This window comes from Balaenoptera musculus, chromosome 17 (genome assembly GCF_009873245.2).
Source record: "Balaenoptera musculus isolate JJ_BM4_2016_0621 chromosome 17, mBalMus1.pri.v3, whole genome shotgun sequence".
In the NCBI taxonomy this organism is placed as follows: domain Eukaryota; kingdom Metazoa; phylum Chordata; class Mammalia; order Artiodactyla; family Balaenopteridae; genus Balaenoptera; species Balaenoptera musculus.
This window is the reverse complement of record NC_045801.1, coordinates 7,717,288-7,789,376: the sequence shown is the minus strand read 5'-3', so window position 1 is coordinate 7,789,376 and position 72,089 is coordinate 7,717,288.

The window sequence follows — 72,089 nt, the reverse complement described above, 5'->3', positions numbered from 1 at the left end:
CAGAAGGTTTCCACTCAGATCTCCTTCAAGAGTACTTGCTGCAGGAAGTGTAGTTGACTGGCAGCTCTAACCACCAACCTGTTAGGAAAATGAGTGAGCATGGTAGGGTTACTAGTGCTAATCTATTTCTCCTTCTTTCAATGGGCAGCCTTGCTCAGATGTTCCTACTTACCCTAGCAAAGACTTTATTATAACAGTGGGATGTACTGAGACTCTTCCTACCATCCTCCTTTCCAACTTTCCTTTCATGGGCATCAGATGTGAATCATGGCCTGAAGGTTCACCCCACCTCTCCTGCTCTCTCCTACTATCTCTCACAAGCATTCCTTCCTGTCCCATCAATCTTTAACAAATCCAAGTCCATCTTGCACCTGTTTCTTGGGAAACCTGAACTGGAACAATCAGCTTGGCATGTTCCACTGAATCCTCTGGAAATTTTATTTTGGTTTTTATTGAGTTTATGGACTGATTTTGGGAGAAATGCCATAGTTACACTATTGACTCTTTCTATCCAGGAAAATGATATCTCTCCATTGGCCTAAGTCTTCTCTTATGACCATCAACAAAGTTTTACCATTTTTTCATGTAGAACTTTTGTATTTATTCTTAGGTTTATTCTTTTTTAATATATAATTTATGTTAACCCTCTTATTTATTTATTTTTTTGGATGCGTTGTGTCTTCGTTGCTGCGTTTCTCTAGTTGTGGTGAGCGGGGGCTACTCTTCGTAGTGGTGCGTGGGCTTCTCATTGTGGTGGCTTCTCTTGTTGTGGAGCACGGGCTCTAGGTGCATGGGCTTCAGTAGCTGTGGCACGCGGACTCAGTAGTTGTGGCTCACGGGCTTAGCTGCTCCATGGCATGTGGGATGTTCCCAGACCAGGGCTCGCAGGCGGATTCTTAACCACTGAACCACCAGGGAAGCCCCTTAGATTAATTCTTAAGCTTTTACTAGTTTCATCATTATTGTAAGAAGGATTCGTTTTCCTGATAAGTAATTGGCCATTTATTACACTGCAACGTGATGGTCTGTTTACTTGTCTCCATCAGATTGAACTCCTTGAGGGCAGACACTGGGTCTGTCTTATTCATCAGTGTATCATAACTTCTGAGTACACTACTTGACACATAATTGGAGTTTTATATGCCTTAGCTTGATTAATCACACAATAAAATAATAGCTGAAGTACGTGCTACCAAAAACTGTTGTTCCACCAATAAAAGAGAAATGTAGTGCCCATATTTTCACCAGCCTTTGGAACTAATCCTTTTGCTACAGGGAGAATTGAGTACTCGCTGAGTGAAGTCCAAACCATATGCTCTACAAGGCATGTGTCTTTGTAAGTAGTAGAAACAGTTAAAAGCCTTCTTCTTGGCTACTGTGACAACGTGGCTGCCCTGAGCAATGATGTTTGAATGCTTGCCCACCACCTTGACTTTGCTGATGCTTGACTGTAGCCTGAAAGTTCCTTTGTGAAGCCACTGCCCCTTATTTTCATGACCAAATTCTATTCATCCTTGAAGATTCAAATTGTTACTGTCATGTTAACCTAGAGAAGATCCTTTGCTCCTCTAAGCTTCAAGGAAATGCTTACTCTTCTGAAAATAGAGACAATTATGAAATGTATGCTTATAATGTATATATGTACACTAGTTTCCATATGAGCTAAAAATGTTAATACATTCATAAATAAGGATAGTAGTAAGAATCATGATACAACATATTTCACCATAAGAAGGGCTACTGTTCATTGACTCACTTTCACGTGTGAGGCATTTTACATGTCATCTCCTGATTCTCACCAACTTTATGTGATAGATGACATTCTATAGATGGCAAAGCTGAATCTCCAAGAAGTTTATCTACTTGCCTGAGATAATTCAGCTAATAAATTCCAGGGTTGAGAATTTAATCCAGGTCAGTCTACTCCTAAATCCCTAAATTCTCAAGGGAGTCCTTTACACTGTCTCCAGTTGTTTAAAAGGCTAAATACAAATGATTCCAGTGAATGCAAAATAAATATTATGCCCTGTCCCACACATTTTGGGTAACAAGTATTAGGGAAGTCTTAATTATGTGTATCTGCCAGAGTTACATCTTACGTAATGCACTTATCATACAAGGTTATAATGTGAAACATAGTCAACAGGACTCACCCGTGTGCTGATTCCCAAATATGACCAGACCCTCAAGGATTTCATGACATTTGAGAAGCATTCAATACAAAAGACAGAGATGAAAACAAACAAAACAACTAGGAGAAGGAAGATTAAAAAGAAAAACTGTCATTAATAACCCTGGATAGATTTAGAGAAGACCTTGTACCTCTGATAGATGAAGAGAAAGATACATTTTTTACAAAAAAGATAATATCATGAGCTCTTGGAAATTAAAGATGTAACTGCAAAAATGAATATAAAGTGCAGTAGAACTGGAATCCACAGTTGAGCGATTCTCCTAGAACGTAAAGCAAAAAGACTAAGGGGAGGAAAATAAGGAAGAAATAATAAGTAAATTAGAGGACCAACCCAGAAGTTGCAAAAGACCAGAGAAAATAGAGTAGAAGACATAATCAATGGGGTTTGGAAGAAATGAGTCAGAAGGACTTCCCGGAACTGAAGTCTTCCATCCCCAGACTGGAGCAGTCTACCTAAAGCTCTGAACAGTGGGTGAAAGCACAGGCACACAAAGGACATCATCATAATATCTCAGCACTCTGGCAGGCAGAACTCTAAGGTGGTCCCCAAGATCCCCCCACTCCCTGTGTAATTGCCCTGAAATACGGATATGATGGATTTAAGTCCTGTGATTAGGCTGTGTTATCTGCACAATTAACATGAAAATAGGGAGATTATCCCAGTGGACCTGATCTAAGGTGATGTGACCGGAGCCCTTTCAAAGCAGAGAGTTTTCTCTGGCTGCTTGCGGAAGAGGGAGACAGATTGGAAGCACAAGCTACTCTGATGATTGTTGCTGTCTTCAGGACAAAAGAGGCCATAGGTCGAAGAATGTGGGTGGCCCCCAGCTGACAGCAGTAAGGAAATCATCCTATCATAACAAGGAGCCAAAGTCCAAAAATGAGTTTGAAAGAGACTGTTTTCACAGAGTCTCCAAGACAAGGACTCAAGCAGACTGACACTTCAATTTCAGCCTTGTGATACTCTATGAGCAGAGAGCTGGTTCATACCATGACAGACTTATGACCTACAGAACTCTGAACTAAAAAATGAGTGTTGTTTCAAGCCACAAGATTTATGGTAAATTGTGATGCAGTGATTGAAAATGGATACAACAACTCTGAGTCTAGGCAGAAGATCTTACTCGCTTCCAAAGAGATGGGAAAAAGTTGTATGCAGGATCAAGAATAGAATGGAACTGGACTTTTTACCAGTAATAGTGAAATCTAGATGATATGGAACAGTGACTTTCCAATTCTGATGTCAGAATATTTCATCTAATAGTGTGTGTATGCTAATACCAAGCTCCTAATTTATCCCTCCCCTCTCCATGTTTCCCCTTTGGTTTTACACACACACTACTCTACATAAAATAGTTAACCAACAAGGACTACTGTACAGCACAGGGAACTCTACTCAATATTCTGTAATAAGATATATGGGTAAAGAATCTGAAAAAGAATGACTATATGTACATGTATAACTGAATCACTTTGCTGTACACCTGAAACTAACACAACATTGTAAATCAACTGTACTCCAATAAAATTTTTAGAAAAGAATATTTCATCTAAGGATTCAAAGTATAATAAAACTATCAATCAAGTATGGGAGTGAAAAAAATTGTCATGGAATATCTCAAATACTTTTCATCCCATGCATCTATTGTCAGGAAGCTAACAGAAAATGTGTTCCACACAAACGAGGACATAAACCCACAAAAGGGAAGAATGGGATTCAGAAAACTGAGAATTCAGCACAAGAGGCAAAGGTAATCCCCAGTACTATGGTGACAGGAAAGCTGAAGCTGACAGCTGTACGGTAATTCTAGAGAGCAACTAGGTGAATTGGAAACAGGTTAGAAGGCTGTGGGAAGGATTCTTTCAAAAAAGATAAAATTGATAGACTATCTAACGGATGGAACATTTTGAGAGACTTTTACAACAGTGGCAGAATCAGGCAATATTACTAAGAACAATATGTAAAAAGTAAGCAAATAGGCAAATCAAACAGAACAATAAATTTGAGGAAAATGAAATAATCATAATATAGGTGGCATAGTATATATTACACAGCATACGTGGTGTCCACTCTTAACGTCCGTGTAGCCTTAATAATATAAACACTGTGTGTTGGGGATTGGGAAATGGGGAGTATGTATGTGTGGGGAGGGATAAAGTTGGTGTAAAAGTGAACAAATTCTTCATGTTCTATTGTGGAAAATAAATGGACTAATACTAAATAATGTAAAATCAATATACACAGGTGCTATAGAACTAATGTGTGTGTCCTCCTCAAATTCATATGTTGAAGCCTAATCCCCAGTGGGATGGGATTTGGAGGTGGAGACTTTGGGAGGTAATTAGGTCATAAAGTGGGAGCTGTCCTGAATGGGGTTAGTGGCCTTTCAGAGAGACTCCAGAGAGCTCCCGTGCCCCTTCCCACGTGAGGTTACAGCAAGAAGATGGCCACCTATGAATCAGGATGGAAGCCCTCACCAGACCTGACCACGCTGGCATCCTGATCTTGGACTTCCGGCCTCCAGAGCTATGAGAAATCAATGTTTGTCATTTTAAGATACACTCACTGTGGTATGTGGTTATAGCAGCCCCAATGGACTAAGGTAATGGATCATTTAGATATATGAATCAGCTACATGGTGTGAAAGTGCTTGCCTCTGCAGAATGGTTGACAGGGATAAGAGTGATTTGAAACACCTTTTTTTTTCTTCACTGTATTAAGCCTTAGAGAACTATAGGACTTAGAGAACTATAGGACTAAATTAAGCACACTTTAACTAAAATGGATAGAAAAACTAAATGGAAAGAAGGAAGTATGGGAGGAAAGGAGACAGGAAAGGAAGGAAAGAAGTCAGCTTGGGATTGACATGTGTACATGTCAGATTGGGATTGACATGTATACACTGATGTGTATAAAATTGATGCCTAATAAGAACCTGCAGTATAAACAAACAAACAAACAAAACAACTAATACTAAACTTTCATTGGGTTATTTGTATGGAAATATGTTAATATAAATATTTCAGACATTAAAAAAAAAAAGAATGGAAAGCAAAAAAAAAAAAAAAAGAAGTCAGCTTGCATAGAGGAATTCCTTATTGATTAGATGTGCTTTCCTCCCGGGGATTTTGTTCCTATGAACCAGGAGTTGTTTTCATAATCATAGGCTGGCCAGTCCTTAATTGAGGTGAACCAAGACAGCACGGTTTTTGTTCCTCTTCCAATGCAGATTCTACTTTTTTAAGGAACAATTGGGAATATAGAGTTTGGGGGGCATATTCTTTGAAGTCTTCATTTGCTTTAAAAATATTTGAGCAGCAACAGAGGTGAGAAAAGGTTTCATATTATAGGGGTGACACCTTATTGACATTCTGTGGGTTTTCTTTTGATCTGTTAACGTGCAAAGCTCTCAGTGGATTTGATCTGAAAGTCAGAAACTGGGGATTTTCTTGCCAGAATGTGTAATTTTCTAACATGATGTCTTTGGCACTTGTAACAAAGCTGCACAAGTAATGAAGCTGCCAGGACCAAGGCAATGATAGTCTCAGGATAACTCTAGATTTGACTAAATAAGATTATGGAGGAAAGAAAAAAGTGACGAGAGTAGTCCATTTATAAGGAAACCAAGGCAGAAAAAAGAGACCAGGTTGCACTCAGGCTAAATAAAGAAGGTTGTTTACTGGGTTACCTTGGGAAAATGGCTTCTCTCTTCTGGACTACTTTTATTTCCTCCACAAATGGGGAAAGATAAGTCATGCCTTATAAGATTGTGAAGACTAGGAATCCTGATCTAAAAGGTCTAACACTGTGCCTGGTGGGCCCTCAATAAATGTCACTTGCACACATACATGTGAACACACCTGCATATACACACACATCAGGGAGGCAAGCAGAAGGGAAGAAGACCAGAAGTGGTCAGACCCTACCCCAGTGACATCTTCCTGTCTCTTTCTCTCTGCTTCTGTATCTCTTAAAAGGTTGCCTCTGCCACTTGTCACTGTCTCTGTCAGTCTTCTTAAAATTTCACTGAAATATCAGCGATATCACTGAAAAGAAATGTACACAAGGTATCCCTGTCCTTTGCAGAGCTCATGGTCCAGTAAGCAATACAGATTGGGGGGTGGGGGGGGAAGTAATAATGAAATATGATTGCTCCATTACACCTAAGTAAAAGGTGCAGCCAGCTGGATAGAGGTTCCTCAACTCAAGGTGAACCATACCGCGTTCTTACAATGGGATGGTATCGGGGTGAAGCTCAGGGTATGGGGTTATGACTATGTTTCCAAGACATTCTGCTGATATAAGCTATAGTATGTGTGGGTGGACACTGCCTCAATGCAAAACTACCTCATGACCTCATGTAAAGAACTATGCTCTTCATTGCAGGATTGTTCAGGGTGGCCAAGAAAAAGACATTAACTCAGATATTTATTTATTTATTTATTTATTCATGTTTTGAGTGTAGCAACCATGCCACGTGCTGGAAATATAGAGGTGAACAAAAACAGTCTTTTCCCTTGAAGTATTAAATATAGAGCAAGAAAGATTTCCAAGAATTTAGATTGGAGGCAAAATGGAAACAAGTCATGGATAGTATAAAAAAAATTACCAAGAAACTTGTCTTTGATACAGGAAGACCTGGAGGTTTCTGTATGAGTGGGTTGAGGCAGGGAGGATCTATAGAGTTTTCTGAAAAGCATGGGCATAATAGGACTTTGGGAAGTACTTGTGGAATGGAAGAGAGTATCCCAGGCTCAGAATACTGGTTAAGTCAACTCTTGGACTGTGGAGGGCAGAAAATTGCCTGGGGAATAGAAAAACAAAACATTCTCCAAAGCATAATGATCCCATGCAGAAGCCACCCTGGAAGAGCACGGTGCCCAGCTTCTTCTATTCTAGTTCTGAGGTCCGTTACAGATGAGCACGGCTGGCAAGGGCCCATCCACAGCACAGGCAGTGCCACACCAGCTCAGAAACCTCCTGGCTTTAGGTGAAATAAACCAGCTCTTTGTCATTGCATTTGATAATGGCTTTCTATTAATAGTGGTGCCCTTTAAAACTGAGTTCCACTCAACAATTTACAAAGAATTTTCACATTCAACTCCTCCCCATCCCAAGGGGATCTGTATTATTATCTCCATTTACAGATGAGGAATGAGCTGTCCAGCAGCCATGCATCTATAAGTGCCATGTGGAAACAGAATCCAGAGGTCGACTGAAGGGTCCAGGACAGCTAGTAAATGGTAGTACACCCTCATAGTTTGGACATTGTTAAATTGAGCAATTTTAAAGATGGTTCATGATATGCTGAAAAAGAGCTGCTGTCAAAATTCAAATGAGGACAATCTACCTTTAAATAACAGTGACTTCTGGGCTTTATATTTTTAAAAAGCTCAGGTTTTAGGTCTACTTATGTGATAAGGAGGAAATTCTAGGGGAAAACTGACAAAAGTAACAGCAGGGAAATATTGATGTTAAACATCAGCTGTGACACAGTGAAATGCAATGAGAAAGAAAAATGGAAGAACGCCCTCTTAGGATGATTTTTAAGGCAGAAAGTTATTTGCCAGAATTGTTCAAAAACAGAAGCAGAGAGACCATTGAGAATATACCTCTAGGGCTTCACATTCTCATGTTTATTCATGGTAGAACAAGAAAGACAATAAACAGCACATTCAATAATCAATGCAAAAATATGGAGTTGACTCAATTTTCCTTTCTTACATTCTCCATTGGTTCCATTTTAATCCTCTTTTTCTTATCAAGACAAAAGATCTCACTCCAAGCTTTCTTGTCAACCTGCTCCATCTCCCACATCACATCTTAAAACAACCTGCCTATTTTCTTTTTTCCAGGTTATCTATAATCTAAAAGGCTGTCTCTTACTAACCAATGTAACATCCACTGTCCTGGTGTTCTTCATGTTTAACTTACAAATCATAGAAAGTCATTAGATCTCAGGCATTAAGGGTGTTAAAAGGTTACCCAGTACAATCACTCACTCAATTATTGACTCTTTTCTACAACATTCTTGACAGATAGTCTGATAAAACTATGCTTGAACAGTTACAATCTAGGAAACATAGTACTAACCAAGGCATCGGTTCCTACACTGGACAGCTATTTATCAGTAGAAATCTCTGTCTCAAGAACAAATCTGTTTTTACATCTGCCTTAAGGTGCTTCAAATAAGTGATGTAATACTATCTCCCTCCAACCATGCTGCAAAGTACTAAAAGCTCCCTGAGGTTGAACATCCTCAGTTCTTCTGTTTTTATGTGATATGTTTTAGTCTATTCCCTGCCCCCTCTCATATGGTCAACTTATCCAAAATGGGCCAAATTATTGTAGTTAAACACAAGAAGTCGGGTGTGTCTACCAGCACATAACAAAATACAACTGCTAGTTCCTTCATCATTTTACATATCTAAGAAAATATTTTAAATATTTAATCCAGGGAAATTAAATCAATGTATGTGTAGTGAATATGTATGGTTTGCTTCCCTAGAGTATTTTCCCACTTCATGAGGCGATGGACTCAGTTGTTATTTGGAGATGCCCACTACCCCACTCCCATGTTGTGTGGTTTAAGTTAAGCTCACCCCTAGACCTAGAGAAAGAGGATATGAAACATACCCACCCCATGATAACTGGCCCAGTGGAGGGCCCATGACCTAAACCAATCCAATCAGAGTGAACTTCATGACTTCAATTGGTCATACTTCACATGGTCGTTTTTATGCTGGATTTAAACCGAGTAGGATGCAGCCTAGGAACTGCATTGAGTTAGGTGGTGCCTCTGAGATCCTATTGGAGAATGAGATCAGTGCAGAGAAAGCAGAGCCAAGATCCAGAGAAAAAGAGAATCCAAATCCTGCTGGCATTGTTTAAGTACCTGTGCAACCACACTTGAAGTCAAATTGATTCCTGAAGTCAAGTTGATGAGTCACATAAAGCAATACATTCCCTTCTGTAGTCAAGTCAGTTTAAATCAGGTGTTTTATTACTTTAGACTGAAATAATCCCAATTAATAATAGACTGGAGTCCATTCAAGATCTTGGGAAAGAAAATTAAAGATTGTCTTGGTTCTGGTGCAAGTTTATAGGCAATTTTCTAAGTCTATTTAGACTTGGATAAAATGGGTACTTCATGTCCATTCTCAGAGGAAATCCAAAGATTTGCCCACAGAGACCTTCAAGAAAACTTGTAAGAATGGCATTCATATAGGCATATTAGTAACAGAAATTAATCCTGTCTTTCCTTTGTTGATGGATCAAATATATAAGATTAGAAGATGTTACATGGAGGCAACAGTGGACTGCCTCTCAAGAACTGTAGAATAAAACCATTGCACTCTTGGAACATAAGCTGGTACCTAATACATAATGTGCCTTTAGGAAATGTGAATTGAATGAACAAATGAGTGACTGAATATATTACCCTACAACTGCTCATTTTTCCAAAACTAGGTCTTCGGAATCAATACATATTCAAAGACAGAGAAACGAATATGATATTTTCCCAGCTCACAGCCACCGTGAGGAAGCTTTATAATCTACTTACATGGTAATCCCCAAGGTACCCATGTGGATGATCTGGTGTGCGAGTCAGGAGAGGGCAGTGCCCTGGCAAAGAGGGTGTCAAGAAGACCAAAACATAGTTATTCATGAGACACCAAAGCCACACCTACAATGCCCCTGTTTTCTCAAAGCCCTCTCTCACCTCCCAACACTGTCTTACATCCAATGTCTTAGAAATCTGAGACAAGCAAAGGAGTGGGAAACTCAAGTTCTCTCTAGTAAAGCATCATCTATCTACTCTTGAAAAGCTCTGGGCCTCGTGTGTCAGTGCAACAGCCCTTGGCTAATTACATCGGCTTTCTCTGACATAGAGGACTGAGTGAATTTTTACAAATGGAAATAATAAACCCAGAGGAAATATTATGAAAATGAATCTGTAAACATTCAAATGGAATGTAATCATGAACAAGTCACAGCTTAGACTAATGAAGAATACATTATGCTGGAATGCAGACCTGGCTTTGTTCCTCAGCATGATTGCGGGGCGGGGGTGGTGGGAAGGGATCCCCACGGAAGAGCCCACATGACTCTGGAATTTAGATATAATTTGATGAACCACCGCAAAATTGACCTCTGAACTTGACCATGAATGCAGGTCAACCACTTGAGCTGGAAAATAATGAAAAGTATATAACTTCTTTGCAGGAGCCATACATTTCTTGTTCAAAAATCTCAGTTTTTTCCCCCCTCCACTCTTTTCTGCTAATTCCTTGAGATGCATTTGACCCAGATTTGCTGATCTAAATACCACCATTTTTTCCTCCCCAAGATATTGCCGAAAAGGAACTTTTGTTTTTCAAACCAGGTCTTTATTACTTCTTTGTCACGATTTATTCTTTTCCTTTTATTTCTACTTAAATTGCAGGTTCAACTCAGTGACATCATCTTTTGGGCCAGTTACTGGCATTATCTGAAGCACATTCTCTTTTATCTAAAACACAAGAGTCTGTTAAAAGATCACTAACTTTCAAACTTTATTCTGAAGGATGTGTCTTGTTTATACATTTTCCCCTGTTTGTGTATCTGAAATGAATGCTATCCATGCTCTCTACATTTTCCCCTCCCAATCCTTCAAAAAGGGCATTCAAGTTTTCAAAGAAAGTCTGTCTCTACACAGATAGATCACTTAAGTCACGTTCCCCATCCTGAAACACACACACATAGCCACATAAAATCTGGCTTCTCTCACTTCTGCATTGTTCATATCTTTAGCTTTCAACTACTCATCCCAACCCGTCTTGAGCCATACTAACTTTTGTGTAGACTTGACCCTGTGATCTTTCTGTTTTTCTCATCCTCTTAACCCACATGGCAGTAGGCACTCTGCAAGATGGCCTCCAATGTGTCTTGCTTCCTGATTTTCATGCTCTTGAATAGGGGTATAACTAAAGGAGTATTTCAAAATGACAGAGTATGGCTTTTAAGGCTAGGTCATAAAAGTCAGTGTGGCTTTAGCCTTGTCTTTTCTGGAATCAGCCTATCTGTGAGATGCCAGCTGCCATGTTATGAGGACACTCAAGCATCCCTATGGAGACATCGTATGGCAAGGAACTGCAGCCTCTTGTCAGCAGCCAGCAATCACTCGTCGAGCATGTGAGTGCGCCATCTTCAAAGTGGATCTGCCAGCCCAAGGAAGCCTTCAAATGACTGCATCCCACCCAAAATCTTGACTACAATTTCACAAGAGAGCCTGAGCCAGAAATACCCAGTCAAGCTGCTCCTGGACGTCTGACCTACAAAAGCTGTGTGAGATAATAAATGTTTACTGCTGTTTTAAGCCACTGCGTTTTGGAGTAATTACACAGTAGCAGATAACTAATGCATGGGGACAGTTTACGTTCTGCTTATCTAGCTTCGACATTAGTTTTCTTGCTCAGACTGAGATGGAAAACAAACAAGCAACAATTTAAGTACTTTATTTATTTATCAGTATCTATAACTTCAGTGAGTAATAATATGTATGCATTACTATTTATCAATTGAATAATTGGAATAAAATCATACCTATGATACAAAGTTTATATGAGAATTTAATAAGATAATGCATGTAAAAAATTTATCAATGCCTGGCACATAGTTGACTCTAAAGAAATGTTATAATAATAATAACTAAAAATAATAATTATTATTAGTTATTATTATTTTATTACTAATATTCTGGTGCTCAGGCAATTAAGTTGTACAAGGTCCTGGTAGGTAGTAACAGGTCATGACTCAGTCCCAAGTCTATTTCATTCTATTACCCTTGCTCATAATAATCAATTGGGCTACAATCATATAATACTATATAGCACTGTGGAGCCAAGCACTGTATTGGTCATTTGGGATAGAAAGGAATGCAACAAACATTGTCCCTCCTCAGGGTTTTATAGTGAAGTAAAGGCAACTTATATGTTATAAGTATAACCAATTCTGAAAAGTACCAGGATAGAAATCCATGCAGTGTGGAGTAAGGACACAAAGAAGAAAGTGACCAATCAGCTAGCTGGGTTTAGTTTTACTTCCAGCCATTTTTGACCCAGTCCCATCTGGTCCTCATCTTCCTCATCCCATTTCCTACAGGTGTGCATCCAACCACACCAAACTGTTTAATGTCTCACATGCTCTCCTGCATCTTGACATTTCACACAATAAAATGCTCACTCCCTTTATTCAGAAACCAGCACGCTTCACAGGGGACTGTGGCTTCTGAAGGGCAGCGCTTCTAGGTCTGTGATGACCAGCTTTGGGACAAACCTTGGTGGATGGCCCGTTGGTGGCCTGAAGCCCCTGTGGCTCCTTGTCTTGGCCTCGGCACTAGATGGAGGAGGGAGAAGATGAACATTCCAATAGCAGGAAGATGGTAGATAGGCAGCTTTCTACCATTAACAACTAGCACAGTGATGTAGATGAAGTCTCACCCTTGGAAGGACTCTCCTTGAAAGACCCATCTTCTCTAAGAACCGTCCAGAAGCTCACTGTGGCTTAATCAAATTTACTTCTCCTGCCATAAAGAGAAAATGGGGGAAACCTTCTTATTCTTCAAAGGGGGCCCAGAAATTGAACATTTTGGTTTAGCTGTGAGTCTTTATTTTTAATACATGTAGCTTCCATATAGACATAGTATGATGAGCCAAAGAGTTTTCACATCCATCAGTGGCAGAGCTGGCCTACTCAGCCTTTGGTGGCCACTGGATAATTGCAAATGGGAACATCCCCAAAACGTCATCTTCCATTGCACACTGCTCTCCCCCGCAGCTCAAGCCCAGCTGGTCAGTGGACTCAAAACTATAAAATGGATGTGACAGCCGGACCGGCTGAGGTTTGGGTTTCAGCGAGCCCTCCACCACTAACCAAACTTCAGTTACAGACTTGTCATTGTACCCTGGGCTATAAAATTGTCAGAGGAGCAAAGCAGCATTTAGAGTCCAGAGGACACAGAAAAGGATAGCAGTTTAAATGGGGGGAAAATCATCTCTTGCCTTGTAAACTCGACCAATTTGATCCATGGGATATTGAAAGACTATAAATATGGAACTGCATGATGTCATTCTTATAGGCACTTTATGAGTGCAGCAACCAGGAGAAGGATTGCCCATGACTGAAATGCAGTTGTGGTTTATGGAAATGATCGCTTTGGTGGGTTCTCTCTCTATATCCTCCTTTTGCATTCTTTACAGATATATGACTTAGGTGTTCCTAGTTATATGTAAATATATAAATACAATGCTTTCTATCTTTTTGAGGAGAGCCGAATGAACTTGAAATCTTGTGGGGTTTTATTTTTCAGTTCTTATACTAATTAATGTGTTTTTATTGCAACCCATTTCTACTTAATGATGCATCCAATAGCACTACAATTTGGAAAATGTAAATGATGTGGGTTTTTTTTAATAGGCTTAGCTTTATTTTTGACCATTTATATGTCATGAGGCAAAAAATGGAAATTATCAGCCTTGGTTCATTTTCTAGGTTAGAAAAGAACTCTTTGCAACTTTCTTTCTTAATTGACAGTTGGGTTCCTCCACTGTCTTATTAATTCCTTAAAACCTATTCAGACAGCCAGAGAGATGTTTGACCAAGTCATTACCACATGTGAATGCATTAACTTGGAAATTGATTAATCCATCATGTGAATGTTTTCAACCATTCCAAGACAGACAACAAAATTCTAATGAAAACCCACTGTATGTGGGAGGGACAACACCATTGACAAGCATGTTCAATCAATCCAAAGGCCTCAGTTAACCTTCCTAGGAGTTGGTTTTGTTGTGCTATGTAGTTTAACAAGATGGAAGACGGGGTTGAGTTAAATCAAGTACGGTATTACCTGAACGTCAGAGCAAACTTGGTCTGCGATGTTAGATGGCTGGGGGTAAAGGGAGCAACGCTTCAATGTGGCATCCAAAAACATTGCTTTCCTTAATGGATATAAAACCATATACCTCCCTCTCTCTTCTCCCACCCTCTTTTCCTCCCTTCTTCTCTCCGTCCTCAGTAACCAAGTCTATTAACACAATCATAAACCAGTTGTGTCCAGTATATTAGAAAGAGCAGCTACAGATATTAATTCTTTACAGCCAAATTATAATAGAGGGTTTATTATTCCAAAGTGTTATCTCCGATTTTATTGATGAAGAAACATATTAAGGGAGTTTAAGGGACTTACTCAAGGTCAAAAACAACTAAAGGCTGTGTCTGAGACTTGAACCTAATTTTATAACACATAAGAATCCTTCTTAATTATATATCATCTCCATTTTATTAAAAAAAAAAAAAGACACAGAGGAAATAAAATAACTTTGCCAAAGATTACTCAACTATTAAAGCACAAAACTGGTATTTGAATCCCAGCTCTAAGAGGATGGAGAATTAGATTCTATTCTAGGATTAGGGATCTGAAAATCTGGATTTCTGTGAAAAAATCATTCTCCGATCCTTAAGTGAATGCGTATATCAACAATTGTTACAGAAGTATTGATTATTCCAAAATCTCATTTCTTTTCTTAATTATACTAGGTGGTAAATAATAAAATCAAGAATATGAAAAATATCTGAAAATATCTGAAAAAACAAAAAAGATTCCTCCAAAATACTGAAAATCATGTTTGTGAATGGAAAAGAATCTGAATGTTTCCCTTACCTCCTCTTCTTTCTTTGTGATTTTTTTTAAGAACTGAAGAATATCTTATATCAGCTTTCATAATTAATTTGAAGTAGAGCACACAAGTTCATGCAATAATAGTAGGAAAATGCATAAATAAGTTATGGGTCAGGTAAGACATTTCCTGTCTCACCATAAAGTGTATAATTAAAGCAGAGTGGTACTTGTGCATGAACAGACAGGCAGCACAAGGGGTGGAGTATAAGGTCCAGAATTAAACTGAAATATATTTCAGAATTTGGCATTTGATAAAAATGAAATTAAAAGTCAGGAGATAAAAAGTGATTATTCAATAAATGGTGTTAGGAAAAATGGTAGTGATTTGGCATAGAATATCTCAACCCTTATACCTAAAGAAATTTCAGATGATTCAAAGACTTATTTTTTTAATCATGTAGTTACTAGAAAAAAACATACATATAAAATCTCAATGTACAGAAGGCATAAGTATGGCATAAAGTCCATACTCCCTGAAAATGTGATTAATTTGACAACACAAAAACATGTCTGCACAGGAAAGAAACATAAGCAATGCAAAAAGAAAAAGATAAGCTGAAAAAAGCACATAAATTAAGCACAGACATAAAAGGTCTGTTCCCTTAATATATAAAGAGCACTGTAAATCGATAAGAAAAAAACAGTCCCGGGCTTCCCTGGCGGCGCAGTGGTTGAGAGTCTGCCTGCCAATGCAGGGGATGCGGGTTCAAGCCCTGGTCTGGGAAGATCCCACATGCCACGGAGCAACTAGGCCCGTGAGCCACAATTGCTGAGCCTGCGCGTCTAGAGCCTGTGCTCCGCAACAAGAGAGGCCGCGACGGTGAGAGGCCCGCGCACCGTGATGAAGAGTGGCCCCCGCTTGCCGCAACTAGAGAAAGCCCTCGCACAGAAACGAAGACCCAACACAGCCAAAAATGAATAATAAATAAATAATAAACAAAAAGAAAAAAAAGAAAAAGAAAAAAACAGTCCCTCTAATAGAATATATGGGCAAAGGATGTGAAATTACTGATGTTCAATGAAGAAAACTATAAATAATCCTTGAAACATTGAAAAATATATCATTAACACACATATTAAAAGAGAAAAGCTATTAAAAGTATAATGTTACATTTTCCAGCTATCAGACGGGAAAAGATCCAATACTTTGAAAATGCACTATGTTGGAGAAGAAATAGTTTAATAAACATATTTATATATTGCTGTAGGAATGTAAATTAATACAACCTCTAAGAAAGGCAGGTTGGTGCTTTTTCACTTTTCTATCCACACTCCCCTTATATTTTCTCTGCAATGTTTGCAGGTTTGGGGTGAGAGCTGAATTGCTCAAGGCAGGAGGAGCTGGGAACTGCCTTCAAATCAACCCTCCTCAAGATTGTTCCTCCAAATGAAAATGAAACACTGCCAATGTGTATCAATGTCCAATTATTGCCTATCAGGTGCACCCTTAAGGAGGGTAGTGAGGTACTCCAACATTTCTGGTACCTCCCATTGGCCAATGCCAACTGGCAAAGAGATCTAGGCAATGCAGTCTGCAGAGATAAAGCTCTGAGGGCACAGAGCAACACAATAAAAGGGCAGAGAAAGTATAAGGGGAATGTGGATAGAAAAGTGGAGAAATACTCAGAAAGTATTCTTACTGACAGAAAGTTTTCAGTTTTGTTCTGTTTTTAAAACACTATTTTACCAAAGTTTCAATACCCCAGTAATATTCTACTATTGCAGTAATAGTCAATGCCCATCTAGACTGTCACACACGTGCCTGTGTCGGTCTGTCTCTGAAGCTGCTATCGACACCCCAGGAAGTCACCATAACTCTACCTGGGGCAGCTTCACTGAAGAGTGACCGCAAAACAGGGTTCTAAAAGATGTCAGAATTTGCCAGGAGCAGGAGGAGGAGAAATGGCTTTTGAAGAAGAAAAACCTGTTTGTGCTGTGTAAGAACACGGGGGGAAAAAGCAGCATGTGTTCCAGGATGATGATGAACTCTGTGCAGCCTTAACTCAGAATGGGATGCGGGGCAGAGAGAGGAGATGAGTTCAGATGAGCAAATAGGGTTCTCTTGAGAAAGGCCTGGTAAACCCTTGTAAAAGAGATGGCCATCTCCCCAGATATCTCTAACAATGGGATAACTTCCAGATGCTCCGTAGAAAGTGTCCCTTGTTAAAAGTTTGCAAAGTGGTGCATTGTATCACTCTCAGAGATTTACAACACACGGTAGCATACTTAAAGCTCTGAGAAGCCTCAACAATAAAATACCTTCAGTTTTATTTAATCCAGAACTTCAAATTTTTGTTTTCAGGAATTAAGCCAGAAAGTCAAAATTTGCAGAGCCATACTGGTGAGGGCAGAACCTCTTTGCCAACACGGTGCTAGAGGCAGAGCCTTAAAGAAATGTTTAGTGTCGACGTGAGCAAAGATGAATAACTTTCTTGAAAGAGTAACAGGGGTAGTGAGGGCTCTGACATCAGAAAATGAACCTTTACTGCCTATTATTCTCTTTTACTGAAACTAGAAGCATCTGAAAGAGGATCCATAGCACCTGGAAAAAGAAATGAAAATTGGATTATGGTAGACTATATTCTTTCTCTCTCTCTCAGTGAAGAGGGTTTGATATTTACTATATGTAGTTATAGTTTGTTATATTAACACAAAAATTGAGCCTAAGATAATGACATGGTAAACTGCATATTGATTTCCATTTGAGATGTTTCTTCCGTTTGCTGTTTATTTTCTTCCACAGGGGACCAGGCTAGATCGGGAAGTGGGGGGCAGGCTGAATAGTATCATTTGAGGGTCCAGAGATTAGAGGAGACATCTTCTTTCTTTCCTTTTTCCTTTCCTGTCCTCCTCCTGCAGGTCCCTCCAACATAGGCCATCTGTCCCTTCTTCCCTCGAGTTAAAAGCAACCTAAGTCAGATAGACATGGGTGAGAAGATAAATCACCACCCCCCTGCTGAACACAGAAAGCTAAAAGGGAGAAAGAAATTGCATTTGCCTTTGCACTCAATATATCAAAGTAATTTATGTCATAACCACTCTGCCTGCTTTCGTACATATTCGGTTTTAAATAAAATCAATCTTTCCAAACCTGTAATAGCTTTCTTTGTAAGGCTCTTAGAAAAAAAAAAGGTGCTGGAATCTGGTTCCATTAGAAGCGAGTTTGATTTATTGCCTTACAAAATCACTCATTCTAATGAGGCACAAGGTTAAGAGACATTCCTCACACACATTAAACAGTTAATGACCAGCAAGGAGCTGAGAATTAGGTGGTTGAGCTCACATTCAGTCCGGGCAGGGAAGGGTCAATTGTGCAGCCTTTTAGACCACTGGAGGGGAGCAGCTCCAGAACGAGATGGGGTTGGAGCTGACTCTGAGAGGTGGGACTAACTGCTGAGACCAGGAGGGATTCCAGTATGCCCAGAGAATATCCTGGGGACCAACAAGTGGGTCAGACAGCGCCTTCTGGACATTTCCTACCTGGGGAGGGAAGGTGACCACCATTTGTGAACACTTGCTGTAACAATGACAAACATACCTAAAGAGGTTACTCTGGGCCTGGAACTGCTCTGTACTCATAACCCCCCTGTGAAGTCTGTGCTATAATTTCCCCCCAATTTACGGAAGAGGAAATGTATACAGAGGTTAAGTAGCTGCCCAAGGTCATCACACAGCTAGTAAATAGCAGAACTGGAATCAAGCCTGTCTAATTCTGGGTAACCAGTGCTTAATCATGCTACCCTCTGGCCTCCTGTCTTATCTACCAGATGCTGTATATAAGACTCCATTTTTGATCCCACATATTATTATCCCTTTTTTATGATGGGGAAGCCGAGGCTCCGAGGTTGAAGTGCCTTGCCCCAGCTCTGTCTCCCTGATTCCAAAGCCCATGTTCTTCCTTTAGCAGAGACTTTCAAGTACTATTAAAGAGGGCAACCAAGAAATAGCATCTCACCCCCAAATATATCTACCACTGACGCTGAAACACATACAGCATTTTCTTTTGTTTTGTTTTTCTTTCCAGCTTGAGGTATGTACAAGTTCTATTGCAAAGAGTTGGCTATTAGGCAGCATTACACTGAGAAAGAAAGAGAAATGGGTTTGGAAGTCAAATAGATGTGAACCTGAAAGAGTCCCCGCTTTCCTACACAGTAGCTGTAGTTTGTTAGCTCTGGGCTAGTTATACTTTCTTAGCCTCAGTGTTATCACTGTAAAATGGGAACAATAATCCTCACTCCAGGGAGTTGTGGGATTCAATGAGATGAAGAGGGTGAAACTTTAGCACAGCATGGGAAACACAGAAAGCACTTAGTAGATGGAAGAAGTCATTATTGTTATTGGTCATCTTTCTCACACCCTCCCAACCCTCCCTCAGGCCATCCTCTGGTGGGACCTCATCGGAGAGAGGAAGGGGAAGGGCATGATGCACTTGCCTAGGGAGGAGAGATGTCACTGAAGGGAAGGAGACAGTTCTCGGGGTCTAAGGGCACTGGCCGTTTTACAGTTTGAGGTGGAAATTTGATGATGATGAAAGGGATGAAAAGATGTTGAAGGGGAACTCTAAATTCATATTTTTAGACATTTATTGCTCTTCTCCTACTACCTGGGGCTTTTGATAAATACATCACCTCTCTGTTTTCCACAGACCACGTAGTCTAGGTGCTAAAGAGAAGGTGATAATAAGAAAACTCATCCACAGGCAAGTTAGCCAGCCAGATGCCAGGCAGACATGTTAGAGTTCTGTAAAACAAACTGAGGGGTAAGAAAAGGCATATTACCTGCTGGTTTTGTGACCGTGGACTTATAGTCTCCAGGTGTGAGTCCCAATATTTACTTCTGAACTGAACATATCTGGTGCTGGATTCAATAGTTGAAGATTACCCATAAGTGACATAAACATCAAGAACAGACAGAAAGTATTATTGTCAATTAAATTCAACAAGCTGCACTAAGACTCTTCTATGCCTGAGTATGTGCTAAACCCTTGAGAACTGAAGGAGAATAAAAACTATGGTGAAGGTTGAAGCACAGAGTGATATTGTTTAGAAGAAGAATATAGTGAAGCAGTTAAGAGCAAATCTTGGAGCTAGATCTCTGGCTTCAAATCCATCTCTGTCACTCAGTAGCTGTTGAGCATTAGCTCGTGTGTTCAACCTCACTGTGCCTGTAAAAGAGTGAAAAATGGACTTCAATAAGGTAATAAATGTAAAGTTCTCAGAACAATTCCTAGCATATAGAAAGTATGTGTAAAAGCTAGATATTTTTATCACTGAATTTAAAGCTGGAAAGGATCTTATAGATTAACTAATCCAACCCACTAATTCCACAAAGGAGGATTCTGAGGCTCAGAAAAGCAAATGAAAAATAAATTCCAACTGGATCAATGACAAATATATGACTTCAAAAATAGTAGAAAAGTGTGCAGAAAAATATCTTTGTGATACTGGAATAGGGAATTATTTTTTAGACAAGAGACAAAAAAGGTAATTCACAAAGAAGAAATTGATTAATTTTACTACAACAAAATTTGTGAGGTTTGGGGCTTTGAGCTACATGATATAAGCCTAATATCTGAAAAGGGGAAAGGGCTAGAGATTGAGTTCAACCTCATGGTCAATGATTTAATCAGTCGTGCCTACATAATGAAATTCCAAAAAAAAAAACTGTATGCTGAAACGTGGGTGGGCTTCCCAGGTTAACACAACTCTGGATATATTGTTATGTATCAATATGCCTGGAGGGTGATATCCAGGGGAAGAGGATACAGAAGCTATCATTTGAGACCCTGCCAGACCTCACACCTCATGTGTCTCATCTTATGGCTGGTTTTGATTTGTTTCTTTTTTCCTATCATGAAATTGTAACCATATGTATAGCTCTTTCCTGAGTTCTGTAAGTCATTCTAGTGAATTATTGAGACTGAAGGGTAAAGGGAACCCCCATAGTCTGAAATGAGGGCAGTCTTCACCTCTGAAACTTGGTCTAACTCCAAGTAGTTAGTGTCAGAATTTGCATTCCAGTAGCAATCACAAAAATGGAGATAAAAACAGAATGAGACAAAATGCTGATTAGTCAAGGTCATCCCAATGCCATCACTTCTACTCTTTCTGCCTTCAAATGCCTCCTCCCTTTTCCCTTATTGTTGAATTTCTCCTTATTCTACATCAGGCTCGCAGAAACCTTTTCAACACTTAAAGCAGAGTCCTCTTCCTTGACCATCCCCTTTCCCTTTTTTTCCCTGTTTTTCAGCATTATTATCTCAAGTGGTATTTTACAGCCCACTTCCCCTAGTAGACCAGGAGCTACTGTGGACTTGACAGCTTCTGAGTGGCCAGTCTTTGTATCCAGCACCTGGGTTCTCAGTGCCTTGTTGCAGGAGTTCAAAATGGTGGAATAAATACATACATAAGAACACAGGTGCTGAGATGAGTCTTGAAGTTGGCATTTAGTAAGGGTCATGGCAACTACTGAGTGAGGCAGCAGCATACTTATTCCTATTCCACAGGTAAAAAAATCTGAGGCTCACAGCAAGTCCATGACTTTAATCTCACCATCCTGTAAAATGTGTTCTGGAGAAGGTCCACCTTCCTACAGTTTTGGTTCATGTTTGGATCCCTGAAAACCATTTCAATCTTCAGTTTCATTCTCAATGTCATGAGCCTTTTCACATTATCGTATTTAACCTTCCGAGTTTTATGATAATCAAATGAGATTATAGAAATATTTTTCAACATTAAAAGAATCATAATTTAAGGTTTGTTTTATTCACATCTGTGTCTCCAACATCTAATATTATCTTGGCATATAACACTCAAAAAATAAATTTTAATTAAATGAAAGAATGAATTCATGAGTTAGGAAACATTGCTGGGTCAGTAGAAATGGGCATTTAATAGATATTGCCAAGTTGCTCCTTCAGAAAGGTTTATATTCTCACCAGTGTTGCCTATTTTGCTTATTCATGCCAGAATTGGGTTATATCAGTATGTTTAGTTTTGCTTAGATTTGATTATTAATCAATAAGTGAGGCTGGACTTTTTTTTTCTAATTTCTTGGGAATGTGTCTCTATTATTCAGTGCATGGCTTTTCCTGTGCCTGTTTTCCTATTGAGCTCTTTTTCATTTTCTTAATGATCTGTGGGAGCTCTTTGTATCCTGTGATTATTAACTTTTTGTATCACAAATATTTTTCCTTGTCAAGTTTTTCAGCTTTCTTGTGCCATAGAGAATTTGTTATTTCTTTATGAGGTCAAATCTGTGGGTCTTTTCTTCTACGAACATTTTTAGTTTGGGATGTATCACTCTGGTAATTGTTGTGTAGGATGGGAAGTCTGTGAACAGAGAGTTCACTCAATAACCACCAGAAATGAAAAGATTCTGAACTAAGTTGTGGTTCTGAAAATGGGACAAGGAGTGCATTGTTATTTTCTTGATTCTATCATTAACTAATTGTGCATCTTTGAGACAATGGATTCAGCCTGTCTCTGTTCCAATTTCTTCCTCTATTAAGTGAAAGTCAAATACCTTGCCACACTAACCTCACAGAGGCTTTGTAGAGGTTCAATGAGATGATGAATTTATTTTATTTTTATTTTTTAACGTTTTTATTGGAGTATAATTGCTTTAAAATGGTATGTTAGTTTCTGCTTTATAACAAAGTGAATCAGTTATACATATACATATATCCCCATATCTCTTCCCTCTTGCGTCTCCCTCCCTCCCACCCTCCCTATCCCACCCTTCTAGCTGGTCACAAAGCACTGAGCTGATCTCCCTGTGCTATGCGGCTACTTGCCACTAGCTATCTATTTTACATTTGGTAGTGTATATATGTCCATATATACACTACCACTCTCTCACTTTGTCCCAGCTTACCCTTTCCCTTCCCCCTGTCCTCAAGTCCATTCTCTAGTAGGTTTGCATCTTTATTCCCATCTTGCTCCTATGTTCTTCATGACCTTTTTTTTTTTTTTAGATTCCATATATATGTGTTAGCATACGGTATTTGTTTTTCTCTTTCTGACTTACTTCACTCTGTATGACAGACTCTAGGTCCATCCACCTCACTACAGATAACTCAATTTCATTCCTTTTTATGGCTAAGTAATATTCCATTGTATATATGTGCCACATCTTCTTTATCCACTCATCTATTGATGGACACTTAGGTTGCTTCCATGTCCTGGCTATTGTAAATAGAGCTGCAATGAACATTGTGGTACATGACTCTTTTTGAATTATGGTTTTCTCTGGGTATATGCCCAGTAGTGGGATTGCTGGGTCGTATGGTAGAGAACTCCATACTGTTCTCCATAGTGGCAATTTACATTCCCACCAACAGTGTATGAGGGTTCCCTTTTCTCCACACCCTCTCCAGCATTTATTGTTTGTAGATATTTTGATGATGGCCATTCTGACCAGTGTGAGATGATATCGCATTGTAGTTTTGATTTGCATTTCTCTAATGATTAATGATGTTGAGCATTCTTTCATGTGTTTGTTGGCAATCTGTATATCTTCTTTGGGAAACTGTTTGCAGATGACATGATACTATACATAGAGAATCCTAAAGATGCTACCAGAAAACTCCTAGAGCTAATCAATGAATTTGGTAAAGTAGCAGGATACAAAGTTAATGCACAGAAATCTTTTGCATTCCTATACATTAATGATGAAAAATCTGAAAGTGAAATTAATAAAACACTCTCATTTACCATTGCAACAAAAAGAATAAAATACCTAGGAATAAACCTACCTAAGGAGACAAAAGACCTGTATGCAGAAAATTATAAGACACTGATGAAAGAAATTAAAGATGATACAAATAGATGGAGAGATATACCATGTTCTTGGATTGGAAGAATCAACATTGTGAAAATGACTATACTACCCAAAGCAATCTACAGATTCAATGCAGTCCCTATCAAACTACCACTGGTATTTTTCACAGAACTAGAACAAAAAATCTCACAATCTGTATGGAAACACAAAAGACCCCAAATAGCCATAGCAATCTTGAGAAAGAAAAATGGAGCTAGAGGAATCAGACTCCCTGACTTCAGACTATACTACAAAGCTACAGTAATCAAGACAGTATAGTACTGGCACAAAAACAGAAATATAGATCAATGGAACAGGATAGAAAGCCCAGAGATAAACCCACGCACATATGGTCACCTTATGTTTGATAAAGGAGGCAAGAACATACAATGGAGAAAAGACAGCCTCTTCAATAAGTGGTGCTGGGAAAACTGAACAGCTACATGTAAAAGAATGAAATTAGAACACTCCCTAACACCATACACAAAAATAAACTCAAAATGGATTAAAGACCTAAATGTAAGGCCAGACACTATCAAACTCTTAAAGGAAAACATAGGCAGAACACTCTATGACATAAATCACAGCAAGATCCTTTTTGACCCAACCTCCTAGAGAAATGGAAATAAAAACAAAAATAAACAAATGGGACCTAATGAAACTTGAAAGATTTTGCACAGCAAAGGAAACCATAAACAAGATGAAAAGACAGCCCTCAGAATGGGAGAAAATATTTGCAAATGAAGCAACTGACAAAGGATTAATCTCCAAAATTTACAAGCAGCTCATGCAGCTCAAGATCAGAAAAACAAAGAACCCAATCCAAAAATGGGGAGATGATGAATTTAAAAGCATAGGTTCTACTTTGGTATAGCATCAGATAGAGTGGAGAATAAAGTAATAGACATTTACTATCATGGAGAGAGCACTCAGCCCCATAGTTGTTTTATAAGTCAATAAGAAATTTGGAAGAAAGAAATTCTTCTAAAGAAAATTAGTTTAGTAATTACCTCCAAATAATCACTCAAGGTAACCAATAAGCTTACTATAATCCTCTTGTATAGCAGACAAGGACACTGGATTTAGAGTCAAGTGAACTCACTTCTAATCCTGGTCTGTCTCTTACGTTATTTCACTGTCTTGAGTAAATCTCTTCACCTCTCTGAACCACAGTTTTATTATTGAAAAGAGAATTTTAAAAGTTCTATCTCACAGAGTCTCAAAGAAGATAAAATAAGATTTTTGTGAAAGAGTAATTTAAACTCTAAGGCTTTATAAGAGTGTAAGTTAACTCGTTATGATAATTATTAAAGTCATCACTTTAAATGATGGTTACTCAAATGGCTGTATATATCCTCTATGAAATAATGAACATGTGTGTTGTGTACATATTTATTAGTCCTGGGATTAAATCTCAAAAATTATGTTTTATGAATTGAGACTTCTGTGTTCCTGTATTTGTAGACAAAATGAATCAGCCTGTTTTAACTGCAGTAAATCATGATGATAAGCACTTATCCATTCTAACTACTCACATCCAGCAAAATAAGCTCTGGAAGCTGTGTGGGCCCTCCTTTTTGTTTCTGGACCATGAATACACATTTTTATAAGAATTATGGAGGAAAAAAAATATATATATAACACTTTAAAGGTAATCTCAGTATGTTTACATAAACCTCAAGGTAAAGTACCACAATTATTTTCCACATTTAGGTACCAGTTTATCTCTTTAATTAAAATGCTAAATTATAAGAACTGAATTAAGTGTCTGAAAAGTAATTGATAATGTACTAATGTGGATGATTCATCAATATTCTCCGGGACTTCCCTGGTGGCGCAGTGGTTGAGAATCTGCCTGCCAATGCAGGGGACACGGGTTCGAGCCCTGGTCTGGGAAGAGCCCACATGCCGCGGAGCAACTGGGCGCGTGAGCCACAACTACTGAGCCTGCACCTCTGGAGCCTGTGCTCCGCAACAAGAAAGGTCGCGATAGTGAGAGGCCCGTGCACTGCGAAGAAGAGTGGCCCCCGCTCGCCGCAACTAGAGAAAGCCCTCGCCCAGAAACGAAGACCCAACACAGCCAAAAATAATTTAAAAATATAAAAATAAATAAATTAATTAACTAAAAAATATATATATATATATTCTCCAAGTAAGCTTCCGAATCCTAATGGGTTTTTTAAATGTCATGTGTCCTTTTTGAACTTATTTTTCAAAAAGTGTTAGTCCAAAAAACTGGTTAAAGTAGGCTTTTTCACACTCTTTAGAATTACAACTCATTCTCAGACAAAAACCTTTTGGGAAACTTTGTGCACTTTTGACAGGGACAGGATTTATAGACCTGTGGTTTTTCTCCCCTCCTTATACCTACTGAAGAAATGTCGTCTTTGGTCCTTGAACTTCTCCGCGTCCCCAACTCCTGAAGAGATCCTGCCTTTACCTTTCTGGTCCCCAGATCTTTTGTGAGAAAGATTTAGAGACCGAGCAGACAGAGACAAACTCAAGAGGAAAGGGACCGGTGGGATGGGTACTAAAGTAGGGAAACCAAATCTTTGCCCAGCAAGAGCAGGAGGGAATGGGGAAGGAGAGACGGGGGGCAAAAAGACCAGTAGGTTTGGAACTGAGGCTGGTGGGAGACCTGTGAGTTTGGCGTGTGAGTAGCTGAAGGGAGACAGGTGCAGGGAGCTGAAAATAAGCCTTTTGTGAAGTTCCGTCAGGAGTATAAAAGGACTGTTTTTCAGTGATCACTGAGAGATGTAAATGAATAGAATTTTTTCTTGAAGATTTTGGCTCTTTAATTGGGCTTCTTCCAGTTAAACACAGGTCAGATATTGAACCATATGGTGTCTCCAAATGTATTAAGGCTATGTTTTAAAAAGATATGTAAAGGTTTTCTGCTTGTGTTTAAAGGATAAAAGAGAAGAAGTGGTTCCACCTCCCTCATCCTTGCTCTTTCCCCCAAGGAGTTACTTGTAAAGGCATCTATCTAAAACTTCAGGACTTCACGTATGCAAGAGTGAAAAACTTCTGGATTATGCCAATAGGAGAGTGGCTTATAAAACGGTCATTGTATCATTAGGATCCCTGAGCCAAGAGCCTGGATCTCATTTTTTTTTTTAATTAATTAATTAATTTATTTATTTTTGGCTGTGTTGGGTCTTCGTTTCTGTGCGAGGACTTTCTCCAGTTGCGGGGAGCGGGGGCTACTCTTCATCGCAGTGCGCGGGCCTCTCACTGTTGCGGCCTCTCCCGTTGCGGAGCACAGGCTCCAGACGCGCAGGCTCAGTAGTCGTGGCTCACGGGCCCAGTTGCTCCGCGGCATGTGGGATCTTCCCAGACCAGGGCTCGAACCCGTGTCCCCTGCATTGGCAGGCAGATTCTTAACCACTGCGCCACCAGGGAAGCCCCGAGCCTGGATCTCTTGATACAAGTTTTTTTTCCTTTTCCTCATTTCACTAGGATTTATTTGTGAATCAATGGTGACAAGATAAAAAAAATTATTTTAATATATTTTAACCTTTTCAAAGAACGAACATTTTGGCTTTGCTGATTTTCTCTTTTCTGTTTCACTGATTTCTGCTTTTATCATTATTTCCCTCCTCCTCTGTATTTGGGGTTTAGCCTGCTCTGATTTTCTAGCTTCTTACATTGGAAACTGGTCATTGATTTTCAACCTTTCTTATTCTGTAGTGTAAGCATATAAAACTGCAAATTTCCCTTTTCATTCACTTTAGCTGCATCCCACTTTGAATATATTGTGTTCCATTAACATTCATGTTCCTGTGTTTTTAAATATCTAGTAATTTTATATTGCATTCTGGACAATGCATCTGTGAAGGATGCCTTGCAGGGATTCTAGATTACACCATCTTCCTCTAAAGTGTGGTAACTTTAGTTCTTGTGGGCCACCAATTATTGGAGAGTCCTATTGATTCTAGATTACACCATCTTCCTCTAAAGTGTGGTAACTTTAGTTCTTGTGGGCCACCAATTATTGGAGAGTCCTATTGACACTGTCAAGCCTTCAATTTTTGCTTTTATAGGTGAGTCTATTTCAGTTTTGTACTTAGTTCTAGGTTGTGACCCTTACACTAGAGCATGAGGCCTTCTGGAGTCTCCACTAAACGCCTGAGGTACTCATCATGATCTCCTCTGGAACTCCAGTGTCTCACACAGAACAATTCCTGATATCTCCACTCAGCACCTCGGTATCCGCTCCCTATTAGTCTTGCCCAGTCCTGCCTCCCTCCTACACTGCTTGGGGTCTGGCCAAGGGCCCCAGAGGATCCCACACATGTTTGCACCCATCCTCCCATCTTGCCTCAAAGCTCTTTTCCTTCAGTACCACTCCCCACAACTTGCATCTGCCTCAGCAGGTCAGCAAAAGTATCTCTTTCCACTTGAACTCTATCTTCATGACCTGTGGTTGGGAACGTGCACCAGGCAGAAAGCCAGGGTGAACATTGGGGTTCTCTTGAAGATCCTTTGTATCAAGAAAGCTGTCCTCTTCGTTGCCCAAGCACTGCATATATTTTGTCCAATTTTAGAATTGTTTAAGACAGAATAATGTCTGATATCAGTTATTCCTTTGTGACCAGAAATAGAAATCTGGTTTTCATATCTTTTCTCCCTGCCCCCTTCTTCTTCTCTTTCTCTTTCTCCTTTTCCTTCTTCCCCCCAGATTAGATCCTACATGAATTCCATTGTCCAAAATACACTCAGTTTGGACTGTGATCCCTTGGATGTCCCTTTTAACTTTAGGGTTCTTTGGAACTACTTTGAAAACCACATCTGTCGAAGAGGGAGAAAATGCAGGTGATAGCGAGGAAAAAATGTTTCAGGAAAGACAGTGAGAGAAGGAGTAGGGTCTGGACTAAGTATAAAAGGAAGAAAAGACACATATTTAAAAAATATTTTGAGGGGCTTAGCACTTAACTGACATTTGAAGACAAAAGGGAGAGAAGAAAGAGCAAAGTAAACAATGAACGTTGCATTTCTGGGAAGAGGAAGATGATGATGGTCTCCACAGATTGTCTTAGGTATTATTATAGACATCATATTATTAGCATCATCGTGGCACCATTAACTAAACAAATATAATTTCCTAAGTATTTTATTAACATTATCTCAGTTAATTATCACAACAATTAGGTAGGCATTTTTATTTATTCAGAGGGAGAAACTGAGCCCAGGAAGGCATAACAAGTTAAGAAAGTTGCCGAAGTTCATACAGCTAACACTTGGCAGTTGAGCAGAGTACCTGAAACAAGACAGGAACTCAATAAATGAATGCCCTAGGAAAGGCATTTTCCTCTCCCTCTCTGGGTTGTCTTCTTATCTTGTTCACTTCCTATTTTCATTTCTTCCTTCTCTCTTCCTTTCCTCCAAAAAGCACTAGGATGGGCATGTTTTGAAAGAGACACTGGAAAGAAGGAAAAGATCTATTTGGATCTGCCTGGAAGGGTAAATGTAAGTTTGCCAATTTAATATTGGATCCTCATATGTCTAGAGTAGTACATATGTTCTGGGAGTTTGAAGAGTGGAGAGCCATTCATTGAATCATTTGTTAAGCAAACATTAATGAAGCACTTAATACGTCAGGCAGATATACACTGTGCAGAAAGCAGCATAGATGCTGTGCCCAAGGAATAATTCATATACCTGTCTCCTTTCCATTTTCCCCTTCACACAGAGTGTGAGATAGCTGGGGAGGGAGGTGTTTTATTCTGTAATTACTTAGACCCTCATCAGCAGTTGGATGCCCCTCACTGCCTAGCTTTCCACAAGGATGCCTACCTATAGCATAAACCAAGTCACCCACATTTTGCCAACATGATGACAATGGATCCCAGCTGTGGCCTTGTCAGTGCCTTTATCAGATGGGTTTGGGTAGACCAGGCAGGTCAGATGGATATGCATGGAGATTACTCTCTAAGACCTTCTTGTCTAAGACTGTGATGGGTATTAAAATGAGGGGTAAATATTATCTTTTGGGATTCAAAAATGGGAAAGGTTATTTTCTACTGGATGGCTCAGAGAAGGAAGTTTCCATGGAGAAGCTGTCATTTGTGCTGAAATAAATTAGTAAGTAAATAAATAAACAAACAGATGAAAGAACAAGCAGTTATTACTTTGGTGTGAGGAGAAAGGCACTCCTGGTGTTGGGCACATTACAAGCATGAGACGAGAAAGAACAGGTGTGATCTAAAAAAGCAAAGAAGGTCTGAGACCAAAGTCACACTGCGCTGTTCTCATTTTTTCCTTGGAAAAGCCCAGATTCCATGGAAATGTGAAAGCTGCAGCGGCTCAGCCAGTCCCGGCTTTGGGGATTGAGATGTTCCCTGGAGCACCATCTTCTGCTGCTGACACATTTGCTTTCAAAATTGCACCTTCGCAGGTGTCCAGGGCCCCTCCCTCTGTGACACGGGGATTCTTCAGCCTTGGGGGCATTCACTGAGCTGTGTGAATGCTTTGGGTTGTTCGTGGAAGGTTAAGCCACGTGGTCACCCTGAAGTTGGACAGAGTTTCATAGCTGAGCTTGCCACCTTGCAATTTGAAACAAACGCTCATTCTCCAGAAAAAAAACACGAGTAAAATCTTTTCAGGGCTCGCCTGATTTCAGGGCTCGTTCCAGCTTGCTCCAGGCTGGCGACCTGGCCCACACATGGCATTTCAGTTCTACACTGGTTCCCCAGGCTGGTCCCAATGCTGGGGGCAAAATCAGGTACTCCACATTCAAGCACCTTTATGACCATCAAGCCTGGTCTGGTACCTGGACTTAAGTCATGTCTTCTTGGTCTCAGTCCCTATTTGGATGACCACGTCAAACCAGCTCTCAGTGCTCTGTATCTAGAATTCCTCCCCTAGAATCTAGAGTCTCATCCTTGAGCTAGATCTCAGTTCATGGATTTACATACTCATTGAAAGACCACCTTGATACAAGCCTAATTTGCTTCCTGAAGATACAGTTACCATGATCCCTACCGTTCATCGAGTATGCTCTCAAGAGACACAAAGGTGAACATTTCCCAAGCTCAGCTGAATTTTAATTCTCACCACTGCTCCCAGGTACGATAATCATCCCCATCTTGCAGATCCAGCTTAGAGACAGCAAAACAAAAAATTAAGAAGGGAACCATTGTGGGATTTTAGTGTCATTACTGTTTAACTTTTAGGTGGAAGGAAATTTAATTTGGGGGATTTTAGTCTTCCATTAAAAAGTAATAATGGAGAGAAGTTTGCTTAGCTTAAATTGGCTGTATTTTATGTTGCTGGCCTTGCAGTATTTGGAATATTTTGTCATCATTGCACCCATTCCACATCTATCGGTCATCTAGGTTATTCAATGTGCTTGACATATTAGAGATGGAAAATAGAATCGGAAAGGATTCTTTGTGCAGGGTGCGTTGTGACCTTTGGGTGAACTCAGGCAATGTCCTGTTATGAGACATTTTAGAAGCTGCAGGTGGCAAATGCTGATTGAGAAGGAGGGCACCCAGAGGATAGGTTCACTCGGTTCTGACTCCCCAGCCCACCCTGCCCCACTTTATACTCATGTCCAGTCCCTGCTTGGTACAGAGGAGGCCCTAAGTGAGTATTTGTTGAATAAATGAGAACCCCAAGATAAATCCTAGAAATTTCTAAAATTTCTAGGATTTCTAGTCAAAATAAAAATATACGACTAAAAATTAAAATAAGACATTTGATAAACATCTACCTTCTTGTAAAGTTCAGGTCAACCAGCCCCTCCTCCACGGTATCTGTCATCTCTTCTCCAGCTGCCCTTCCTCTGTTTTCTGCAGCTGCTGGCTCTGCCATAAATGTTTCCTTAAGGACTCAGGCTCAGGAGTGAAGCCACTGGGCTCCAACTCCAGCCCTACTACTTAGTAATTCTGTGACCTTGGCTGTCTCTGAGCCAGTCCCCCCCATCTGTGAAATGGGAGTGTTATTAACATCTATGCCATAGGTTGTTGTGAAGATCAAAAGACGTGTGTACAGTACTAGGCACAGTACCCCATAAAATGTAAGCACTCTAATGTAATTTATTGCACTGTTTTGTATTTAGTTGTGTACATGATGGTTTTCTACATTGGATAACAAACTCCTTGGAAACAGGAATGTTACATAATTAGTCTTTCAACCCAGTGTGCAGCAGAGAATGACCATCACATGGTTATGTATTGAATACATTTGTGACGGTTAATTTTATGTGTGAACTTAACTAGGCCCAGATATTTGGTCAAACATTATTCTGGGTCTTTCTGTGAAGGTATTTTTGGATGAGATTAAGATTTAAATCTGTAGACTGAATAAAGCAGATGGTCCTTCCTAATATGGGTGGACCTCACTCAACCAGTCAAAAGCTTGAGTAGAACCAAAGATTGACCCTCCCCTGAATAAGAGGAAATTCTTCTGCCTAAGGACCTTCAGACTGGGACATTGGCTCTGCAGATTTTGGACTTCTCAGCTTCCATAACTGCATGAGCCAATATCTTTTAATAAATCTCTTTACATATATATATATATATATATATATATATATATATATATATATATATATACGTGTGTGTGTGTGTGTGTGTATATATATATATATATATATGGCACTTGACACAAAACGAAGTTCAGTTGACTCCTCCTCCATGGTATCTGTGATTTTAGTTGGTTCTATATCTCTGGAGAATCCTGACTAATACAAAGTTAAGTGAAAAACTTTATATGTACTTCATAATCCCAGTTTACCCTCACATGCATGATCTTATTCCCTGTTATTCTGCAGGGGCCCTATTGATGTGCTGGTGAGGCATGGGGGGGCATGGGAAGCCTTCTTTAGTTCTACGATTAGGTCTCAGACTTCTAGTGAGTCTGTGCTCTTGGGCTATGACTTTCACCTGTGTTTTTCAGTTTTGCTTTGTTTTTCCCCTTAGGAGGAACAGAAAGTTCAGAAAATGCTGGAGTTATTATTTCCCTTCCCTCAGATCAGTTAGGGTCTATTAAACCCCAGCAGGTTAGACTCTGGTTAACTAGTTTCTCCTAAGGGCAGGCCTTGTTAAGAAGAGAATTCTCTGGCATTTTCCAAAATGATTACAGTAAGTCCCCTACTTACAAACGAGTTCTCTTTCGAGAGCGTGTTCGTTAAGTCCAATTTGTTCGTCTAAGTCCAACAAAGTTAGCCTAGGTACCCAACTAACACAATCGGCTATATAGTACTGTACTGTAATAGGTTTATAATACTTTTCACACAAATAATACATAAAAGACAAACACAAAAAATAAAGATGACATTTTTAATCTTATAGTACAGTACCTTGAAAAGTACAGCAGTACAGTAATACAGCTGGCATACAGGGGCATGTTCTCATCTTTGAAAGTTTGCAACTTGAAGGTTCATACATAGGGGACTTACTGTACTTTTCCTCTTTCCCTGCCAGAACACAGGGGAATTTTTTTTCTGATATTCACTACGAGACTCTGATAGGGTTCCTAGAGGTAAAACTCACAAAAGTGTGCCCCCCAAGACTAGGGCCCCCAGGAGTTTTTAAGTCTCCAACTTGTTCATCCTGAGTCTCCAATATTTCACCAGATTAGGTTTTCCTACTCCCATACTGGGTTCTGTGAAGTTTCCTGCCCCTGGGCTTCTGCTCCAGTGAGTTGTAATTCTCTGTAGTCACCAGTCTGTCTCTTCAATTTGCGGGGCAGCAGTCTGCCCTATGACCTCAGTTCTCGGAGGGATCTAAGAGGAGTTGTTGATTTCCAATTTTTCAGCTTTTTCTTGTTGTGTGAATGTGAGAGGTGAGTCCCAAGTTCCTTTCAGGCTTTACTGGAAATTGGGAGGCTGCACTGGTTTATCATTGAAATAACTCTACCAGTTAAGGAAGGCTCGTTGCTTTACACCCTATTTATAGATATGAAAACCTTGGTAGAGGGATAAAACCTTGCTGCCAAATAATAATAATGATAATGATCCAAGCTAGGATGAGAATAGGAAATTCAGGGCTTTTTGTGCTGAAACAAGCCGCCCGTTACCTGCAGGTTGAGTGACACCATATAAGTCATCTAAGTTCCCTAAATCTCAGTTTTTGCATCTGTAAAATATTGAAAACGTCTAACAAATTTTATCATTTTATATTCGGTCTAGATAGTTTTTATAGCTCTTCCAGATCTCATGGTGAGAGGAAATGGCTTGTTACAATTCAGTTCAGTGATGTTTTCCCCAAATCTGCAGCTTTAATAATATGACTAGGCATCTTATAAACGGAAGTCACTGTGTCTCATGTACGTGGAGGGGGAGGAGTGGGGGGCAGTGGGGTAGGGGCAGGTGCAGGGACTGTAAACCCAGCTCAGCCCACGTCTTAAATGGTCATGATGTACGGCGCTGCCTGGCAGCCCTGGCTTTCTCTCTTTCTTTTTAATCATTAACCGTGTGAGCAAAAGCCTTCTTATTTTAATCTTCAAGGTTGCAGTAAGTCTTCCCATCTGTAACTGCTCGGTTCCCAGATGGAAGCCAACAGAAGTTCTCTCTGCTGTCAGCCCAGCCACACGATGTCTTTGACAGATCTTTTTCTAAAAACAGAATTTGCTGTTTCCAAGGAGCAATGGAAGGGACACTCGAAGCAGAATGCCAGTCCCAGAGGGTGTGAAGATCACACTCAGATGATCTCAGTGTCTGGGTGCCAGCTGCAGGGATGTGAGGACAAGCTGGGTTTCGAGTTCCAGATAAAACTAGCGGTAGGAAGAAGAGACTTGGATTTGAAGTAAGGGTGTTTGTTTGGGTTCAAATTCTGCTGAGAGCCGTGTGAACTCTTAGCAACTTGCTTATCCCAGAGCTTTAATCCCCTCATCTATAAAGCAGGGGAGTAAACCCAAGTCACAGGTCCTTGCCAGTGCTTGAAAAAGTGCAATAATTTTAAATGTCTTCCTCAGTGCCTACTACATGCTTCTTTGCTCCCTCCTTTCCTCCCCATTTCCTCCTCTCCTCCCTCCTTCCTTCTTTCCCTCCCTCCTTCCTGCCTTTCCTCCTTTCTTTCTTTCTTCTTCCTTGTTAGACTATTTCCTTCTTCACAGTGATGCTTTCAGGGAGAAGCAAGATTAGAATAGACCAGGAAACGTCTTAGTGAGTTGCCTCCCTTGATTAGACATAGAGTTTGGGACTTAAGGTGAGGAGGGGGAAAGGAGTGTTTGTGACGGTCCACTGGGGCATCTCAACATCAGGATTACTGGCTGAACAGAGGTCAGGAGAGCCGGGTCTCGTTGTATCATTTTGGGCAAGTCTGAACGGTATCCTCAGTTTCCTTGTCATCCATGACAAGGGATGAACTATACTGACTTTCTACATGTGATTTCTGAGAATCAAGAAAATTAATAAACATAATGTTTTGTTTGGTCTGAGAAAGTAGAAACACACTACGCACAAATTCTGTTTTATAACGAACATCTATCAGCCCACAAGTCTTTGGCCTAGAGTCAGGGGATGTCAGCATAGGGAAGCCGTTCAGGGTTAATCAGGTACCAATGCAGAAAAACTGAAGTTCACAAATGCAGATGCAAATGACTGTTACCAAATTGTCACTCAGCACTGCCACAGTCCTGATCTGCTCTGTCTGGGCTGACCCAATATCAAAACCCCTCAAGTGTCAGGATTGGTCTAGAAATCCAAGTGCTAACTTACCTGAAAAACTTAGAATCTTGATTTTCCCAGACTATTTTGTTTTCATATGTTTTCGTCCTTGTTAAGAGTCATGGCTTAAGCATATGTTTAAATGCATTTTCCCATTTTTATCCGTAAGTATTCCATAAGAATACATTTTGATAATAACTATATTTTTAAAAAGATAACAATACAGGGGAGTTCCCTGGTGGTCCAGTGGTTAGGACTCCACGCTTTCACTGGCCAGTGCCCAGGTTCAATCCCTGGTCGGGGAACTAAGATCCTGCAAGCCGCAGGCCAAGGCCAAGAAAACAAAACAAAACAAACAAAGAAAACCATAACAATAGTATTATCATATTAAAAAAACTAGCAGCATTCTTTAATATCATCAAATATAGAGTCACTTCCAATTTTGTGTCTATCTATCTATCTATCTATCTAATCCATCTGCAATTTAGTTGTTTAAATCAGGATACACACAATGTCCACCTATTTCATTTGGCTGACAGATCACTTATAAGCTTACCCTCCATCTTCAACACCCACCCTGGCAAATTACTGTTGAAGGAACCAGGTCATTTATCCTCTGGAGTGTCTCAGAGTCTGGATTTTGATGTCCACTCCCTATGATGACCATCAACAATTTCCTCTGTCCTCTGTTTTCTATAAATTATAGTTGGATCTGAAAGCTTGATCAGAATCAGATTTGATGGTTTTGGCAAGACTGCTTCACAGGTCATGTTGTGTTCTGCTATCAGTGGACACATCATGTCCAATGGCCTCTTTTATGATGTAAGCAGTCACCAGTGTTCAGTGCCTAGATTCATTACAGCTTGCAAAATGGTGATACTCTATTCTGTCCTTTGTTCTCCATGTATTAGCTGGAATTGTTTTACAGAGAAACTTTCCCTCATCAACCATTTGGTAATTCATTGATACAGTCATAAAGGCAGAATAAGTGCTTGATGCTTCTCCTTTATCAATTTTCAAATAATGAGTTGACTCACTGGCATCTATCAACATGTAACCTATTAGGGATTTTGTTTTATGTCACTGTAAACTCAAGGATTTAAACATATTGGGTGTCTCATTCCACTGACTTTCCCTACTGTTGCCCAAATGCCTCATCTATGGCCAGTGGGAGCCTCTTCAAGTTGGGTCCTATGTCCTTTAGACACTACCCTAGTAATTGGATGACTTCCTTGTCTTCTCATTTGAAATGCTTAAAGCTCAGCTTGAACATTTCCAAGAACCTCTGTTTCTGCTCCTACAAGAGACCCACTTTAGGGCAAAGGACACACATAGATTGAAAGTGAGGGGATGCAAAAAGACATTTCTGTTTCTTTTTAACAAGAAATAGTATTTGTAAACCACAATCTGGGTGCTAGGAATGCTCATTGCCACTGGATGGGTGACTACTTCTATGTTTTTTCAGAGGACTGGGCTAGGAAATAATTTTTTAACTAAAATGCATTATAAATACATACTCATGGGTTTGATTCAAATTCCAGGCTTCAGGGATTTTACCTAAACTTCTTAATTTACACTAGCTCTTCTTTTCTTACATGCTGAGAATCCAAATTTTCAATGAGATCAGAAAAGATAGCACTGGAATATCACATAATTACTCATTTGCTTTATCACACAATATGCAAACAATCATCTTAAAGTAATAATAACGAAATACAATCAACATTTGTGATTCCTTATCCTGGACGTCAAGCCATAGCAATTTATTATATAGGTAATCTTATTTGTAATCTATCCCTCTCTTTCTCTCTTACATTTTCTGTTATTTAGCAAAAATTGTATTTTTGTCTAATGGTTACTTTTATACTATTATCTTTATAATAAACGTTGCTATATAGTCAGTTCCCCAAAAGGAGAGATGCTCTGAAGATAGATAGATAGATAAGGAAGAGTTCTCTCTGGCAAGGAGAAATTAACTCCAGACACTACTACTTACTAGTGGAACCTTGATTTAAACCCGAGTTTGCCTACCATGAAAGCGCCCATTCTTTTTTTTTTATTTTTATTTATTTATTTTTGGCTGCACTGGGTCTTTGTTACTGCGCGCGGGCTTTCTCTAGTTGCTGCGAGCAGGGGCCACTCTTCATTGCGGTGCGCGGGCCTCTCACTGCAGTGGCTTCTCTTGTTGTGGAGCACGGGCTCTAGAGCACAGGCTCAGTAGCTGTGGCTCACGGGCTTAGTTGCTCCGTGGCATGTGGGATCTTCCTGGACCAGGGCTCGAACCCGTGTCCCCTGCATTGGCAGGCGGATTCTTAACCACGGCGCCACCAGGGAAGCCTGAAAGCGTCCATTCTTTTTACAATACCACACAACCACCTAAAGAGATGTTTCATAATTTCCAGTCTCTGAAATATTCCAAAGTGCATTCTAAAAGCTTACACATATACCTATACATATATATATATAATATATATGTATATTTATAGGTATATATATGCATGTACACATACTCATATGTTTACAGAAATAAATGTATATATATGAAGAAAGATTTTATTATATTGGTAGACTTATGAAAGAGCTCTATATCAAAACTACTTTCAGAAGCAAAAATCTTGGAGAGAGGAGAAAATGGCGGAAGAGTAAGACGCGGAGATCACCTTCCTCCCCACAGATACATCAGAAAGACATCTACACGTGGAACTGCTCCTATAAAACACCTACTGAACACTGGTAGAAGACCTCAGACCTCCCAAAAGGCAAGAAACAAAAATCTTTCTAAAGTTTTTAACTATCAAGTGTCCATGTAGTCCAAGGGAAGTATTAAAAATCTCTTTATGTTTATTACTTAAATATTAAAAATAAGAATAAAATAATTTCTCGTACTGCTATTCACATTCTTTAATCAACTGTATGACTGACTTTAATACAGCATCACTGATATTTTCTGAAGAATGTGTTTTTAAGTCTTATAGTTTTTTCACAAAATTGCCCCAAATCTTTTTTAAAGATGTACAGTATGGACAATAAATTGGAGATTACGGGTACCTAAAAATTGACTATTTTCAGAAGACCATTATAATTTTAATTGAAAAGATTCTCTTGCCATAGGTAAAGAGATACTCTAGTAAGTTCAGGGGAAATTCAGTTAAATGAAGAATATTCTCCATTCCATTTTTATACTCAAATATGGAAAAATGCTGGCATAAGTATTTTTATCAGTACAGCCAGTTTGCCTCCATACAGAGTGCTTTTCTACAATGTATATATGTTTATAAGACAAGCTATATCAAATAAGTTGACTGTATTCTGATTCTCTTTGAATATTTTGCTAAATTTAGATTTGCAAAATTATAGGCTTTTTTTCAATCTCATTCCATTTTAGTACAGAATATCGATTTATCCAATTAAAAAACAGGAGTTATGTCAAAAGATTTTTTCTCTCAAATTGAACAATTCTAACATTTGAAAGTTAAATACAGCACACCCTTTGAGCTCTAATTATTCATTTGTTTCCAGTTCTTCCCTTGTTTTTGCATTTTAACATCTCCTTATTTGCAAGCTTTGTTTTCAGTAATTGCATTTGCTTTTAAGCTTCAAACGCTTAAGGCTTTCAATATTTTGAATAAAGGTTCCCAAGTCGTTTTTTAACAAAATGATACCACAGTTTAGAGGACTTGCACATAATAAAAGTTCTAAAGTACTCTGAGACACTTAGGTGTATTTAGAAAGTATTTCTTCAAAGTTTCAAAAGTTTTTAAATTGCATCAAGTTTGAGTAGCAATGAAGGAAATTATATATATTAAATGGTGATAATTCTACCTCACTTATTTGAATAACATTTTAATTACGTAGCACTGCAACCAACCTCAAGTGAGTGAAAAGAATGTTGCACTAGGAAAAGAGCAACCTGATGGCTGGTTCCAACCAATTATAAGCTGTGTGACTTTGGATAACTCTCTTAACCTTTCTGAACCTCAGTGTTCTTATTTGCAAAAGGGGGCTTGTGAAATATGAGTGAAAAAAGATAATGTGTTTCAAAGTCTTTGAATTGCAGACAAGCTTTGATGAGCAGGAAAGATTTTCTCTCCAGCTAAACCTGTATCTCCAGGCTCATCTCCCATCACCATCTCGGTGTATTTCCTCTCCTTCAGATAACAGGACACTCACATGTCTCCAAACATCATCTATTCTTTTACACATCTAGGCTGAAACACATGGGAACATTTTTTTCCAGCTCCTTATGGGGAGAAAGTCTTAGCCTCAGCCCCGCCTTTCCCAGCCATGGCAGAACTTGTCAATCGCATTGGTCAATGTTCGAGGTGTTTGCCAAGCCACATTCACTAGAAGGTGTCATCACTGCAGTCAGGCACACTCACGCCTTCTCGCTCTTACAATTCCTACCCGGATGTGGTAAGCAGACCTTGTGGTAAGCAGACCCTGGTCTCTCAGGGCAGGCTGCCTGCACAGTTTTCTCCCTCTTCCAGATTCCATGTTGTTAGATGGGTAATTGGACCCAAGTCCACTTGAATACCATCAGCCTCTCCCCACAAATAACCTGAGTATGCAGGTGCCAAGAATCAGCTATGGTTTTGGGACAGGGAGGATGGTGAAAAAGGGCAGAATGAAGACCCCATCATTGCCTTGAGCCTTAGCTGCGTACTCCAATGCAGCCTTGGAGAGTGATCTCTGAACTACTGGGTGTTGCACACTGTGTAGCTCATAATAAAACGGTTTTGACTCCTAGACGTGTATCTGTTTTGGAAATGCAAAGGAGGCTCTTGGGATGATTGACGGGGCAGGACTCAGTCACTGCTGTACGCTGTCTGTCACAACACCACCTGCGACCCTCACCTCTAGTGCAGTCAGCCCTTCCACTCTCCTCTAAAAGGCCAACTCCAAGAACCTTCCCTCAACTCCCCAGTTCAGACTTCCGTGCCCCCAACCAGGTTGTCATGGCACTTTGCTCACACCTCCAATGCAACCTACATTTTACTCCCTGGTATTGCACTGATTCATGTACTTGACACTGTCCTCTCCCGTACTTTAAATCCCCCAGGAAATTTCTATTCTATGTGCATCTCCTGAGCTCCCAGAACGGCCTAGGACATAATAGGCCCTCAATAAATGTGTCGAAGGAACATTAATTTAACATTACTCGAATGCTACCTGCCTTTATTCCCCAAAGGGGAATACATATCTGTCGTTTTCATAGTTTACATCTTGAGAGAAAACTGAAAAAAGAGGCTTTCTGAAAGCATATCAGAATTCTTGATCTAACTTTAAAAAGCCTGCAGCCATTGTAACATTTCTTTTCCATCTTCCCTGAGAATCTTTCATAACTTCAGTGGACTTTATTCAAGCTTTTAAAGGTTATATGCTTTCCCCAGCACCACTTATCTTTCAGGAAGCTTCATAACATCACTGCAGGTTTGTCGGGAGAAAAGTCTCCCATCAGACTCCCCTGCCTGGTAAACAGTCTTCAAAGCCTTTGCGGTTGGAGTTCCCATTGAGCTGAGCAGCCAGAAGTTCATGTGTGTTAAACCTTGGTTTGCCTGGGACCCGTGGCCGACTGAGAGCATTGATCTGGGTGGCCTCTGCTTCCTCTCTGCTCTCTGAGATTCCTCAGCTTTTTGGCAAGGAATAGCTAACTGTTGTCAGCACTCTTCCCAGAACTTTACATGTAATAAAACCTGTAGCCCTCACACCCACCCTCTGAAGTAGGGGGTTGTTACTGCCCGCATGCTGCTGATGGGGAAACCAGGGCATTGACCCTGGAAGAGTGCAGGAAAGCTGCAAGTGGCAGGAGTGGACCCCAACCACCAGGCTGCCTTGTCTCTCAATCAGGAAAACATGGACTTTAGGGTCAGACAGATGGGGTTCCATGCGTGTGACCTTAGTAAATCATTTAGCTCTCAGAATGTCACAAACTCAGGCGGGCAAAAAATGTGACCTTAATTTTTTTTAATCTCTTGAATGTTTTAACGGGAGTATAATTTCCAGTCAATGAAATACTCATTTCTTGTGTATCATTTGATAAGTTATGATCAATAGACATGCATGTAATGCGTACACTTCTCAAGATAGAGAATATGTCTGTCACCCTCCGAAAGTTATTTGAACGCATTCCCAGTCAACCTCTACTCCTCTGATGAATCATTACTCTGTTTTCTCTTACCTTCAATAAATTATTTAATTTGTTATCTTTAACTTAACCTAATTATTTCAAACTCTCATTCTATGTAGTATGAAAAACATAATCTCAGCCAATTCAGGTCTTTTCCCATGCTATTTCCCTGAGATTTTATATAACATTTAGAGGTGAAGGTTGTGCTACATTACCCCACATTTTCTGAGATGGTGGGAGGTATTCTCATGGCCACTTGTCCATGCTGGTTTCTGCTGGGAGGTTCCTGGCCCTGCCTGGTCCTCGGTGTAGCCCACGTAGGTTGCGCCACTTTTTTCTCCAGCATCAAGGTCTCTTCAGCCTGGACCCCCTCTCTCAGCTTCACCAGGGCCCCTTTGAGGACACGGGAATATCTACAGAATACACGGGACATGGGAATATCTGTGTGTCCTGCAGCTACAGCCCTGCACACACAGCTGAGTGGAGAATTCTTCAAAGTACTCGCAGGCCCTCTCTGCCTAGATCAGCCCTGAACCCACATCTTCTCTGGTGTGCCATCACCTCCCCCAGGCACACCTGAGAAAAGCCACCTCAACACCTGAATCTCACACAGCAAAGAGGGTTATTTCTGTCATCGCTCTTCTTGCTGGCTATGCAGGGAGAGCAATAGCTGTACCTATATATCTACATATTCTGTAGAGCAAAGGGTCACTTGTTTTCAGGGAACCCAGCACTTATTCTCTCCTTGCTCCCTTTAATATCCTCCCTAAATTCTGAGGACTCTTTCAGAGTCTCAGAGTCAGACACATCAAATATCTCAGTGACTTTTTGCTATTCCTCCCAAGCCATTCCTTTCCCCGACGCAGCAAATGGATGAGACCCCCTTGCAGCAAGCAGGAAGGGTCTCAGTGCAGCAGGAAATCTGAAGAAAAGAATCACATTTGTTAACATATTGAAATACCATCCCAGCACAGAGAAAAATGATAGTACAAGAGGACCACAGAGCTACTGCATTAATGAGCTGATTCCTCAAAACATTCACATCATTAGCATTTAATAAATTGCCATTATTATACAACGTCTAGATATGGAAAGTATCATCAGATTAAACATGAACCAAATCTTTCACTGTGTGCTCTGCGGGTGTTGTCTGTAGATGGGACTAATGGGCTGTTGGTGACACCTGGAAGGACAGTATGAATTTGGAAAGCCCTGAACAGCCGAGATGGAGAGAGTGAGTGAAATGTGGCAGTGACATCTGCAGAGTGGCTCGGATCATTGCTGGCGGCTGGAGTCCAAATCTGTGAAAGCAGGGGAACATAGAAGTCAATAAGCAGGGGAGGGAGAGCTGTATCCTGTTACCTGGACAGAGCTGCACCAGGATAATGTTGAAGGCTTAACCGCCAATGTACTTCTGGTCTTAGCCCCCAGGACAGGGAATACACTACGGTGGAAGGACCCAGGGCCAGACAGGTCTGGGTGTGAGCTCTCCAGAATCAGTCTAGTGTCCCTAAGAGCTGGCTCCACAGTCAGACACCCTGGCTCTGCCACGGAAGTGCTGTGACCTTGGGCAACTTGCTCCACCTCTTTTTCCCCTCCGTTTCCTAATCAATAAAATGGAAAGAAAATTGTGTGGGAGGGATGTAGGAAAAACCTTCTCTTTGCCTGTGGTTTCCAGGAGAAATGACTGACCCTAAAAACTCCTGGTCTCTTGCCCCATCCTCCCTCCTTTCCATCAGAGGTGGAGTTACCTGGTGGATGAACGACAGGCATTGGTACACATATTTTGTTTGAGTGGAGCTAACTTACCAAAAGTCCTAAGCACAAGCGTTTCCATCTCTTTTAGGTTCTTACCTTGTCTGGATAAGTGAAGGGACTTCGGCATCCATGTGTCCACTCTGCAGACCCCAAAAATCCATTGAGTGGGCTTTCCTAAGGACCAACCTGGAGACAGGAGCAGTAGGCGGCGTGGTGTTGCCACTCATCTAGTCCTGTTCTCTAATTCAGCTTTCCTTAATATTTTAGCTGATCTAATGCCCCCATCATATTATATAGTTGCCGTTTCTTTTTTTTGTGGTGAGAACATTTAAGATCTGCTCTCTTAGCAACTTTCAAGTGTATAACATTAACTATAGTCACCATATTGTACATTAGATTCCCCAGCACTTGTAACTGCAAGTTTGTACCCCTAACCCACGTCTCTTCACTTCCACTTACCCGTCCTCAGTCCCTGGCAACCGCTATTCTACTCGCTGTTTCTACTGTATGATCTAACTTCATTTTCCAATTGCTGCTGACCTTGTATCCAGAAGAATGAACCTTCTTATTAATTCTAAAAAACAGATATTTTAGCTGATCCATTACTTCCATCTGCCTCTCTGCTCTGTATCCCTTACTGGTTCCCTCAAACTCCCATAGTAATGGCTCCTCCCTTGCACAATCCCGGTGAGGATGAATTACTGAGATAATAAAGACGTAAAGTGTCTGGAACATAGTACATGCTCAGTAAATGTTTGCTATTGTAATTATTATTATTATTATTTTTTTAATACTAGAATGGACACATATATTTTGATCCATTCAAAAAACATAGTACATAACAATGAAAATAATGAATTATTGATACACAAAACCAATATGGATGATCTCACAGACATAGCATTGAGTGAAAAAGCTAGATATAAATAAAGTATCGGAAGTGTATTTTCACTTATAAGAAGTTCAGAAATTGGCAAAACCAATCCATGATGATAGAGGACTCAGAGTGGTTAGATTTATGGTGGAGTGTTCATTAATAGGGCTCAAAGGTATGCTATTGTAATTATTAATAGATATTTCACTTCTAAAAATCACATAAGCTCTCATTCTCTGTATCCTTGTCTGTAAAATGCCGTTAATAATTGTACAGGTTAAATAAGGAAATGTACATAAATCACATGGCACATAGCTGGCGCTCAGTAAACATTACCTCCCCTATCCTAGTTAAAACGTGTTATTCTTAGAAAGGCATGTTGACTCTACTCCATGTTGTGCCGACAGACAAGGGAAGAATGCTCTACAAATACTGCGCCCCAGGATGGGTCTCCCAAAATGTATGTAACATATGTCCCCCTCTGAGGTAACTGACATGCTGTATACGCCTCTTTCAAGGTTTTCACCCATGTACTCTCTTCTACAAAGATTTCTGTAGATCACCTAATGTCTGAGATAACTGACATGCTGAGATAACTGACATGCTGTATATGCCTCTCTCAAGGTTTTCACCCATGTACTCTCTTCTACAAAGATTTCTGTAGATCACCTAATGTCCTATAGAACCATATTCTCCCCCTTTTACCCTGTGCATAAAAGATATCTGCTTGTGTATTTTATCTCAGAAGTGGAGTGGCATTTGAAGACAGGACATCCAAGTTCCCAAACTGAGCCTGCCAATTACAGACCCCTGACCTATGTCTTGGTTGTTTTATATGTAAGAGGGTTGTGGATGATGAGATGCGTTGGAGCACTGCACTGAGAAGTACGCGAGAGAATCACAGGAAGGTGCTTGGAAACAAGAAAGTGCTGTAAAAGCAATGTTGTGTCAAGAGTGAACCTAGGTTAACGAGAAGCCATCTTCCCTGTGGGTACTCTAGTTTAAAATAACTCAAACCTCAAGAAAATTGATGCCATCTGTGCTTGTTTCAACGTGTGCAACCAACTGTCTTCTCCTGGTAAAGTCAGTTTGCAAGGCATCAGGAGCTTTAAGTAACTCCATTTATGGAATTTTATAGCTCTGAGGATATCGTTGCCATTATTATTATCCTTTATCAGGCTTATGCAATATGCTAGGGCAGAAGAAAGGGAAAAGTTATTTAAGACAGAAACCCACCACAGCTACTTCTCACTTCCAAGAGAGTGACATAATTCATCTTCAGAGGAGAAGGTGCAATTGTTTGTGAAAGCATCTTGATGTTCTGGTGAGAAAGTGAAGCGCCCTAGGCTGAGCCCAAATGAGAAGAAAGGAACAAAAAGAGAGAGAGAGGACTTGCTCTAAATCCTACTGGGAAGGAGTTTTGAGCCTGGGAAATTAAGAAACAGAGGGAGATGCGAGAGTTTTTAGGGAGGGAAGAGAGAAAGGGAGAAAAAGAGAAGTGGAGTGTGGTAGACTTAGAGACCCAAACCGTATGACACCAGGAAGGGGTCAAAGAGAAATCAGTTGCTAGGAATTGGAGGGCAGTGATTCCTGCCATCCAATATGATGTTGCTACTGTTCTGTGCCCCTCAACGATAATCTGTATCCCCAAAGCCTTCCTTAAAAGTCTGTCATAACTAGTAGCTTCATAAAAGTGGTGCACTGGGGAAATTAAAAGAGAGAGAGAGAATCAGTATCAGAATCCAACAACATGAGAAAATGGTGCGGAAAGAGGGCTTTTACTCCAGGACACAAGTCTGTGAACAGGGCTGTCTATAACCCTGGGGAAACCGGAAATGAGAGAGGTAAGCATGAGTGTGTAACCCCCTGTACATCCGCAACCACGGAAGTCTCAGAAATTGTAGTGAAGGGACAAACTGTGTGCTGTGGGGCCTCAGATAACCGTATTTAAATCTTTCTTTTTTTTTTTAACATCTTTATTGGAGTATAATTGCTTTACAATGGTGTGTTAGTTTCTGCTGTATAACAAAGTGAATCAGTTATACATCCGTATTTAAATCTTAACGGCAAGAATGTCCCCAAAATATGGATAAATTAAACTTGGAGGCGGATTTCTGGAATCCTCTGAATTGATCTCTATTCTTTCTAAAATTTGAATTGAGGAGCAAGCCCAGAGATCATCAGCTGCAACCGCCTCATTCTGATAATGAGAAAATAGAGACCCAGAGCTATGGGCAGCTTGAACAGTTCACTAGCTTATTGAGCAAGGTACATCTGATGAGTACAGTAAAGAGGTTTTATTTGTTTGTTTATTGTTTTAGCACTGCCTCCCTCTGTTCCACTGGATCTCCTTCATCTCCCCTTAACAGCATCTCAAGCACATACTAAAGATTTTTAGTTATTTTCAGCTACAATTACAGTTCCATTTTTAGATATCAGAAAAACCTAAACTTATTGCATCAACCCTTTAATCTCAGCATCCTCTTTAAAGCTCTTTCTACTCCAAGGCTCTGGCCACCAGGGAGGTGGGGTGGGAGGGAAGCAAGGGTAAGAGTCATGGCTGGTTCCATCAATACCTCCTTCCCTGCTCCTACTCTTCCCCAATTTCATCTGTTCTTCTGGGCTCCTCCAGTGTCCAACAGGAATGAAAGAGAAGAGGAAGAAGCAAACAGTGCCTTTTATTTAGCTTGAGTATTTGAGGCCCTCTTGATTGTTAAATGTCCTATCGTGGCAGACATTCCAATGCAAGCTCTTTCTTGTGGGAGGACTTTGAGGGTTTTTGAGCATCTCCAGCTCACAGCACAGGGAAAGCCTGTAAGTTCACCAAGCATCAAGCCAATCCATGCCATCGTGGACCGCTCCAAATTACTAAGTGTTCCTCATAATTGACTTAGGTTGGGGGACCCCATTCCTCTCCTATTTTAGGGGGTCCTCCACTTTTCAAATTGCCTTCAAAGACACCTCCTCAATTGCTCTCCAGTCTTTTCTCCATGAAGAGTGATGCTCATTGGATCTGTACCTGCATTTCATGGTGAAATGGGATCTTAGACTGCATGGGGCCTTGCCACCCATGTGACCTTGGCCAGTTTACTTTACCTCTCAATCCCCTGGTTTCCTTATTGGCAAAATAGGGATTATGATCATAGTATTAACCCCAGTTTTGTAAGGGTTAAATGAATAAATATGTGTAAAGTTCTAAGAGCAGTGTCTGGCCCATAAATGTAAATGTTAGCTATTACTTTTATTATTGTCCTCAGCTGTGGGTCCTTAGCCAAAACTCTGAAGCACTAGAATATAACCTACTTAATATCTGTATCACTCAGATATTTCCTAGTTCAACCACCTCATCTTCTATTGAGGAAATAGAGACCCAGAGGCACTGGGAGAGATATCCAACCTTCACTGTGTTTTCCCTGTCTCAGTGTCCACAACATTCATTACCTGAATTATATATTTTGGAACATGATTGCATTTGATTACAGAGTGTCTAATCCTTTTCTCTATAATGGGATGCTGAATAAGACATTTTCTTATTTTCTACGATTTAAGGCTTAGAACCAAGAACAAGGAAGCCCAAATTACCCCATATTCTAAAGAGGACTGTAAACAATTAGGCTAGACTTCTCTCCCAGGCTTGCTAAGAGGTTCAAAACATGCCCTATAACAGCCTTCAAGCCTCCCCCTCTCTTCCCCATGCTGTAAAGGGGAGGAATGAAGAAAGGAACAGAGAGAGGGCAAGAGAAATTGTCCTTGCAGGTATAGGTGTCCAATAAAATAGATAACACACAATTAAATTTGAATATCAGATAAACAGGAATAATTCACTATGAGCATGTCCCAAATATTACATGGGACATACTTATACTAAAAGCTTATTAGTTGTTTACCTGAAATTCCAACTTACCTGTCTGTCATGTATTTTTGTTTGCTAAACCTGGCAACCCTATTGTGAGGAGGGTGGTGTTTTTGGTAAGAGTGATTCTGTCCCTTCTGAGATGGCAAGGGTAGAGTTGGGCACCACATAGAAAACCACACACAATCCTCCTCAGAGGCTCCCATCCTTGGGGAAATTACTAAGAGGAGGTCAAGAGACAGACTAGGAATGTCTTTCCACTACTAACATATCATCACTTGCAAAACAGAATCCCTGCCTCCTCCAGCCCCTGGGAAGAGGGGAGGAAGTATTTTCTCATCTTAGGGTAGGGAAGATTAAAATCTCCCATCACGTACACACACACACACACACACACACACACACACACACACACACACACACTCCATGGTACCAAAGTGATGGGAGAAATGAATGCAGATCACACATCCCTCCCCATTTCAGGTCACTCAATACGAAGGTTGAAAATGTTATTTCAGATTGAAGTTTTAATCTGGAGTCCATTTTTAATGATCAAGAAAGGCCAGAACTTTCACTTCTGCAAAGATGGAGTAGATGTACTTTATCCTATTCCATCCACTAAGTACGACTAAGAACCCAGGACATTGTATATAAAACAAACAAAAGAAAACTGCAAGGTAGAAAGAAAGAAGGCAGACAAACGGACAAGCTAGGAACCTGAGGACCCAAGAAATGATATGGTGATGAGTTCCCTGTTTTATTGCTTGTTTTCTGGTTCTTTTTTTCCTTGTATATCCAGACTGGATACTGCAGAACCCAGCCATCCAGAAATGCCGATGGGTACAGGCTAAGAAAGCCCCATGAAAAACCTGCTCTTTCTAGCTAAGGGAGTCAAAAAGGGGTAGCCTAGCAAGATAGAAAACGCTTAGACAATGATTTCTCTACTCTAGCTAAACACCACAGAAACAACCCTGAACCCCACCCTCAGCCTCTCCAACAAAGGCCAAGTGGAGAGCATGGACTTCACCCTTACTGGGCTGGAGCAAGGCACCCAATTCCCTTGCTGGGACAGACCCAGAGAGCTGAGCGGGGAGCCGAGATTTTCACTACTACTCAACAGTAAGGAGGCCTCTCTCCAAGCCCCTTTCTCTCCCTTTTTTTGAGGTGTCAGTAGGGACCACATAGGAGGCTGGACTTCCACTCCACTTGGTAGTAATAAGTTCCATCCCCTCTCCACTAGGGTGGTGTCAGAGAAGATCTAGTGAACAGTCAGGACTTTCATACCATTTCTCATCAGTACTGAGGCATTCCACCCACAGAGTCAGGGAGGGCCCTAGGGGGGGAGCAGTAATGAGATATCCTTCACCCTCCCAGATGGAGCAGTATTAGCAGAGACCTAGTGGGAGCCAGAGCTCCCACACCCACCCAGCAGCAGTAAGAAACCCCTTCCTCACCCACAAATGCCAATGAAGGCTGAATGGAGAAGCTGCAATTCCACCCCATCTGGCAGTAATGAGGTGGTACCACATCCATCAGACTAGTTTCAGAGGGTGCTTGCCAAAATAGAATAAATAGCATCCTTTTAAAACTCTTCTAACATAATAACCGAAATGTCCCAGTTTCAACTGAAAATGATTCATCATACCAAGATCTCAAAATGAGTTTAAAAAAAAAAACAACCAATAGATACCCAACACCGAGATGACAACAATGTTAAAGTTATCTGACAGGAATTTTACAGCAATCATTATAAAAATGCTTTAATGAACAACTGTGAAGACACTTGAAACAAATGTTAAAGTGGAATGTCTCAGCAAAGAAATAGAAAACCTCAGCAAACAAATAGAAGATATAAAGAGGAACTGAACAGAAATTTTAGAGCTGAAAAATAAATAATGGCTAAAGGAAATTCTCTAAACAGAAAGGAAATGATAAAAGAAGGAATCTTGGAATATCTGGAAGAAGGAATTTTGGAACATCTGGAAGAAGGAAGAAACAAAGAAAGAGCAATATAGGAGCAAATACAGTTTACTGTCTTCCTTCTCTTGAGTTTTCTAAATTACGTGTGATGGCTCAAGCCAGAATTGTTAACTCTGCCTGATGTAGTTCTCAATGTGTGTAAAGGAAACCTCTGAGACAATTATATTAAAAATGAGAGAGGGTAAAGGGACATAAATGGAGGTTAAGATTTTTACCCTTCACTCAAACGGGTGAAGTGTTGACATCTGTAGATGGTGATAAATCATGTATATGCAGTGTAATACCTGGACACTAAAATAGCTATACAAAGATACAGACTCAAAAACACTCCTCTAGATCAAATAAACCAGAATTTGAAGAAAAAGTTCAAGTGAACCACAGATAGGCAAGAAAAAGAAAACAGAGAAGCAAAATAGAGAGGCCAAACAGAAAACAAAAAATAAAGTGGCAAACTTGAACCTTAACTTATTAATAATTACATTAAATGGAAAATGTCTAAGTTTACCAATTAAAACAGAGATTAAGAGAGTGGATTTAAAAAGAAATGTGACCCAACTATATGCTGTCTACATGAAATCACTTCAAATATAATAATTTTTATAAGTTGATAGTGAAAGAATAGAAAAAATACCATGGAAACATTAACCAAAAAAAAAAAAAAAGATGTTGCTGTATTCATATTAGTCAAGCAAATTACCAAAGATGGAGAGAGACATTATATAATGATAAAAAGGTCAATCCACAAAGAAGACATAGAAATCCTAGGGACTTCCCTGGAGGTCCAGTGGTTAAGACTCTGCGCTTCCAATCCAGGGGGTGCAGGTTCGATCCCTGGTCGGGGAACTAAGAACCCACATGCCACGTGGCATAGCCAAAAAAAAAAAAAGGAAAAAGAAATCCTAACTGTGTATGCACCAAACAATAAAGTTGAAGAATATGTGAAGCAAAAACTAATAAAACTGAAAGGAGAAATAGACACATACAATACAAAATTATCACTGGAGATTTTAACATTTATCCCTCAACAATTGATAAAACAATTAGACAAAAAGTTACCAAAGATACAGAAGAAGCCAACAATACCATCAACCAACAGGATATAATCAATGTGTATAGAATGTTTCCCACTCACTCCAGCAGAATACACTGTCTCTTTATGTGCCTACAGAACATATGCCAAGATAGAGCATATCGTGGGCCATAAAACAACCTCAACAAATGTGAAAGAACTGAAATCATGAAAACTGTATTTTCTGACAAAAATAGAATCAAACTAGAAATCAATAAAAGAAAAACAAGAAAATCTTCACTTTTAAACTAAACAACCCACTTCTAAATAATCTGTGAGTAAAAGAGGAATAAAACAATACACTGAACTGAATGAGAATAAAAACACTATATATAAAAATATACGGGTCTCAGAGCAGTGCTGAGAGAGAAATTATAGCACTAAATGTTTACATCATCAGTATAATTACAAATCAATTATCTAAGTCCTTACCCTAAGATACTAGAAAAAAAAAGAACAAAATAAACTCAAACTAAGCAGAAGTAAGGAAAAAACAAAGATAAGGGCAGAAATTAATGAAATTTAAAGCAGAAAAACAAGGAAAAAATCAATGAAACAAAAAGCTGGTTTCTTTTAAAAGGTCAGTCAGATTGACAAACCTCTAGCAAGAGTGACAAAGGAAAAAAAAGAGATAAGAAGCATTTTATTAATATCAGGAATAAAACAAGAATATTACTACAGACCTTGTAGATAACAAAAGGATAATAAAGAAGCACCATGCATTCTACCCAAATCAATTTCACAACATAGATGATATAGGACAATTCCTCAAAAAGTACAAACTAACAAATCTTACCCAATATGAAATAGATCATTTGAATAGCCCTATAACTATTAAGGAAACTAAATTCATAATTTAAAACTCCTGAAAAGACATCTCCAAGTCCAGATGGTTTCACTAGAAATTTTTACCAAACGTTTGAAGAAGAATTAACAACTCTACACAATCCCTTCCATAAAAATAGGAGAGAAAGGAACATACCCAGCTCATTCCATGAAACCAGTATTACATTCATATTCATACCAAAACCAAAGACATCATTATAATAGAAAACCACAGATCAATATCCCTTATGAAGATAGATACAAAAATCCTTAACAAGATGTTAGTAAATTAAATCCATCAGCTTTTACATAATTTAACACCCACTCAGGATGTAAAACAAAACTCTCAAAAAATAAATGTAGAAAGGAAGTTCTTCAACTTGAGAAAGAATGTCTACAACAATGAAAGACTGAATATTTTCTCCCTGAGACTGGGAACAAGGTAAAGACATCTCTCACCACACTCTTCAACGTAGGGCTGAAATTTTTAGCTGATGCAATAAGGTAATGAAAGGAGATGAAAGGCATACAGATCATTAAAGAATTGTCTCTATTTGCTAATGGCATAATTGCCTTTATAATATGATCATCCCAAGGAATCTACATACAATCTCCTAGAATGAATTAAGTGAGTTCAGCAAGGTTGCAGAATGTAAGATCAACATACAAAGGTCAACTGTATTTCTACATACTAGCAATGAACACATAGACACCAGAATTTTTTTTTAAATACCACTTACTATTGCTAAAAAATAAATATTAAACACTTTAGTGCCAATCTGACAAACCATGTACAGGATATATGCTGAAAACTGATGAAAGGAATCAAAGAAGATCCAAAATGAATGGAGAGACATACCATGTTCGTGGATTGGAAGACTCAACATAGTAAATGTCATCAGTTCCCTCCAAATTGATAAACATGTTTAATGCAATTCCTATAAAATCCCAGCAAATTATTTTTGTAGATATATAAGATTATTTTAATATTTATTTGGAAAGGCAAAATAATTAGAATGGTGTGGTAGGTAGAAAAATGCCTGCTCCTAAAATGTCCATGTCCTGATCCTAAGAATTGCAAATATGTTAGTTCACTTGGCACGGGGAATTAAGGCAGATGAAATTAAGATTGCTAACCATTGTCTTAAAGTAAGGAAATTAACCCATATTATCCAGGCGGGTCCACGGTAATCACAAGATCCTTATAAATGGAATAGGAAGGCAGAGAGATGGAAGTTTGAGAAGGATTCAGACTGATGTTTCTGGCTGTGAAGATGGAGAAAGGATGTCATGAGCTGAGGAATATGGGTAACCTCGAAAAGCTGGAAAAGGCAAGAAAGTGGATTCTTCCTTAGAGCTTCTTCCATTAGAGACACAGCCCTTTGACACCTAAATTTTAGCCCAGAGAGATCTATTTTTAATTTCTAACTGCCAGAACTTTGATAATAAATTTGTATTGTTTAAACTACTATATTTATAGCAGCCATGGAAAACTAATACAAATAGCTAGAATTTTTTTTATAAAAGAAGAAAATGGAAGGAATCACTCTATCCGATATCAAGACTGTTATGGAATTGGCAAGAGACAGACACACAGATCAAAGGAACAGAATAGAAAACCCAGATATAGCCTCACACATGTATGGCCAACTGATTTTGACAAAGGTGTAGAGGCAATTCAGTGGAGGGAGGATAGTCTTTTCAAGAAATTGTACAGGAGCAACTGGACATTCAAAGTCATAGATAGATAGATACACAGATGATAGATAGATAAACCTCCACCCAAACTTCACATCTTGTACAAATGGTAACTCAAATATATCATAGATTTAAATATAAAACATAAAACTAAAAAAAGTTTTGGAAGATCATATAGGAGCAAATCTTTATGATCCAGGACTTGTTGAAGTGTTCTTTAGATATAGCACCAAAAAAATATGATAATAAAATGAAAAATTGATACATTGGACTTCATTAAAATTAAAAACATTTCCTCTTTGAAAGTTCCCGTTAAGAAGATAAAAAGAGAACCTACAGACTGAGAAAATTTGTAAACCACACATCTGACAAGTGACTAGTATCTAGGATATATTTTTTAAAACTCTCAAAACTCAACACTAAAAAAATTAACAATTTAATTAGAAAGTGGACAACAGTCATGAATTAAGTTTAACTTAATTCCTAAGATTAGCTCTTGTGACATAGATGCTGCATAAAGCAGTGAAAATTTTGAAGAAGCATGGAATGGAAAGAAGATGAATAAGAAAAATAGGAAATGCCCAAAGTCAGGGAATTATAGAAAATGGTTGGGAACGTCAAGGAAGAGCATGAAAATGGCTTATGTAATAGCCTTCCTGTGTCAAGGATCAATACATGACTTTCATTTGTCTTATCTCCACCACCTGGACCCCATCCATGTCTTCATTTTTCTTCAGCATTTGAAAACCACTTATTCATTTAATAAATATATATTGTAGACCTATGCTAGGCTCTAAGGACCCAGAGTTGAACATATTAGACACTGCAATTCTCAGCTGGGCACATAAGAGCAAAATTGAAATCGTGAAGGAAGCTTTGATTCAAACTATAATACTTCCCCCCTCTTCCTCCTACAGAACCCAGCCACGTATTTTTACATCCCTTCCATCAGGAAAGTGTCCATTCCCAGAACAATCAGCAGGTACAGATCAGAGTTTATCCTATTCCTCAGGTGTGTTTCAGCAGAGAAGCAAAGTCTGAGGACTTCTGATTTACATAAGTGTCACGAGAGGATGAAGGATGTCTCAATTTAACTGACACGCTGAGAACCTACCAGGTCGCAAGTGCTGTAGGCTAGTACCCAGGGTTCAAAGATTTCAAGAGAGATTCGGTCCTCATTGAGATTAGAGTTGAATAAGGCAGGCAAACCTGTAAATGAAAAGAACAATGACAAAGCAAAACATTAAGTCACTTTGCTGTACAACAGAAATTAAACACAAGATTGTAAATCAACTATACTTCAATACAAATTTTTTTTAAAAGTAGGTTCGTAGGGACCATTTATATGAGTGTACTTGTTTTTATTGGGCTGGGTGGGGTTTAGTTGGAAAACTGCCTAGCTTAAATGCTTCTTAAAATATTAGAAACCCTTTCCCAGCCCTCCCATCTTTCTGAGTCTGTTGTCACTGCCTCCACTGAATTTTTTTTTTTTAATTTTATTTATTTATTTATTTATGGCTGTGTTGGGTCTTCGTTTCTGTGCGAGGGCTTTCTCCAGTTGTGGCAAGTGGGGGCCACTCTTCATCGCGGTGCGCGGGCCTCTGACTATCGCGGCCTCTCTTGTTGCGGAGCACAGGCTCCAGACGCGCAGGCTCAGTAATTGTGGCTCATGGGCCTAGTTGCTCCGCGGCATGTGGGATCTTCCCAGACCAGGGCTCGAACCCGTGTCCCCTGCATTGGCAGGCAGACCCCCAACCACTGCGCCACCAGGGAAGCCCTCCACTGAATTTTTAATGTCTGGTACTTGCAGATAACAAAGGTACTGATCACTAGATGTCACCATGAATAACCAAAAGAAAAGGTAAAATCTAACTATTTCCCAGCACGTATATACGTTATACACACATAAGATCACCCTGAAAAAAAGTGTCATAATAATAAAACATATAATTTATTGCATCCTTACTGTGTGTCAGGTATTGTACAAAGCATTTTACAGCCATTATCATACCTAATTTTCACAACACAATTGTAAAGAGGTAATTATTACCCCTATTTAATGGGCAGGAAACTAAAGCTCAGAGCACTACACAGATCGTCAACAGGAGAACCAGGATTCCAACCCAGTCTAGAGTTGCTGTTTGATGGGATCAAAAAATAATACCCCTCAAGTTCAAACCAACTGACATATGGGCATATGGAGTCAGACAGATGGAAATCACAATGTCAGCTTTATTACCAGTAAAATTTGGAAGGAGGACATGGCTAAACTGTGCGAAGAAACAAGTTTAATGGTACTCCTCTGAACTGAAGCTGCCCTCCCTCCAAAATGCAGGCCCTTACTGCCCAATGCACTTTACCCAAGGACCCACATTGGAATGCTTTCTCTTTGCAGGTTTACCCCAAAGAGAGGAGAGAAAATGCCCTTCAAGCCCAGGGTTCAGTGAGTAAGGAACCAGTGGGACCGATAGTATTGGGTTAGGGAAGTCTTCTAAGAGCAAAATGAAGGAGAGAGAAACAAATGATCCACCCTAGCATGCCCTGGGGCTGGGCTCTCTTAATCCACTGGGTTTGATTTTTTTTATCCTATCATCTGCAGGAGGAAGCTCTGTCTTCAGGAAAAGACCTCAGCTCTAATACCAGACACTGTTCCATTGAGAGTCACTCTGGAACTACAGATGGGTAGCTTGGATGTTGCCCCCAGAAATAGTTTGAATAATCAATTCATTATATGAACTCTAAAAACTTCTTCATATGTAAACTGAAAATATACTCCTAATTCTTTTTCCCATCTCCAATTATGTCCCGGCAAATTGTCTAATGTAGCTCATTGGAGGTTCTGTGATTAGTTTTAAGATTTTCAGGGAGATACTCTGATAACTTAAAACCAATCACATAGAAATGTCCTGAAGTTGATAAAAACCACCCCCAATATCATATTAGCAGAAAAAAAAATTAAGCTCCCAAGATAAAATCCTTTTGCAATATAAATCTAAAAGAATTAAAGACCAAAATCAAATTGTCTTGCCATGGTTAGCTAAAAGTCTATAGATCATGACAAAACTCTCCATTAGAGATTCAAACTCTCCTTTTATAATGTATAGTTGTTCTTTGTAAATTGCTGCCAGCTACATCGCTCAGGCTCCCTTTCATCTAAGTGTGGCCAAATGATTGAATCTGGCCAATAAAATAAGAACAGAAGTGATACGTGACACCCTCCCCCCCCACCCCGCCCCACTTCCAGGCCATGCTCATGAAAGCCTGGATATGATCTTCCATTGTCTCTCTCACTTCTCCCCTCTGCTTGCTAGATGTCAACACCAAAGGTGACCCTAAAGACCATCCACTGACGTTACCCACGTCTCCATCAACCTGGGCTCCCACATGACTGCACGGAGCAGACCTTCTCCATCACCACCACAAATGGTATTTCATGTGAAAAGTCTAGGGTTTGCTTGTTACAGCAGCTAAAATTAACTTAATTAAGAGCAAGTTAAAAAAGAAATTAAAGTCTAAAATTCAGCACCCCTCATTTCTGTTTTATTATGCTCAATCTCAGCCAATATGTCCATTCAGAGGTATAGGTAGAGTTGAGGATCCTTCAGGATTTCAGCCTGGGCTGTTCATTCATAGATCTGCTGATTCGGGACCACACCAAACAAATCTCTTTTGGGCTTCACTAGTCAAGTTCAAACTGTTAAAAGGATGCATAAGATTATCACCGTCCTTGCCCCGCACCCATGAAATTTAGAAAACAAGTAAATCCTCAGTTCTAGGATAGTTTTACCTAGGAAGATGATGTTCCCAGAACCTGAGAGACATAGCCACCAAAGATGAAACTGAGAGAAGGAAAGTGGAGAGCAAAGGGGATCTTTTTTTAATTCATCCTGGCCAAGTTACAGCTCAGTCTCATGATGGTTGTCTAGGGGAATCATGGTCGGTAAAACTAAACACAATTGGACTGATCTCCCAGCAAGGGTGATTATAGAATCAGGTTATGCTGCCATTTGCCATGCTGGGGAGGGACCCACCTATGCTCACTTTCTCACCTCCCAGAGAGGAGCATTTGAGAGACTACTGCTTATTTAGCAAAGGTTCAAGTTTCACAATGGTGGCATCCCTGGTCATCAGATCCTTCTTCAGGTTCCTTCCCTTCCCTTCCTGCACCTTCAAAAACCTCAATTTCTGTTTCCCCTCTGAGCCTTAAGTGTCTGGCACCCCTAGTTTAGAGTCAAATAAGCACTCCAACTAATCATTGTGAAATCACATCCAAAATCTCTTGTGGGCAGCTCTTTCCTCCTGTGTCCCAGTGGTTGTTGACTCTGCTTTTTTACTGGAATTACCTAGATGTGAGATACCAACTTTTAGGGTATTTTTTTTCCCCTCTAGTTCCCGTGTTTGTTCCCTGTGAGGAATCATCTTCAATGGATCTCTGAACAGAAACTGCTAAAGATGTCACTAAGCTCCATGTCCCCAAGGGCAGAGGGAGGACAAATACCTCTGACACGTGCCCTCAAGATGTTGTCCCTCCTCAGCTTTTCAAAGTTCTTAGTCTTGGATAACATTTCTTTCTTCTATATCTTCTTTTATTTCCTCTGTATTTGGATGCACAGATATTAATTCCCATCTGCCATTCGCCTACTGTTCTATGGGGATGCAGCTGAGCTTCTGGGAGTTTCACTACCTCATACGTTGGCCCTTTTCCTTCTCTAACAAATGTAGGCTAACCTGTTTTACCTGAATTCAGTACCTTCCTACCTGCGCTTCCCCTTACTTTCAGAGACTATAATATAGATTTCCAGAGTGTTTCATCTCAAAAACAACACTAGCCTTCATCCCCTCCTCATTTTGCTTTGCACCCAACTTTCCAGAATGCACAGATGGCGATGGAGGAGAGACATCGTCCCATCTTTCACTGATGAACCTGCTTTGGTCTCTCGCATTGGCAACCTTCATGCACTTCAGCACGTTGGCAGGACAGCCTTGGACAGCTGAGCATCCGCACACATCTCACCAGCAGCCTGGAGCTCACGCCAGCCAGCCTGGTGCTCTCACTTGTACTGTAATCCTTGCCAGCTCCAAGGAAGCGCCAAGCATCACCAGCCGTGGCTTTGATGACTTGCAGACATGTAGGCTGGATTTGTTAGCTTCTTATCAGCTTACAAATGACTTTGACAAATTTTCTTCTTTGATTTTCTTTTTCCTTTTGAGGGAATGTTTGGATTCCTATTGCAGAGCCTTGTTTATATACCAGTTAAAGCAGGAAGCAATTACCATCAATTATCATGTGACACTAGCTACTGTCTTGTAATTACCGTGACATTAAGTTTATATAGAAATTATTGTTGCCTCCTTCCAACTAAATACTAAAGAATGGCATGTAAGGAGGGAAGAAAGCCCATCTACAAATATAATCTTCCCCTCTAAGAAAATCTATCTAGAGAGCACTTTTCTTAAATGTTTGTGTATTTCTCATTTCTTAAGTCATTTCTTCATTCAAAAATATATGATGATGATGTGCTTGACAGCCTCCAAAAGGGTCCCCAAAAACACATGTTTCCTGGACTTCTCCCTCATTAAACAGGGCTGACCTGTATAACCAGAAGGATATTGTTGGAATGAACCAGTGTGACTTCCAAGGTTAGGACAGGAAGGACATTGCAGTTTCCACCTTGCTCTCTTGGATTGCCCACTCTATGAGAAAGCAGCCCCCTGTCATGAGGACCCTCAAGCAACTCTATGAAGAGATCAACATCGTGAGGAAATGAGACCTCCTACCAACAGCCAATGTGCCAGCCACGTGAGTGACCCACGGTAGAAATGGGTCTTCCAGGCCAGTCCCAGTCAAGTCTTTAAAGAACTGTGTCCCCAACCCATCTTAACTGCAACCTCATGAGAGCCCCTAAATCCAGCACTATCCAGCTAAGTTGCTTCCAGATCACTGACTCACAGAAATGATAAGATATGAATTAATATTTATTATTGTCTAAGTCACTAAATTTTCAGGGGATTTGTTATGTAATAGTAGATAATTGATACAGATGGTGATTATTATTATTGATGGCTATGATGGTGATACTAACTCCTATTCCCTGGAAGAGAAAATATAATATCAGGCATAGGATTCTCCCCTTAAGAACACGACAAGTTTAATTACAGATAAATCACAAGGCTTGTGACTTGGAGGTAAATTACATTGCTTATTTAGATGCTGATTTGTAGTTGCATTCTTAGTGACAAAGATGGAGTAAATACCCAGATTCTTTGACCCCAAGATCTAAAGAGGTAACTTCTTTTCTAACTAAGGAGAGGAAAGCAAAGTTCCTGGAAAGAAGAACTATGACAAAGACCTTGTATCACTCATATAGATTTTCTGTGGTGTATTTCCTACTATTCAGTGTAAAAAGAGATAAGGTCCCCCTTACTGTTAAGTTGTTTTATTACAGCGCTGTCTTTATCCATCTGAAATGTAAACTTCTACGTTTGTACAGATGTTAAAGTTTGTGAAAAGTTTTAGATAATTATATAAAGTGACAAAACATAACTCTCAGAGAAGATATAATTTTTATAAATTACTCGTTGTTAATTACTTCAGATACAACTGACCTTAAACTTATTTTGTTCTGCTTCCCCACCTAATACTAACACTGGGGGTTAACAGACACTGTTAAAAAAAAAGTCAACTCAGTACAAATGCAGACTTTCAAACTGACTGTTATAATTTTCTGTATTCTCTTTTTAGCAGTTCACAAAAAAGGCTTGATTTAAATAATAATACCTCTAATCATTTCTAAATCTAAAACACAATATGAAATACTATTCTTCTACACTTGAGTATAGTACTTTGGGGTTTATAGAGCATTTTCTTATACATTATCTCAGTTGTAGAATATTAACAACAATAATGACATCAACTGATTGGGCATTTTGATGCCTATTTTACAGATAAGGAAACTGAGCAGCACAGCAACTTACCTAAAATCACAGAACTAGAAAAAGCAGAGCTAGAATGGAAAGCCATGCTTAGCAAGGGCCAGAACCTGGAGTTGGACCTTTGAGCATCTGACTTTAGACTGTTGTTACAAGCTGAGGCAAATAGGGGTGCTGCTAAGTGATATTTTGTTCAGAGTGGCCAGGAATTTGCCAGTCCTGCCAGGACATTTTGCTCTACCCTGCAAGGCTCCCAAGGAAGATAAATGCACCAAACACACTTGGCAAAGCAAAGCACATTTTCCTTAGCTAGGTTGTTCCCAGGCCCCAACGCAAAACCCTAATAAGACAGGCTGCATTATGTGACCCAGTTTCCCTAAAGCCAAAACTAATTCACTGCAGGACTCGGCCTGGACAGCACGTGGAGAGGAGAGACAGCTTCCTGAGAGAGAGATGGGACAGACACTCGACGGAGAACCATTTCATGGAATATTTTGCCTTGAGATCTTTACATGGCTTGTCTCTTCTTTTTATTCCAATCTCACCTTTCAGATTCAAAGGCCCAGAGAAGCCTTTCCTGGCAATCCAAACTAAAGCAGCCAGCTCCCCATTTATTCTCTAACATAACACCTTGTTTTAATTATATCATAAAACTCTTTGTTCCCAGAAATTACCTTATTTAGTCATTGCCTTGTTAATTAGCTGCACCTGCCCCTCACCTTCTATCTTAGAAAGCCCTCCAATAGCAAGATATTTGTTTGCTTTGCTTTTTGGTTTGCCTCCAGTACCTAAAAGATCCTGGCCCATAGTAGATACTTTATGAACAAATAGATGAACTCCCTTGAATCTTGGTATGATTCCAAGTCCAAGTTATGTTTTTCACTTTCTTTATCAATCTTCTCCACTCCTTTATACTTTTATAGACACAGAACTACCAACCTTAAACTTTGGTTTTTCCAGACTTAGTCTCAACTTTTTGACCTTCCATCTCTAAGAGGAACTCCCCACATTCCTAAGAACCTCTTGATTACTTGGGGAGACCGCTCTGAATTTCTCCAGTACCATGATGTAAGAGAATGAGCATAGATTCAGAAGGCAGACAGATGTGGACTTAGCTTGTCTAATACCTGAGGCTCAGAAACTGAGGCAGAGGACATATGGGAAATCTCTGTTCATTCCTCTCAACTTTGCTGTAAGCATAAAGCTGTTCTAAAAAATAAAGTCTTAAATAAATAAAGTAGGTAAGGTATAGGGAACGTCTGGTAAAACAACACAGAGTGAAATGCATTTTTTTACTTCCTCATAAAGCCCCTACTAAATTCCTAATTATCAATGAAGAGATGTAAATATATAAGTCCACCCAAAGAGAATGGGAAAGGAAATAGGACATATTTTTCAAATGATCACAATTTTAATTTTTAAGGTGTAAATCAAATCCGTGGGTTACAACTAAACTAGCAGACTACAGAAAGAGGACAGTTTGGAACACCAACAATAACAAGCAGTTTCGAGCAACAGAACTTTGGAGAGGCTCAGAAATTAGAAACATGAAATAGCTCTGAAGGCAGGGTATAAGGGGTGGGCTGAAAGCAGGAAGATTGAAAGTCAAATAAGGAACAATCAATCATGCATACCTGTGATTCTACTCTTCAAACAGACCACCTCTCTCCCTGACTCTTTACCATATATTTCATCAACAAAGGATTCCTATCCATAATTAAGGATCCCTACAAATCAATAAGAAACTCAAGAGAAAAAAAAAAGTCAAGCGACAAGAGGAAACTTGTATGAGCAACGAACATATTTCATTAATGCTTAAGAAAGTGAAAATCAATACTGGAATGAGATAACATTTTATACCCATTAGATGGGCAAAAATTAAGAAGCCTTGAATTGTAATTCGAGTGTTGTTGAGGATATAATTCAGCAAAGTTCTTATAAACATCAGGCAAGATCATAATTTAGAAAATAATTTGCCATCATCATGTGTATTAGGCTGGGCTGGTGACTATAACAAACAGACCTTAAATCTCAGTGGCTTAACACAGTACAGGTATAATATTATGAAAAGTCTCTAAAATTTCTGTGTGAATGGCTCTCCTCCAAGTGGTGACCCAGAGACCCAAGCTCTGTCCATATCAGAGAATTGTGCTTCCAGTTTCAAAGATTGTATGAACACTGGTGTGCATGTATCTTTTTGAATTATGGTTTTCTCTGGATATATGCCCAGGAGTGGGATTGCTGGATCATATGGTAGCTCTATTTTTAGTTTTTTAAGTAACCTCCATACTGTTCTCCATAGTGGCTGTACCAGTTTACATTCCCACCAACAGTGTAGGAGGGGTCCCTTTTCTCCACACCCTCTCCAGCATTTATTGTTTGTAGATTTTTTTTTGATGATGGCCATTCTGACCGGTGTGAGGTGAGGACCTACTGTATAGCACAGGGAACTCTACTCAATACTCAGTAATGGCTTATATGGGAAAAGAAGAAAAAAAAGAGTGGATATATGTGTATGTATAACAGATTCACTTTGCCTTACACCTGAAACTAACACAACATTGTAAATCAACTATACCCTAATACAAATTAAAAAAAAAAAAAAAGATTGTATGAGATGCTTCATACCCAAGCATGCAATGGGTTAAAGTACTTCCACACACATTACACTAGCCAAATCACAGTCATATAATCTCATCCTATCTGCAGATGAGGCTGGGAGTTATAGTCTTCTTGTGTAACCAAAGGAAATGAGATGGATGAGCAGCTAGAAGGTCTCTGGCATATCTTATAAATTCGAGCATAAACACACTATAGAGATCAGAAATATCCTGGGGTGACATCAGAGGAATCACTCAGGGACCCCAGAGGAATTCTTGCATATATACACCAGAAGACATGCACAATTATGCTCATGGAAGCATTGCTCATAATAGCAAAAATTTGGAAACATTCCAAATACCCACCAATTAAAAGCTGGAAACAATCCAAATACCAAACAACAGGTATAGGAATAAATAATTTTTTTCACCAAATGGAATACTTTTAGCAGTGAAATGAATGAACTGCAATCATAGACAATAAGAAAGGTGAATCTTTTAAAAAAACAGTTTTATTGATGTATAACTTCTATACCAAAAATACCCCACAAAACCCTGCACATGTTTAGTGAATACAATCTGATGAGTTTGGACATATGCACACACCCATGATAGTACCACCACAGTCAACATAATAAACATATAGACACATCCATTACCTCCAAAAGTTTCCTTGTGTCTTGATTTCTGTGTGTATGGTAAGAGCGCTTATTATGAAATCGACCTTCTTAACAAAAAGTTAAGTGCACAATAGCATGTTGTTAACTATAGGTGCACGTCATAGAGCAGATCTCTACAACCTATGCATCTTGCATAACTGAAACTTTGTACCTCCTGAACAAAAACTTCCCATTTCCCCCTCTCTCCAGCCCCTAGCAACCTCCATTCTATTCTCTGCTTCTACAAATTTGACTATTTTAGATACCTCATATAACTGGAATCATGCAATATTTGTCCTTCTGAGGCTGGCTTATCTCCCTTAACATAACGTCATCCGGGTTCATCCATGTTGTCACAAATGGTAGGATTTTCTTCTTTTTTAAGGCAGAATAATATTTCATTGAATGTATGTAATACATTGTCTTTATCCATTTGTTTGTTGATGGACATTTAGGTTGTTTCCATATCTTGGTTATTATGAATAATGCTGCAATGAACAGGGGATTGCAGATATCTCTTTGAGATACTGATTTCAAGTATTCTGGATATACACCCAGAAGTGGGACTGCTGAATCACATGATAGTTCTATTTTAAATTTTTTGGGGAAACTCCATACTGTTTTCCATAAGGGTTGTACCAATGTAGATTTCCACCAACAGTATCACAAGGATTCTTTGTTCTCCATATCCTTGCTAACACTTATCTTTTGTTTTGTTTTTAGTAATAGCCATCCTAACTGGTATGAAATGGTATATCATTGTGGTTGTGATTTGTATTTCCCTGATGATTAGTGATATTGAGTACTTTTCATGCACCTGGTGGCCATTTTTTGTCTTCTTTGGAGAAGTGTCTATCCAAGTTTTCGCCCATGTTTAAAAACAGGTTATTTTGTTGTTGTAGTTGTTATTGAGCTGTAGGAGTTTCTTGTATATTCTGGGTATTTACCTCATCAGATAAATGGTTTGTAAATGTTTTCTTCTATTCCTTAGGTTACCTTTTCAATGTTTTATTTCCTGTGCTGTGCAGAAGCTTTTTAGTTTGATGTAACCCCAACTTGTCTATTTTTGTTTTGTTCCCTGTGCTTTTGATGTCGAATTCAGGAAATCATTGCCAAGACCAGTTTCAAGAAGCTTTTACCCTATGTTTTCTTCTAGGAGTTTTACAATTTCGGGTCTTACATTTAAGTCTTTAGTCCAGTTAGAGAAAGGTAAATCTTATGAAGAGTTGTTGAGTGGGGGAAAAAAAGCAAATCACCAAATAACACGTTTAAGTATATTATTTTTCATAAAAATTAAAAACTGAACAATGCTAAATAAGCACATTGTTGAAGGGATGAATTTGTGGCTTATAAAATTATTTTAAAATAGGTAAGACAATGATAGACACATAAAGAAAGGAATGTACAGATAATTTCAATGGTACCAGGAATATTCTAGCTGATAAGTTGTTAGGTGGGTTTATGGGTGTTCATTTTATTACCATACATATTAACTCATATATACTCTAAACACAAGAGGAAAGTCTGTATTTGTTAAAAGTCATGCTTATTTGCTAACTCTTTATGTTGCTATATAAGAATAAGGAAAAACATGAGGAGGGAGGCAATAAGGATAGGATGATATGTTACTCAAAGTCCCTTATTTCTTCCCTGGACCCCACTCCCTTTGGATGGAAGACTTGTTAACTCTGCAGATATTTGACTGTAGGAGATCCTTCTGTTATCTACCTCCAGTCACCAAAAAGGGGTGGAAGAATCTGTAACATTGAAGTTTGGGTCTTTGAAGAATCTTACCTTCAGGATGAAGGCTGGAAGCAGTGCAAGTAATATCTCAATATTGCTTCACACTGTGTTTATTAGCAAGTAAAGGGTATTCAGAGTCCTATTGTTCTCAATCCCTTTGACATAATGAAATTTCTGTTGCACTGTCATTTTTTAAAATTGAATCAGAATATGGCCTGAGCTAGAGAGAAGTGTGAGCCCTAATATGGCAGATCCTAAGACGAAAGTGCTTGAAACAGTACCTGGAATAATGAGTGCATTTAATACATGTTTATTACTATTATTACTATAATTAGAATTATTATTAAGATGTATATATGACATATACATGTATGTGTATATATGATGCTGTCTTCATCTTTTTCTTGAGCATCATCTTCTCCTGATTCACCGCATCCTTTTACTGGATCCCATGCTGATTACAACAATTTTTGTACCCTCTTCTTTTTCCCAGTTTTAGTTTGAAATGTAAGGGTTTCCAGTATAAGAACAAACATTTGTTATTTCTATAATTTGGATGTTGATACGTTCTATCCTATCCCTGTATCTTTTTGCCTTTGTACATGCACAGAGTTCAAGGACAAAAGTAGAAACGGGATGCAATTTGTAAATGAAGTCCTGTTGCTGATAAGATTGCTCAGGGAAAACATCTTAAGAGAGGAAAGTAGTTAAACAGAATATCGTCTGGGATCTCTTCAAAGCCTAAGGTCTTGCCAGCTCCTGGAGAGTAATGATTATATAATTCATCTTTGTATTTCAAGTCTGTAGAGCACAGAGTTTCTGAACCTTTCACACAACAAATGTTTGTTAAATAAATTAGTGAACTAATAAATGAAGGGACGTTTACAAAAAAATTACTCACTGAAGTACAAAGAGTCTGCTTCAGGCATAGAAAAGGTAAAGGAAGTCTTACTGGTAGGTATTTATATATGTCATGTAAAACACTCCAGTGTTTCTCCAAAGCTATAAAAACATCTGAAAACACACAATCAGTTATATGACAATGAAATCTTCCATTTATCTACATTGCTTAAGGGCTTCCCTGTGTTATAATTAACTTCGTTGAATCCTAAAATATTCCAGGGTAAAGGGATACTAGAGGTTATCTGTATTAGGCAAGGTAGGCTAACATCCATTATCAACAACTCCAAGTCATAATTATTTACCATGATAAAGTTTCAATTCTTGCCCATCACACGCTGAGGCATGAATCCTTCCAATACACTTGAGCATGGGAGACCAGACATCTCATCAAATGCACCTAAGGGCATTGATTTGCTATTATGTGAGATATTCCATTTTATTCATGAATACTTGGAATTTTTAGAAAATTATTTTTATCAAGTATTCATCTGAGTAACACTTAACAATATGCTGTGATGGAAAGAACCCTTAGGTAGAGTCCCTCTGTCTTGGGCTCTCACCTCAACGTTTCATTCACCAGGTGTGTGCCGTGCCTGTAGGTATGTTTAGGTAAGTGTAGGACTCCCAGAGCGTGAGAGTCTTCATCTATAAAATGGGGGAAATAATGCTTGCCTCAATGAAACGATTAAATAATGAGGAAGTTCTTGGTTTAAGGAAGGTCTTCAATACATGCCAATCCCTTCTTTAATTTGTACCATTTACTTTGTTCAGGTTCAGCATCCAACACTATCCTTCTTCTCTTCCAAATGATGGCAATTCAGATTATTTGACACAACCACAGTGTCTTCATCTATGGTCTACTGCAAACAAATGGGCCAGGGTCCTTCAACAGTCAGTAATTTGGCATAGTTTATGATCCTTCAGTGACGACACTGTGGAGGTTCCATATGATGCCCACAGCGAATAAGTGAAGTGGTTCTGACAACTTCACCTATATTTCTTTAGGAAGAAACAGGACCAGAGAGGTGAAGTGGTTTGCCTGAGGTCACTCAGCAAAGTCAAGGAGAACTGGAGTTAGAAGCCAGACCTCACCCGCTACCCTTCTCTCTACCCGCTCCTTCCCTCTCCTCCCACAGGCTCACAGCAACCACTATGGGCTTTTATGTTACAGTCACTTTTAAGCCTCAAAATGAGATGTTGTTTTCTCAGTCTTGCTATAATTAAGTCATCAGCACAACTCATAAAAACAAAACTGTGCCTTTTTAATTAGTGTCTTGAACGTGAATGAATGGTTCATTATTCTTTCCCATCTCTAGCTGAGATCATTATTAAAGTCTGGAGAAATAATGAATAGACAGACAGGGAAATTTAGAACATCATGGAGAAGGTCCCTTTTTTTCTTGGATCCCAGAGCACAGGAGTGACCTGGGAGGGTTGGTCTTCTGAGCAAGCAGCCAGTGGACAGTGGAAAGCCAAGACTCATCTGGGTCTCCTTTAAAAAAGGTTTCCTAGAGAAGTGGTGTTTGTGGACTGAATTATGCCCCCCCAAACTCATATGTTGAAGCCCCAACTCCAAAGTGACTGTATTTGGAGATAGGGTCTTTAAAGAGGTAATTAAAGTTAAATGAGGTCATAAGGGTGGTGCCCTCATCCAATATGACCGATGTCCTTGTAAGAAGAAGAAAGGGATACCAAGGAGGCACACTCAGAGAAAAAGCTATGTGAGGACACAGGAAGAGGGCAGCCATCCGCAAGCCAAGGAGAGAGGGAGGCCTCAGGAGAAACCAAACCTGCGGGCACCTTGATCTTAGACTTCCAACTTCCAGAATTGCAAGAAATTAATTTCTACCTTCTAAGCCACCCAGTCTGTGGTATTTTATTATGGCAGCCCTAGCTGACCAGTACAGGTGGTTATTGGATTTAGACAAATAACTAATCTTTTTTTTTTTTTTTTTGGTTGCATTGAGTCTTCGTTTCTGTGCGAGGGCTTTCTCTAGTTGCGGCAAGCGGGGGCCACTCTTCATCGCGGTGTGTGTGCCTCTCACTATCGTGGCCTCTCTTGTTGCGGAGCACAGGCTCCAGACGCGCAGGCTCAGTAATTGTGGCTCACGGGCCTAGTTGCTCCGCGGCATGTGGGATCTTCCCAGACCAGGGCTCGAACCCGCGTTCCCTGCATTGGCAGGCAGATTCTCAACCACTGCGCCACCAGGGAAGCCCCTAGATTTAGACAAATAACTAATCTTATATGGGTCCAATTATCTTGACTCTGGATCACAGAAGTCAGAGTGGTCCTTCATTTGTCCACTCTATAAACACTTGTTGAGGACCTACTATGTGCCAGTTCCTGTGCTCCATGCTGAGAATGCAAGAGACATTAGATATAGTCCTTGACTTCAAATATGAGATGCAGATGTGAATGGAAAATGATTACAGTGCACTATGACAGGTTCATTCAGTGAGGCTGATTGGCTGCTTCTTCAATGTTCAAGAAAGTCTTTGCAGCAGAGCCGATGTAGTTTAAAAAAAAAAAACAACAGGTCATGAATATTGAGTGGGTGCTTGCTAAGCATCTTAGTGTTAAGGAAGAGAAACTTTCAGGAAGATATTTTATAAGGTGTGGAGCATCAAAGAGCAAACAGCTGTGGAGGCCAGGTCTAGAGACGTGGATATAAGCCATAGTGTGGGTTCTAGGCAAACCCAGTCCTCAGCTTTCTTGCTCTGTTCTGAATCACAGGGAGGCTGGTCCTGCAGGCTCCTGTATCAACTGGTTTCTAGCTGGCCTCAGACAACGGGAGAGGAGGGGTAGGAACAGTAAGGAGATGGGGAAAGCTACCAGGATTTCTTCCCATTACCCTCTGCTTCATGCGGTATCTTCGTGTGGTGTGTCTCCTCCATGGGTCCCTCCATCATCAGATGGACTTTCCCACGATGGTTCCAGCTTTCAGGTTACCCTGGTCCCTGAGTGCCAGTAATGCCACATCCTCCCTTTGTACCTCTGGCCTTGGGCTGGTGCTAGTGTCCCCCTGTCACTAAACTTTGGGTTGCCTCTGTCCCTTGTCTGCCTTCTCAGCAATGCAATCACCTCTGTAACTAATTCCCTGCATTAAAAACCCTCTGTATTAAATGTCCAAGTGGTCCCTGTTTTCCAATTAGACCCTGCTTAAGACATCTCAACAAAGACCTTGGACTTTATTCTTAGTTGAAAGGAAGCCACAGAAGGTCACGCCATACACACTGGTGTGACCTTTAAGAATCACTTTAGGAAGATGACTCTGGCTACAGGATGGAGTGTGGATTACAGCGAAAGATACTGGAGAAAGGGAGACTAGCGAGGAGAATAATGCAAGAGCACAGGTGAGCAATGCTTAGGGCTTGAACCAGAGCAGATAAGATGGCAGGCTAAGCTGAGAACATGAGCAAGGACTTCCTCAGCAAGTTCTTAACACTCTTAATTTGTGTCACTTCTGACATCCTTAATATCACCTAAGGGCAATTAAGTATAATGCAAAGCTCAATGGACTGGTTCAAGTGCTTACTCTGCTTCTAATAGACTCTGTGACTTTGGACAAACCATTTATTAGGTACCCCATAATACCTACTTAGGAAAGTAACCCTCTGTTATTGAGTTTTACAGTCACCTTGCAAGATAGGTATTTTTAATACTCTCCCTACATTTTAAGAAAAATAAAAGAGGGAGATTCAAGATTCAGGGAAGTTGAGCAATTTACCCAAGCTTTCTCAACAAGCAATGGAAGCAGGAATCAAATCCAGGTCTGTGTGACTCCCACGCCTATAATGAAAACCCATCTTACTGTGCTACTGCTTACCTGACTCACTGACCTTCAATCATAGAATGTTCCAGTTGGAGGGAACTGCAAAGCTTGTCTGATATAACTATCTTATTTAAGAGATGAAGAACCGAGGATTAAGAGCCCATTGCTCTTTCCACGTGCCAACTCACCTTTTTAAATTTAAAGAATCTAATGCTTTTGTCCTTGTCATATATATTAGTTTGGAGTCTGTGTTTCAAAGCGTATTATTTTCTCACAGAGTTATAAGGAAAGATCATTTGTTTTCAATTATCAAAAAGAATTACATGTTGCTTATTCATCAAAGGCAAGCATTCTTGGCTTTCTCCCAGAAAGGAAAGGAGAACTCCCTGCTTTTGCATACTAATAAAGAACCCTAATACTGAATTGAGTGTATGTTTATAGGTAGACAGAGAACTCTGTCCCCCAAGTCCCAATATTCAAATCCAAAGTCCCAAATTGCAAAAAAAAATTTCACAGTCAATCTTACTTTTGGTTGCAATCCCTACATTATTATTTCACTTTATGATACCACTTTGAATAATCTTTAAATAATTTGAATAATCTTTAAAATAATAACTTCTATATAGAGTTAAATGAGAACATGTCTAAAAGTTATCTGGTGAAAATCAAATAGTGAAGAGATGCACTCCTTCCTTGGCTCAATATAATATAGCATACATTTTTTCTCTTACATCCCCATAAATGTTTCATGATATCTATTTGAGAGGACCTGCTTTATAATAAATAAAGGCAGATATTTTAATTTCAGCAGCATTTATGGAGCACCTTTCTGGCTATGCACAGTGGTAATGATAAGATATGCAGCCACTGAATGTCAGCCCATCATTGGAGGTCACTGTTAAAGTAGACAGCAACGTTGCTTGTAATCATAAGAGGGAGAAGGAGACGGACAGCATGCACCGGCTCTGGGAGCTGGGTTGTAAATGAGGGCACATTAGCTGAATGAAATGCTTGCCAGGAGCAGGGACCCATAAATATTCCATGACACCCAACTGATTTCTCAAAATGAGTTCCATTCCTCATTTGTAAATCAAGCCCATGAGTCTTTGATTGCTCTTTCGCCCCCGCCATCCACTATGCTGTGTCTATGGCTAAATTTCTTCTGCTCCCATCAAACGATCACCCTCCATCCACTTTCCCTTGAAACTACCAAGCATACTGGAGTTTTCTAACATTTGGCTTATAAAATGGTCACATTAAGTAGACCGGGACACTTGAGAAAACTGCGGCAAAGGGAGGTAATGAAAACGAATGGAGGTGATGCAATGAAACACAACAGTGCTTAGAATGGAATGCCAGGGCTTCCTAACGCTTGAGCTCAGATTGTTTTCACTTAAAATGTTTCTCAACTTTTTCAGGTTATGGCACACAGAAAAATATTGCCGTTTGACACAATGGAGTTGATAAATGAGACTGTGTGAAGCTGGAGGAGATGGACCCAGAAGTGCCATCCATGTAGCTCATCTCAAGGACTAAGGGAATCCATAGCTTAGTTCTCTGTTGTATCCGTCAGGGAATTTATACCAGCTGTTGTAACAAACAACCAAAACCTCAGTGAGCTAACACAACCAAAGTTTATTTCTTTTTTTTAAATTGAAATATAGTTGATTTACAATACTGTGTTAGTTTCATATATCCAGAAAAGATGAAAACTCTAATTCGAAGTTTATTTCTTACTTGGGTCACTGCCCACCTAGGCACTCCAAGCAGTAAGTAGCATTCTAAGTATTGGTTTTGGGATCACAGCTCCTTCTGTCCTGTGGTGATACCATCCTCTAGACCCTCTTGGGAACCCTCCACTGGATCCTTTCCATACAGCCCACTGATAAGCAAAGAGAGAGAAGGACGAATATCATGGGACCTTGTATAATCAGGAGTCCATTA